Source organism: Electrophorus electricus, chromosome 3 (assembly GCF_041902795.1).
Source record: "Electrophorus electricus isolate QZ-2024a chromosome 3, ASM4190279v1, whole genome shotgun sequence".
NCBI classification, from domain to species: domain Eukaryota; kingdom Metazoa; phylum Chordata; class Actinopteri; order Gymnotiformes; family Gymnotidae; genus Electrophorus; species Electrophorus electricus.
The window spans coordinates 18,045,144-18,117,232 of NC_137499.1; positions in this window are offsets into that span (position 1 = coordinate 18,045,144).

The following is a 72,089-nucleotide window of genomic DNA, read 5'->3' on the forward strand; positions in this document are numbered from 1 at the left end:
CAGTTACAATCTACTTATTGCAAACTATAGTACAGACTGTTTTCTCTTAAACTAATCTTTGAAAGTTTCTTCTTAACTTGCATGAGATAGTAGTTGAGAAAACAATGTTTGGCTCTAAAACAGAGTTTAAGGTACTTACAATGCTATGAAATGCTGTTTTAATGTATGTAAAACATAAAGAACACAGTTTAAATCTACTTGAAAACACAATGTCTTGCCCTGAAACACTGTTTAATCACTTACAATGCCTTGAAACGCTGTTTCAATGTATGTAAAACATAAAGAACACAGTTACAATCTACTTATTGCAAACTATAGAACACTGTTTTCTCTTAAACTAATCTTTGAAAGTTTCTTCTTAACTTGCATGAGATATTAGTTGAGAACACAATGTTTGGCTCTAAAACAGAGTTTAAGGTACTTACCAAGTTTCGAAATGCTGTTTTAATGTATGTAAAACATAAAGAACACAGTTTAAATCTACTTGAAAACACAATGTCTTGCCCTGAAACACTGTTTAATCACTTACAATGCCTTGAAACGCTGTTTCAATGTATGTAAAACATAAAGAACACAATTACAATCTACTTATTGCAAACTATAGAACACTGTTTTCTCTTAAACTAATCTTTGAAAGTTTCTTCTTAACTTGCATGAGATAGTAGTTGAGAAAACAATGTTTGGCTCTAAAACAGAGTTTAATGTACTTACAATGCTTCGAAATGCTGTTTTAATGTATGTAAAACATAAAGAACACAGTTTAAATCTACTTGAAAACACAATGTCTTGCCCTGAAACACTGTTTAATCACTTACAATGCCTTGAAACGCTGTTTCAATGTATGTAAAACATAAAGAACACAGTTACAATCTACTTATTGCAAACTATAGAACACTGTTTTCTCTTAAACTAATCTTTGAAAGTTTCTTCTTAACTTGCATGAGATAGTAGTTGAGAAAACAATGTTTGGCTCTAAAACAGAGTTTAATGTACTTACAATGCTTCGAAATGCTGTTTTAATGTATGTAAAACATAAAGAACACAGTTTAAATCTACTTGAAAACACAATGTCTTGCCCTGAAACACTGTTTAATCACTTACAATGCCTTGAAACGCTTGTTTCAATGTATGTAAAACATAAAGAACACAGTTACAATCTACTTATTGCAAACTATAGAACAGACTGTTTTCTCTTAAACTAATCTTTGAAAGTTTCTTCTTAACTTGCATGAGATATTAGTTGAGAACACAATGTTTGGCTCTAAAACAGAGTTTAAGGTACTTCCAATGCCTTGAAACGATGTTTCAGTGTATGTAAAACATAAAGAACACAGTTACAATCTACTTATTGCAAACTATAGAACAGATTGTTTTCTCTTAATCTAATCTTTGAAAGGAAAGTTTCTTCTTAACTTGCATGAGATAGTAGTTGAGAACACAATGTTTGGCTCTAAAACAGAGTTTAAGGTACTTACAATGCCTTGAAACGATGTTTCAGTGTATGTAAAACATAAAGAACACAGTTACAATCTACTTATTGCAAACTATAGAACACTGTTTTCTCTTAAACTAATCTTTGAAAGTTTCTTCTTAACTTGCATGAGATATTAGTTGAGAACACAATGTTTGGCTCTAAAACAGAGTTTAAGGTACTTACAAAGTTTTGAAATGCTGTTTTAATGTATGTAAAACATAAAGAACACAGTTTAAATCTACTTGAAAACACAATGTCTTGCCCTGAAACACTGTTTAATCACTTACAATGCCTTGAAACGCTGTTTCAATGTATGTAAAACATAAAGAACACAGTTACAATCTACTTATTGCAAACTATAGAACACTGTTTTCTCTTAAACTAATTTTGAAAGTTTCTTCTTAACTTGCATGAGATATTAGTTGAGAACACAATGTTTGGCTCTAAAACAGAGTTTAAGGTACTTACAAAGGTTCGAAATAATGTTTTAATGTATGTAAAACATAAAGAACGCAGTTTAAATCTACTTGAAAACACATTGTCTTGCCCAGAAACACTGTTTAATCACTTACAATGCCTTGAAACGCTGTTTCAATATATGTAAAACATAAAGAACACAGTTACAATCTACTTATTGCAAACTATAGTACAGACTGTTTTCTCTTAAACTAATCTTTGAAAGTTTCTTCTTAACTTGCATGAGATAGTAGTTGAGAAAACAATGTTTGGCTCTAAAACAGAGTTTAAGGTACTTACAATGCTATGAAATGCTGTTTTAATGTATGTAAAACATAAAGAACACAGTTTAAATCTACTTGAAAACACAATGTCTTGCCCTGAAACACTGTTTAATCACTTACAATGCCTTGAAACGCTGTTTCAATGTATGTAACACATAAAGAACACAGTTACAATCTACTTATTGCAAACTATAGAACAGACTGTTTTCTCTTAAACTAATCTTTGAAAGTTTCTTCTTAACTTGCATGAGATATTAGTTGAGAACACAATGTTTGGCTCTAAAACAGAGTTTAAGGTACTTACAAAGTTTCGAAATTCTGTTTTAATGTATGTAAAACATAAAGAACACAGTTTAAATCTACTTGAAAACACAATGTCTTGCCCTGAAACACTGTTTAATCACTTACAATGCCTTGAAACGCTGTTTCAATGTATGTAAAACATAAAGAACACAGTTACAATCTACTTATTGCAAACTATAGAACACTGTTTTCTCTTAAACTAATCTTTGAAAGTTTCTTCTTAACTTGCATGAGATAGTAGTTGAGAAAACAATGTTTGGCTCTAAAACAGAGTTTAATGTACTTACAATGCTTCGAAATGCTGTTTTAATGTATGTAAAACATAAAGAACACAGTTTAAATCTACTTGAAAACACAATGTCTTGCCCTGAAACACTGTTTAATCACTTACAATGCCTTGAAACGCTGTTTCAATGTATGTAAAACATAAAGAACACAGTTACAATCTACTTATTGCAAACTATAGAACACTGTTTTCTCTTAAACTAATCTTTGAAAGTTTCTTCTTAACTTGCATGAGATAGTAGTTGAGAAAACAATGTTTGGCTCTAAAACAGAGTTTAATGTACTTACAATGCTTCGAAATGCTGTTTTAATGTATGTAAAACATAAAGAACACAGTTTAAATCTACTTGAAAACACAATGTCTTGCCCTGAAACACTGTTTAATCACTTACACTGCCTTGAAACGCTTGTTTCAATGTATGTAAAACATAAAGAACACAGTTACAATCTACTTATTGCAAACTATAGAACAGACTGTTTTCTCTTAAACTAATCTTTGAAAGTTTCTTCTTAACTTGCATGAGATATTAGTTGAGAACACAATGTTTGGCTCTAAAACAGAGTTTAAGGTACTTACAAAGGTTCGAAATAATGTTTTAATGTATGTAAAACATAAAGAACGCAGTTTAAATCTACTTGAAAACACATTGTCTTGCCCAGAAACACTGTTTAATCACTTACAATGCCTTGAAACGCTGTTTCAATATATGTAAAACATAAAGAACACAGTTACAATCTACTTATTGCAAACTATAGTACAGACTGTTTTCTCTTAAACTAATCTTTGAAAGTTTCTTCTTAACTTGCATGAGATAGTAGTTGAGAAAACAATGTTTGGCTCTAAAACAGAGTTTAAGGTACTTACAATGCTATGAAATGCTGTTTTAATGTATGTAAAACATAAAGAACACAGTTTAAATCTACTTGAAAACACAATGTCTTGCCCTGAAACACTGTTTAATCACTTACAATGCCTTGAAACGCTGTTTCAATGTATGTAAAACATAAAGAACACAGTTACAATCTACTTATTGCAAACTATAGAACACTGTTTTCTCTTAAACTAATCTTTGAAAGTTTCTTCTTAACTTGCATGAGATATTAGTTGAGAACACAATGTTTGGCTCTAAAACAGAGTTTAAGGTACTTACCAAGTTTCGAAATGCTGTTTTAATGTATGTAAAACATAAAGAACACAGTTTAAATCTACTTGAAAACACAATGTCTTGCCCTGAAACACTGTTTAATCACTTACAATGCCTTGAAACGCTGTTTCAATGTATGTAAAACATAAAGAACACAGTTACAATCTACTTATTGCAAACTATAGAACACTGTTTTCTCTTAAACTAATCTTTGAAAGTTTCTTCTTAACTTGCATGAGATAGTAGTTGAGAAAACAATGTTTGGCTCTAAAACAGAGTTTAATGTACTTACAATGCTTCGAAATGCTGTTTTAATGTATGTAAAACATAAAGAACACAGTTTAAATCTACTTGAAAACACAATGTCTTGCCCTGAAACACTGTTTAATCACTTACAATGCCTTGAAACGCTGTTTCAATGTATGTAAAACATAAAGAACACAGTTACAATCTACTTATTGCAAACTATAGAACACTGTTTTCTCTTAAACTAATCTTTGAAAGTTTCTTCTTAACTTGCATGAGATAGTAGTTGAGAAAACAATGTTTGGCTCTAAAACAGAGTTTAATGTACTTACAATGCTTCGAAATGCTGTTTTAATGTATGTAAAACATAAAGAACACAGTTTAAATCTACTTGAAAACACAATGTCTTGCCCTGAAACACTGTTTAATCACTTACAATGCCTTGAAACGCTTGTTTCAATGTATGTAAAACATAAAGAACACAGTTACAATCTACTTATTGCAAACTATAGAACAGACTGTTTTCTCTTAAACTAATCTTTGAAAGTTTCTTCTTAACTTGCATGAGATATTAGTTGAGAACACAATGTTTGGCTCTAAAACAGAGTTTAAGGTACTTCCAATGCCTTGAAACGATGTTTCAGTGTATGTAAAACATAAAGAACACAGTTACAATCTACTTATTGCAAACTATAGAACAGACTGTTTTCTCTTAAACTAATCTTTGAAAGTTTCTTCTTAACTTGCATGAGATATTAGTTGAGAACACAATGTTTGGCTCTAAAACAGAGTTTAAGGTACTTACAAAGTTTCGAAATTCTGTTTTAATGTATGTAAAACATAAAGAACACAGTTTAAATCTACTTGAAAACACAATGCCTTGCCCTGAAACACTGTTTAATCACTTACAATGCCTTGAAACGCTGTTTCAATGTATGTAAAACATAAAGAACACAGTTACAATCTACTTATTGCAAACTATAGAACAGATTGTTTTCTCTTAATCTAATCTTTGAAAGGAAAGTTTCTTCTTAACTTGCATGAGATAGTAGTTGAGAACACAATGTTTGGCTCTAAAACAGAGTTTAAGGTACTTACAATGCCTTGAAACGATGTTTCAGTGTATGTAAAACATAAAGAACACAGTTACAATCTACTTATTGCAAACTATAGAACACTGTTTTCTCTTAAACTAATCTTTGAAAGTTTCTTCTTAACTTGCATGAGATATTAGTTGAGAACACAATGTTTGGCTCTAAAACAGAGTTTAAGGTACTTACAAAGTTTTGAAATGCTGTTTTAATGTATGTAAAACATAAAGAACACAGTTTAAATCTACTTGAAAACACAATGTCTTGCCCTGAAACACTGTTTAATCACTTACAATGCCTTGAAACGCTGTTTCAATGTATGTAAAACATAAAGAACACAGTTACAATCTACTTATTGCAAACTATAGAACACTGTTTTCTCTTAAACTAATTTTGAAAGTTTCTTCTTAACTTGCATGAGATAGTAGTTGAGAAAACAATGTTTGGCTCTAAAACAGAGTTTAATGTACTTACAATGCTTCGAAATGCTGTTTTAATGTATGTAAAACATAAAGAACACAGTTTAAATCTACTTGAAAACACAATGTCTTGCCCTGAAACACTGTTTAATCACTTACAATGCCTTGAAACGCTTGTTTCAATGTATGTAAAACATAAAGAACACAGTTACAATCTACTTATTGCAAACTATAGAACAGACTGTTTTCTCTTAAACTAATCTTTGAAAGTTTCTTCTTAACTTGCAAGAGATATTAGTTGAGAACACAATGTTTGGCTCTAAAACAGAGTTTAAGGTACTTACAAAGGTTCGAAATAATGTTTTAATGTATGTAAAACATAAAGAACGCAGTTTAAATCTACTTGAAAACACATTGTCTTGCCCAGAAACACTGTTTAATCACTTACAATGCCTTGAAACGCTGTTTCAATATATGTAAAACATAAAGAACACAGTTACAATCTACTTATTGCAAACTATAGTACAGACTGTTTTCTCTTAAACTAATCTTTGAAAGTTTCTTCTTAACTTGCATGAGATAGTAGTTGAGAAAACAATGTTTGGCTCTAAAACAGAGTTTAAGGTACTTACAATGCTATGAAATGCTTTTTTAATGTATGTAAAACATAAAGAACACAGTTTAAATCTACTTGAAAACACAATGTCTTGCCCTGAAACACTGTTTAATCACTTACAATGCCTTGAAACGCTGTTTCAATGTATGTAAAACATAAAGAACACAGTTACAATCTACTTATTGCAAACTATAGAACACTGTTTTCTCTTAAACTAATCTTTGAAAGTTTCTTCTTAACTTGCATGAGATAGTAGTTGAGAAAACAATGTTTGGCTCTAAAACAGAGTTTAATGTACTTACAATGCTTCGAAATGCTGTTTTAATGTATGTAAAACATAAAGAACACAGTTTAAATCTACTTGAAAACACAATGTCTTGCCCTGAAACACTGTTTAATCACTTACAATGCCTTGAAACGCTTGTTTCAATGTATGTAAAACATAAAGAACACAGTTACAATCTACTTATTGCAAACTATAGAACACTGTTTTCTCTTAAACTAATCTTTGAAAGTTTCTTCTTAACTTGCATGAGATAGTAGTTGAGAAAACAATGTTTGGCTCTAAAACAGAGTTTAATGTACTTACAATGCTTCGAAATGCTGTTTTAATGTATGTAAAACATAAAGAACACAGTTTAAATCTACTTGAAAACACAATGTCTTGCCCTGAAACACTGTTTAATCACTTACAATGCCTTGAAACGCTGTTTCAATGTATGTAAAACATAAAGAACACAGTTACAATCTACTTATTGCAAACTATAGAACACTGTTTTCTCTTAAACTAATCTTTGAAAGTTTCTTCTTAACTTGCATGAGATAGTAGTTGAGAAAACAATGTTTGGCTCTAAAACAGAGTTTAATGTACTTACAATGCTTCGAAATGCTGTTTTAATGTATGTAAAACATAAAGAACACAGTTTAAATCTACTTGAAAACACAATGTCTTGCCCTGAAACACTGTTTAATCACTTACAATGCCTTGAAACGCTTGTTTCAATGTATGTAAAACATAAAGAACAGTTACAATCTACTTATTGCAAACTATAGAACAGACTGTTTTCTCTTAAACTAATCTTTGAAAGTTTCTTCTTAACTTGCATGAGATATTAGTTGAGAACACAATGTTTGGCTCTAAAACAGAGTTTAAGGTACTTCCAATGCCTTGAAACGATGTTTCAGTGTATGTAAAACATAAAGAACACAGTTACAATCTACTTATTGCAAACTATAGAACAGATTGTTTTCTCTTAATCTAATCTTTGAAAGGAAAGTTTCTTCTTAACTTGCATGAGATAGTAGTTGAGAACACAATGTTTGGCTCTAAAACAGAGTTTAAGGTACTTACAATGCCTTGAAACGATGTTTCAGTGTATGTAAAACATAAAGAACACAGTTACAATCTACTTATTGCAAACTATAGAACACTGTTTTCTCTTAAACTAATCTTTGAAAGTTTCTTCTTAACTTGCATGAGATATTAGTTGAGAACACAATGTTTGGCTCTAAAACAGAGTTTAAGGTACTTACAAAGTTTTGAAATGCTGTTTTAATGTATGTAAAACATAAAGAACACAGTTTAAATCTACTTGAAAACACAATGTCTTGCCCTGAAACACTGTTTAATCACTTACAATGCCTTGAAACGCTGTTTCAATGTATGTAAAACATAAAGAACACAGTTACAATCTACTTATTGCAAACTATAGAACACTGTTTTCTCTTAAACTAATTTTGAAAGTTTCTTCTTAACTTGCATGAGATAGTAGTTGAGAAAACAATGTTTGGCTCTAAAACAGAGTTTAATGTACTTACAATGCTTCGAAATGCTGTTTTAATGTATGTAAAACATAAAGAACACAGTTTAAATCTACTTGAAAACACAATGTCTTGCCCTGAAACACTGTTTAATCACTTACAATGCCTTGAAACGCTTGTTTCAATGTATGTAAAACATAAAGAACACAGTTACAATCTACTTATTGCAAACTATAGAACAGACTGTTTTCTCTTAAACTAATCTTTGAAAGTTTCTTCTTAACTTGCATGAGATATTAGTTGAGAACACAATGTTTGGCTCTAAAACAGAGTTTAAGGTACTTACAAAGTTTCGAAATTCTGTTTTAATGTATGTAAAACATAAAGAACACAGTTTAAATCTACTTGAAAACACAATGTCTTGCCCTGAAACACTGTTTAATCACTTACAATGCCTTGAAACGCTGTTTCAATGTATGTAAAACATAAAGAACACAGTTACAATCTACTTATTGCAAACTATAGAACAGATTGTTTTCTCTTAATCTAATCTTTGAAAGGAAAGTTTCTTCTTAACTTGCATGAGATAGTAGTTGAGAACACAATGTTTGGCTCTAAAACAGAGTTTAAGGTACTTACAATGCCTTGAAACGATGTTTCAGTGTATGTAAAACATAAAGAACACAGTTACAATCTACTTATTGCAAACTATAGAACACTGTTTTCTCTTAAACTAATCTTTGAAAGTTTCTTCTTAACTTGCATGAGATATTAGTTGAGAACACAATGTTTGGCTCTAAAACAGAGTTTAAGGTACTTACAAAGTTTTGAAATGCTGTTTTAATGTATGTAAAACATAAAGAACACAGTTTAAATCTACTTGAAAACACAATGTCTTGCCCTGAAACACTGTTTAATCACTTACAATGCCTTGAAACGCTGTTTCAATGTATGTAAAACATAAAGAACACAGTTACAATCTACTTATTGCAAACTATAGAACACTGTTTTCTCTTAAACTAATTTTGAAAGTTTCTTCTTAACTTGCATGAGATAGTAGTTGAGAAAACAATGTTTGGCTCTAAAACAGAGTTTAATGTACTTACAATGCTTCGAAATGCTGTTTTAATGTATGTAAAACATAAAGAACACAGTTTAAATCTACTTGAAAACACAATGTCTTGCCCTGAAACACTGTTTAATCACTTACAATGCCTTGAAACGCTTGTTTCAATGTATGTAAAACATAAAGAACACAGTTACAATCTACTTATTGCAAACTATAGAACAGACTGTTTTCTCTTAAACTAATCTTTGAAAGTTTCTTCTTAACTTGCAAGAGATATTAGTTGAGAACACAATGTTTGGCTCTAAAACAGAGTTTAAGGTACTTACAAAGGTTCGAAATAATGTTTTAATGTATGTAAAACATAAAGAACGCAGTTTAAATCTACTTGAAAACACATTGTCTTGCCCAGAAACACTGTTTAATCACTTACAATGCCTTGAAACGCTGTTTCAATGTATGTAAAACATAAAGAACACAGTTACAATCTACTTATTGCAAACTATAGAACACTGTTTTCTCTTAAACTAATCTTTGAAAGTTTCTTCTTAACTTGCATGAGATAGTAGTTGAGAAAACAATGTTTGGCTCTAAAACAGAGTTTAATGTACTTACAATGCTTCGAAATGCTGTTTTAATGTATGTAAAACATAAAGAACACAGTTTAAATCTACTTGAAAACACAATGTCTTGCCCTGAAACACTGTTTAATCACTTACAATGCCTTGAAACGCTGTTTCAATGTATGTAAAACATAAAGAACACAGTTACAATCTACTTATTGCAAACTATAGAACACTGTTTTCTCTTAAACTAATCTTTGAAAGTTTCTTCTTAACTTGCATGAGATAGTAGTTGAGAAAACAATGTTTGGCTCTAAAACAGAGTTTAATGTACTTACAATGCTTCGAAATGCTGTTTTAATGTATGTAAAACATAAAGAACACAGTTTAAATCTACTTGAAAACACAATGTCTTGCCCTGAAACACTGTTTAATCACTTACAATGCCTTGAAACGCTTGTTTCAATGTATGTAAAACATAAAGAACACAGTTACAATCTACTTATTGCAAACTATAGAACAGACTGTTTTCTCTTAAACTAATCTTTGAAAGTTTCTTCTTAACTTGCATGAGATATTAGTTGAGAACACAATGTTTGGCTCTAAAACAGAGTTTAAGGTACTTCCAATGCCTTGAAACGATGTTTCAGTGTATGTAAAACATAAAGAACACAGTTACAATCTACTTATTGCAAACTATAGAACAGATTGTTTTCTCTTAATCTAATCTTTGAAAGGAAAGTTTCTTCTTAACTTGCATGAGATAGTAGTTGAGAACACAATGTTTGGCTCTAAAACAGAGTTTAAGGTACTTACAATGCCTTGAAACGATGTTTCAGTGTATGTAAAACATAAAGAACACAGTTACAATCTACTTATTGCAAACTATAGAACAGATTGTTTTCTCTTAAACTAATCTTTGAAAGTTTCTTCTTAACTTGCATGAGATATTAGTTGAGAACACAATGTTTGGCTCTAAAACAGAGTTTAAGGTACTTACAAAGTTTCGAAATGCTGTTTTAATGTATGTAAAACATAAAGAACACAGTTTAAATCTACTTGAAAACACAATGTCTTGCCCTGAAACACTGTTTAATCACTTACAATGCCTTGAAACGCTGTTTCAATGTATGTAAAACATAAAGAACACAGTTACAATCTACTTATTGCAAACTATAGAACACTGTTTTCTCTTAAACTAATTTTGAAAGTTTCTTCTTAACTTGCATGAGATAGTAGTTGAGAAAACAATGTTTGGCTCTAAAACAGAGTTTAATGTACTTACAATGCTTCGAAATGCTGTTTTAATGTATGTAAAACATAAAGAACACAGTTTAAATCTACTTGAAAACACAATGTCTTGCCCTGAAACACTGTTTAATCACTTACAATGCCTTGAAAAGCTTGTTTCAATGTATGTAAAACATAAAGAACACAGTTACAATCTACTTATTGCAAACTATAGAACAGACTGTTTTCTCTTAAACTAATCTTTGAAAGTTTCTTCTTAACTTGCATGAGATATTAGTTGAGAACACAATGTTTGGCTCTAAAACAGAGTTTAAGGTACTTACAAAGGTTCGAAATAATGTTTTAATGTATGTAAAACATAAAGAACGCAGTTTAAATCTACTTGAAAACACATTGTCTTGCCCAGAAACACTGTTTAATCACTTACAATGCCTTGAAACGCTGTTTCAATATATGTAAAACATAAAGAACACAGTTACAATCTACTTATTGCAAACTATAGTACAGACTGTTTTCTCTTAAACTAATCTTTGAAAGTTTCTTCTTAACTTGCATGAGATAGTAGTTGAGAAAACAATGTTTGGCTCTAAAACAGAGTTTAAGGTACTTACAATGCTATGAAATGCTGTTTTAATGTATGTAAAACATAAAGAACACAGTTTAAATCTACTTGAAAACACAATGTCTTGCCCTGAAACACTGTTTAATCACTTACAATGCCTTGAAACGCTGTTTCAATGTATGTAAAACATAAAGAACACAGTTACAATCTACTTATTGCAAACTATAGAACAGATTGTTTTCTCTTAATCTAATCTTTGAAAGGAAAGTTTCTTCTTAACTTGCATGAGATAGTAGTTGAGAACACAATGTTTGGCTCTAAAACAGAGTTTAAGGTACTTACAATGCCTTGAAACGATGTTTCAGTGTATGTAAAACATAAAGAACACAGTTACAATCTACTTATTGCAAACTATAGAACACTGTTTTCTCTTAAACTAATCTTTGAAAGTTTCTTCTTAACTTGCATGAGATATTAGTTGAGAACACAATGTTTGGCTCTAAAACAGAGTTTAAGGTACTTACAAAGTTTTGAAATGCTGTTTTAATGTATGTAAAACATAAAGAACACAGTTTAAATCTACTTGAAAACACAATGTCTTGCCCTGAAACACTGTTTAATCACTTACAATGCCTTGAAACGCTGTTTCAATGTATGTAAAACATAAAGAACACAGTTACAATCTACTTATTGCAAACTATAGAACACTGTTTTCTCTTAAACTAATTTTGAAAGTTTCTTCTTAACTTGCATGAGATAGTAGTTGAGAAAACAATGTTTGGCTCTAAAACAGAGTTTAATGTACTTACAATGCTTCGAAATGCTGTTTTAATGTATGTAAAACATAAAGAACACAGTTTAAATCTACTTGAAAACACAATGTCTTGCCCTGAAACACTGTTTAATCACTTACAATGCCTTGAAACGCTTGTTTCAATGTATGTAAAACATAAAGAACAGTTACAATCTACTTATTGCAAACTATAGAACAGACTGTTTTCTCTTAAACTAATCTTTGAAAGTTTCTTCTTAACTTGCATGAGATATTAGTTGAGAACACAATGTTTGGCTCTAAAACAGAGTTTAAGGTACTTCCAATGCCTTGAAACGATGTTTCAGTGTATGTAAAACATAAAGAACACAGTTACAATCTACTTATTGCAAACTATAGAACAGATTGTTTTCTCTTAATCTAATCTTTGAAAGGAAAGTTTCTTCTTAACTTGCATGAGATAGTAGTTGAGAACACAATGTTTGGCTCTAAAACAGAGTTTAAGGTACTTACAATGCCTTGAAACGATGTTTCAGTGTATGTAAAACATAAAGAACACAGTTACAATCTACTTATTGCAAACTATAGAACACTGTTTTCTCTTAAACTAATCTTTGAAAGTTTCTTCTTAACTTGCATGAGATATTAGTTGAGAACACAATGTTTGGCTCTAAAACAGAGTTTAAGGTACTTACAAAGTTTTGAAATGCTGTTTTAATGTATGTAAAACATAAAGAACACAGTTTAAATCTACTTGAAAACACAATGTCTTGCCCTGAAACACTGTTTAATCACTTACAATGCCTTGAAACGCTGTTTCAATGTATGTAAAACATAAAGAACACAGTTACAATCTACTTATTGCAAACTATAGAACACTGTTTTCTCTTAAACTAATTTTGAAAGTTTCTTCTTAACTTGCATGAGATAGTAGTTGAGAAAACAATGTTTGGCTCTAAAACAGAGTTTAATGTACTTACAATGCTTCGAAATGCTGTTTTAATGTATGTAAAACATAAAGAACACAGTTTAAATCTACTTGAAAACACAATGTCTTGCCCTGAAACACTGTTTAATCACTTACAATGCCTTGAAACGCTTGTTTCAATGTATGTAAAACATAAAGAACACAGTTACAATCTACTTATTGCAAACTATAGAACAGACTGTTTTCTCTTAAACTAATCTTTGAAAGTTTCTTCTTAACTTGCAAGAGATATTAGTTGAGAACACAATGTTTGGCTCTAAAACAGAGTTTAAGGTACTTACAAAGGTTCGAAATAATGTTTTAATGTATGTAAAACATAAAGAACGCAGTTTAAATCTACTTGAAAACACATTGTCTTGCCCAGAAACACTGTTTAATCACTTACAATGCCTTGAAACGCTGTTTCAATATATGTAAAACATAAAGAACACAGTTACAATCTACTTATTGCAAACTATAGTACAGACTGTTTTCTCTTAAACTAATCTTTGAAAGTTTCTTCTTAACTTGCATGAGATAGTAGTTGAGAAAACAATGTTTGGCTCTAAAACAGAGTTTAAGGTACTTACAATGCTATGAAATGCTGTTTTAATGTATGTAAAACATAAAGAACACAGTTTAAATCTACTTGAAAACACAATGTCTTGCCCTGAAACACTGTTTAATCACTTACAATGCCTTGAAACGCTGTTTCAATGTATGTAAAACATAAAGAACACAGTTACAATCTACTTATTGCAAACTATAGAACAGATTGTTTTCTCTTAATCTAATCTTTGAAAGGAAAGTTTCTTCTTAACTTGCATGAGATAGTAGTTGAGAACACAATGTTTGGCTCTAAAACAGAGTTTAAGGTACTTACAATGCCTTGAAACGATGTTTCAGTGTATGTAAAACATAAAGAACACAGTTACAATCTACTTATTGCAAACTATAGAACACTGTTTTCTCTTAAACTAATCTTTGAAAGTTTCTTCTTAACTTGCATGAGATATTAGTTGAGAACACAATGTTTGGCTCTAAAACAGAGTTTAAGGTACTTACAAAGTTTTGAAATGCTGTTTTAATGTATGTAAAACATAAAGAACACAGTTTAAATCTACTTGAAAACACAATGTCTTGCCCTGAAACACTGTTTAATCACTTACAATGCCTTGAAACGCTGTTTCAATGTATGTAAAACATAAAGAACACAGTTACAATCTACTTATTGCAAACTATAGAACACTGTTTTCTCTTAAACTAATTTTGAAAGTTTCTTCTTAACTTGCATGAGATAGTAGTTGAGAAAACAATGTTTGGCTCTAAAACAGAGTTTAATGTACTTACAATGCTTCGAAATGCTGTTTTAATGTATGTAAAACATAAAGAACACAGTTTAAATCTACTTGAAAACACAATGTCTTGCCCTGAAACACTGTTTAATCACTTACAATGCCTTGAAACGCTTGTTTCAATGTATGTAAAACATAAAGAACAGTTACAATCTACTTATTGCAAACTATAGAACAGACTGTTTTCTCTTAAACTAATCTTTGAAAGTTTCTTCTTAACTTGCATGAGATATTAGTTGAGAACACAATGTTTGGCTCTAAAACAGAGTTTAAGGTACTTCCAATGCCTTGAAACGATGTTTCAGTGTATGTAAAACATAAAGAACACAGTTACAATCTACTTATTGCAAACTATAGAACAGATTGTTTTCTCTTAATCTAATCTTTGAAAGGAAAGTTTCTTCTTAACTTGCATGAGATAGTAGTTGAGAACACAATGTTTGGCTCTAAAACAGAGTTTAAGGTACTTACAATGCCTTGAAACGATGTTTCAGTGTATGTAAAACATAAAGAACACAGTTACAATCTACTTATTGCAAACTATAGAACACTGTTTTCTCTTAAACTAATCTTTGAAAGTTTCTTCTTAACTTGCATGAGATATTAGTTGAGAACACAATGTTTGGCTCTAAAACAGAGTTTAAGGTACTTACAAAGTTTTGAAATGCTGTTTTAATGTATGTAAAACATAAAGAACACAGTTTAAATCTACTTGAAAACACAATGTCTTGCCCTGAAACACTGTTTAATCACTTACAATGCCTTGAAACGCTGTTTCAATGTATGTAAAACATAAAGAACACAGTTACAATCTACTTATTGCAAACTATAGAACAGATTGTTTTCTCTTAATCTAATCTTTGAAAGGAAAGTTTCTTCTTAACTTGCATGAGATAGTAGTTGAGAACACAATGTTTGGCTCTAAAACAGAGTTTAAGGTACTTACAATGCCTTGAAACGATGTTTCAGTGTATGTAAAACATAAAGAACACAGTTACAATCTACTTATTGCAAACTATAGAACACTGTTTTCTCTTAAACTAATCTTTGAAAGTTTCTTCTTAACTTGCATGAGATATTAGTTGAGAACACAATGTTTGGCTCTAAAACAGAGTTTAAGGTACTTACAAAGTTTCGAAATTCTGTTTTAATGTATGTAAAACATAAAGAACACAGTTTAAATCTACTTGAAAACACAATGTCTTGCCCTGAAACACTGTTTAATCACTTACAATGCCTTGAAACGCTGTTTCAATGTATGTAAAACATAAAGAACACAGTTACAATCTACTTATTGCAAACTATAGAACAGATTGTTTTCTCTTAATCTAATCTTTGAAAGGAAAGTTTCTTCTTAACTTGCATGAGATAGTAGTTGAGAACACAATGTTTGGCTCTAAAACATAGTTTAAGGTACTTACAATGCCTTGAAACGATGTTTCAGTGTATGTAAAACATAAAGAACACAGTTACAATCTACTTATTGCAAACTATAGAACACTGTTTTCTCTTAAACTAATCTTTGAAAGTTTCTTCTTAACTTGCATGAGATATTAGTTGAGAACACAATGTTTGGCTCTAAAACAGAGTTTAAGGTACTTACAAAGTTTTGAAATGCTGTTTTAATGTATGTAAAACATAAAGAACACAGTTTAAATCTACTTGAAAACACAATGTCTTGCCCTGAAACACTGTTTAATCACTTACAATGCCTTGAAACGCTGTTTCAATGTATGTAAAACATAAAGAACACAGTTACAATCTACTTATTGCAAACTATAGAACAGATTGTTTTCTCTTAATCTAATCTTTGAAAGGAAAGTTTCTTCTTAACTTGCATGAGATAGTAGTTGAGAACACAATGTTTGGCTCTAAAACATAGTTTAAGGTACTTACAATGCCTTGAAACGATGTTTCAGTGTATGTAAAACATAAAGAACACAGTTACAATCTACTTATTGCAAACTATAGAACACTGTTTTCTCTTAAACTAATCTTTGAAAGTTTCTTCTTAACTTGCATGAGATATTAGTTGAGAACACAATGTTTGGCTCTAAAACAGAGTTTAAGGTACTTACAAAGTTTTGAAATGCTGTTTTAATGTATGTAAAACATAAAGAACACAGTTTAAATCTACTTGAAAACACAATGTCTTGCCCTGAAACACTGTTTAATCACTTACAATGCCTTGAAACGCTGTTTCAATGTATGTAAAACATAAAGAACACAGTTACAATCTACTTATTGCAAACTATAGAACACTGTTTTCTCTTAAACTAATTTTGAAAGTTTCTTCTTAACTTGCATGAGATAGTAGTTGAGAAAACAATGTTTGGCTCTAAAACAGAGTTTAATGTACTTACAATGCTTCGAAATGCTGTTTTAATGTATGTAAAACATAAAGAACACAGTTTAAATCTACTTGAAAACACAATGTCTTGCCCTGAAACACTGTTTAATCACTTACAATGCCTTGAAACGCTGTTTCAATGTATGTAAAACATAAAGAACACAGTTACAATCTACTTATTGCAAACTATAGAACAGATTGTTTTCTCTTAATCTAATCTTTGAAAGGAAAGTTTCTTCTTAACTTGCATGAGATAGTAGTTGAGAACACAATGTTTGGCTCTAAAACAGAGTTTAAGGTACTTACAATGCCTTGAAACGATGTTTCAGTGTATGTAAAACATAAAGAACACAGTTACAATCTACTTATTGCAAACTATAGAACACTGTTTTCTCTTAAACTAATTTTGAAAGTTTCTTCTTAACTTGCATGAGATAGTAGTTGAGAAAACAATGTTTGGCTCTAAAACAGAGTTTAATGTACTTACAATGCTTCGAAATGCTGTTTTAATGTATGTAAAACATAAAGAACACAGTTTAAATCTACTTGAAAACACAATGTCTTGCCCTGAAACACTGTTTAATCACTTACAATGCCTTGAAACGCTTGTTTCAATGTATGTAAAACATAAAGAACACAGTTACAATCTACTTATTGCAAACTATAGAACAGACTGTTTTCTCTTAAACTAATCTTTGAAAGTTTCTTCTTAACTTGCAAGAGATATTAGTTGAGAACACAATGTTTGGCTCTAAAACAGAGTTTAAGGTACTTACAAAGGTTCGAAATAATGTTTTAATGTATGTAAAACATAAAGAACGCAGTTTAAATCTACTTGAAAACACATTGTCTTGCCCAGAAACACTGTTTAATCACTTACAATGCCTTGAAACGCTGTTTCAATATATGTAAAACATAAAGAACACAGTTACAATCTACTTATTGCAAACTATAGTACAGACTGTTTTCTCTTAAACTAATCTTTGAAAGTTTCTTCTTAACTTGCATGAGATAGTAGTTGAGAAAACAATGTTTGGCTCTAAAACAGAGTTTAAGGTACTTACAATGCTATGAAATGCTGTTTTAATGTATGTAAAACATAAAGAACACAGTTTAAATCTACTTGAAAACACAATGTCTTGCCCTGAAACACTGTTTAATCACTTACAATGCCTTGAAACGCTGTTTCAATGTATGTAACACATAAAGAACACAGTTACAATCTACTTATTGCAAACTATAGAACAGACTGTTTTCTCTTAAACTAATCTTTGAAAGTTTCTTCTTAACTTGCATGAGATATTAGTTGAGAACACAATGTTTGGCTCTAAAACAGAGTTTAAGGTACTTACAAAGTTTCGAAATTCTGTTTTAATGTATGTAAAACATAAAGAACACAGTTTAAATCTACTTGAAAACACAATGTCTTGCCCTGAAACACTGTTTAATCACTTACAATGCCTTGAAACGCTGTTTCAATGTATGTAAAACATAAAGAACACAGTTACAATCTACTTATTGCAAACTATACAACACTGTTTTCTCTTAAACTAATCTTTGAAAGTTTCTTCTTAACTTGCATGAGATAGTAGTTGAGAAAACAATGTTTGGCTCTAAAACAGAGTTTAATGTACTTACAATGCTTCGAAATGCTGTTTTAATGTATGTAAAACATAAAGAACACAGTTTAAATCTACTTGAAAACACAATGTCTTGCCCTGAAACACTGTTTAATCACTTACAATGCCTTGAAACGCTGTTTCAATGTATGTAAAACATAAAGAACACAGTTACAATCTACTTATTGCAAACTATAGAACACTGTTTTCTCTTAAACTAATCTTTGAAAGTTTCTTCTTAACTTGCATGAGATAGTAGTTGAGAAAACAATGTTTGGCTCTAAAACAGAGTTTAATGTACTTACAATGCTTCGAAATGCTGTTTTAATGTATGTAAAACATAAAGAACACAGTTTAAATCTACTTGAAAACACAATGTCTTGCCCTGAAACACTGTTTAATCACTTACAATGCCTTGAAACGCTGTTTCAATGTATGTAAAACATAAAGAACACAGTTACAATCTACTTATTGCAAACTATAGAACAGATTGTTTTCTCTTAATCTAATCTTTGAAAGGAAAGTTTCTTCTTAACTTGCATGAGATAGTAGTTGAGAACACAATGTTTGGCTCTAAAACAGAGTTTAAGGTACTTACAATGCCTTGAAACGATGTTTCAGTGTATGTAAAACATAAAGAACACAGTTACAATCTACTTATTGCAAACTATAGAACAGATTGTTTTCTCTTAAACTAATCTTTGAAAGTTTCTTCTTAACTTGCATGAGATATTAGTTGAGAACACAATGTTTGGCTCTAAAACAGAGTTTAAGGTACTTACAAAGTTTCGAAATGCTGTTTTAATGTATGTAAAACATAAAGAACACAGTTTAAATCTACTTGAAAACACAATGTCTTGCCCTGAAACACTGTTTAATCACTTACAATGCCTTGAAACGCTGTTTCAATGTATGTAAAACATAAAGAACACAGTTACAATCTACTTATTGCAAACTATAGAACACTGTTTTCTCTTAAACTAATTTTGAAAGTTTCTTCTTAACTTGCATGAGATAGTAGTTGAGAAAACAATGTTTGGCTCTAAAACAGAGTTTAATGTACTTACAATGCTTCGAAATGCTGTTTTAATGTATGTAAAACATAAAGAACACAGTTTAAATCTACTTGAAAACACAATGTCTTGCCCTGAAACACTGTTTAATCACTTACAATGCCTTGAAAAGCTTGTTTCAATGTATGTAAAACATAAAGAACACAGTTACAATCTACTTATTGCAAACTATAGAACAGACTGTTTTCTCTTAAACTAATCTTTGAAAGTTTCTTCTTAACTTGCATGAGATATTAGTTGAGAACACAATGTTTGGCTCTAAAACAGAGTTTAAGGTACTTACAAAGGTTCGAAATAATGTTTTAATGTATGTAAAACATAAAGAACGCAGTTTAAATCTACTTGAAAACACATTGTCTTGCCCAGAAACACTGTTTAATCACTTACAATGCCTTGAAACGCTGTTTCAATATATGTAAAACATAAAGAACACAGTTACAATCTACTTATTGCAAACTATAGTACAGACTGTTTTCTCTTAAACTAATCTTTGAAAGTTTCTTCTTAACTTGCATGAGATAGTAGTTGAGAAAACAATGTTTGGCTCTAAAACAGAGTTTAAGGTACTTACAATGCTATGAAATGCTGTTTTAATGTATGTAAAACATAAAGAACACAGTTTAAATCTACTTGAAAACACAATGTCTTGCCCTGAAACACTGTTTAATCACTTACAATGCCTTGAAACGCTCTTTCAATGTATGTAACACATAAAGAACACAGTTACAATCTACTTATTGCAAACTATAGAACAGACTGTTTTCTCTTAAACTAATCTTTGAAAGTTTCTTCTTAACTTGCATGAGATATTAGTTGAGAACACAATGTTTGGCTCTAAAACAGAGTTTAAGGTACTTACAAAGTTTCGAAATTCTGTTTTAATGTATGTAAAACATAAAGAACACAGTTTAAATCTACTTGAAAACACAATGTCTTGCCCTGAAACACTGTTTAATCACTTACAATGCCTTGAAACGCTGTTTCAATGCATGTAAAACATAAAGAACACGGTTACAATCTACTTATTGCAAACTATACAACAGACTGTTTTCTCTTAAACTAATCTTTGAAAGTTTCTTCTTAACTTGTATGAGATATTAGTTGAGAACACAATGTTTGGCTCTAAAACAGAGTTTAAGGTACTTACAAAGCTTTGAAATGCTGTTTTAATGTATGTAAAACATAAAGAACGCAGTTTAAATCTACTAGAAAACACAATGTCCTTCCCTGAAACATTGTTTAATCACTTACAATGCCTTCAAACGCTGTTTCAATGTATGTACAACATAAAGAACACAGTTACAATCTACTTATTGCAAACTATAGAACAGACTGTTTTCTCTTAAACTAATCTTTGAAAGTTTCTTCTTAACTTGCATTAGATAGTAGTTGAGAACACAAAGTTTGTCTCTAAATTAGAGTTTAAGGTATTTACAATGCTTTGAAATGCAGTTTTAATGTATGTAAAACATAAAGAACGCTGGTTAAATCTACTAGAAAACACAATGTCTTGCCCAGAAACACTGTTTAATCACTTACAATGCCTTGAAACGCTGTTTCAATGTATGTAAAACCTAAAGAACACAGTTACAATCTACTTATTGCAAACTATAGAACAGACTGTTTTCTCTTAAACTAATCTTTGAAAGTTTCTTCTTAACTTGCATGAGATAGTAGTTGAGAACACAATGTTTGGCTCTAAAACAGAGCTTAAGGTACTCACAAAGTTTCGAAATGCTGTTTTATTGTATGTAAAACATAAAGAACACAGTTATAATCTACTTGAAAACACAATGTCTTGCCCAGAAACACTGTTTAATCACTTACAATGCCTTGAAACGCTGTTTCAATGTATGTAAAACCTAAATAACACAGTTACAATCTACTTATTGCAAACTATAGAACAGACTGTTTTCTCTTAAACTAATCTTTGAAAGTTTCTTCTTAACTTGCATGACATAGTAGTTGAGAAAACAATGTTTGGCTCTAAAACAGAGCTTAAGGTACTCACAAAGTTTTGAAATGCTGTTTTATTGTATGTAAAACATAAAGAACACAGTTATAATCTACTTGAAAACACAATGTCTTGCCCTGAAACACTGTTTAATCACTTACAATGCCTTGAAACGCTGTTTCAATGTATGTAAAACATAAAGAACACAGTGACAACCTACTTATTGCAAACTATAGAACAGACTGTTTTCTCTTAAACTAATCTTTGAAAGTTTCTTCTTAACTTGCATTAGATAGTAGTTGAGAAAACAATGTTTGTCTCTAAAACAGAGTTTAAGGTATTTACAATGCTTTGAAATGCAGTTTTAATGTATGTAAAACATAAAGAAAGCTGTTTAAATCTACTAGAAAAAAACAATGTCTTGCCCAGAAACACTGTTTAATCAGTTACAATGCCTTGAAACGCTGTTTCAATGTATGTAAAACCTAAATAACACAGTTACAATCTACTTATTGCAAACTATAGAACAGACTGTTTTCTCTTAAACTAATCTTTGAAAGTTTCTTCTTAACTTGTATGAGATATTAGTTGAGAACACAATGTTTGGCTCTAAAACAGAGTTTAAGGTACTTAGAATGCTATGAAATGCTGTTTTAATGTATGTAAAACATAAAGAACACAGTTTAAATCTACTTGAAAACACAATGTCTTGCCCTGAAACACTGTTTAATCACTTACAATGCCTTGAAACGCTGTTTCAATGTATGTAAAACATAAAGAACACAGTTACAATCTACTTATTGCAAACTATAGAACACTGTTTTCTCTTAAACTAATCTTTGAAAGTTTCTTCTTAACTTGCATGAGATAGTAGTTGAGAAAACAATGTTTGGCTCTAAAACAGAGTTTAAGGTACTTACAAAGGTTCGAAATAATGTTTTAATGTATGTAAAACATAAAGAACGCAGTTAAAATCTACTTGAAAACACAATGTCTTGCCCAGAAACACTGTTTAATCACTTACAATGCCTTGAAACGCTGTTTCAATGTATGTAAAACATAAAGAACACAGTTACAATCTACTTATTGCAAACTATAGAACAGACTGTTTTCTCTTAAACTAATCTTTGAAAGTTTCTTCTTAACTTGCATGAGATAGTAGTTGAGAACACAATGTTTGGCTCTAAAACAGAGCTTAAGGTACTCACAAAGTTTCGAAATGCTGTTTTATTGTATGTAAAACATAAAGAACACAGTTATAATCTACTTGAAAACACAATGTCTTGCCCAGAAACACTGTTTAATCACTTACAATGCCTTGAAACGCTGTTTCAATGTATGTAAAACCTAAATAACACAGTTACAATCTACTTATTGCAAACTATAGAACAGACTGTTTTCTCTTAAACTAATCTTTGAAAGTTTCTTCTTAACTTGCATGACATAGTAGTTGAGAAAACAATGTTTGGCTCTAAAACAGAGCTTAAGGTACTCACAAAGTTTCGAAATGCTGTTTTATTGTATGTAAAACATAAAGAACACAGTTATAATCTACTTGAAAACACAATGTCTTGCCCTGAAACACTGTTTAATCACTTACAATGCCTTGAAACGCTGTTTCAATGTATGTAAAACATAAAGAACACAGTGACAATCTACTTATTGCAAACTATAGAACAGACTGTTTTCTCTTAAACTAATCTTTGAAAGTTTCTTCTTAACTTGTATGAGATATTAGTTGAGAACACAATGTTTGGCTCTAAAACAGAGTTTAAGGTACTTAGAATGCTATGAAATGCTGTTTTAATGTATGTAAAACATAAAGAACACAGTTTAAATCTACTTGAAAACACAATGTCTTGCCCTGAAACACTGTTTAATCACTTACAATGCCTTGAAACGCTGTTTCAATGCATGTAAAACATAAAGAACACGGTTACAATCTACTTATTGCAAACTATACAACAGACTGTTTTCTCTTAAACTAATCTTTGAAAGTTTCTTCTTAACTTGTATGAGATATTAGTTGAGAACACAATGTTTGGCTCTAAAACAGAGTTTAAGGTACTTACAAAGCTTTGAAATGCTGTTTTAATGTATGTAAAACATAAAGAACGCAGTTTAAATCTACTAGAAAACACAATGTCCTTCCCTGAAACATTGTTTAATCACTTACAATGCCTTCAAACGCTGTTTCAATGTATGTACAACATAAAGAACACAGTTACAATCTACTTATTGCAAACTATAGAACAGACTGTTTTCTCTTAAACTAATCTTTGAAAGTTTCTTCTTAACTTGCATTAGATAGTAGTTGAGAACACAAAGTTTGTCTCTAAATTAGAGTTTAAGGTATTTACAATGCTTTGAAATGCAGTTTTAATGTATGTAAAACATAAAGAACGCTGGTTAAATCTACTAGAAAACACAATGTCTTGCCCAGAAACACTGTTTAATCACTTACAATGCCTTGAAACGCTGTTTCAATGTATGTAAAACCTAAAGAACACAGTTACAATCTACTTATTGCAAACTATAGAACAGACTGTTTTCTCTTAAACTAATCTTTGAAAGTTTCTTCTTAACTTGCATGAGATAGTAGTTGAGAACACAATGTTTGGCTCTAAAACAGAGCTTAAGGTACTCACAAAGTTTCGAAATGCTGTTTTATTGTATGTAAAACATAAAGAACACAGTTATAATCTACTTGAAAACACAATGTCTTGCCCAGAAACACTGTTTAATCACTTACAATGCCTTGAAACGCTGTTTCAATGTATGTAAAACCTAAATAACACAGTTACAATCTACTTATTGCAAACTATAGAACAGACTGTTTTCTCTTAAACTAATCTTTGAAAGTTTCTTCTTAACTTGCATGACATAGTAGTTGAGAAAACAATGTTTGGCTCTAAAACAGAGCTTAAGGTACTCACAAAGTTTTGAAATGCTGTTTTATTGTATGTAAAACATAAAGAACACAGTTATAATCTACTTGAAAACACAATGTCTTGCCCTGAAACACTGTTTAATCACTTACAATGCCTTGAAACGCTGTTTCAATGTATGTAAAACATAAAGAACACAGTGACAACCTACTTATTGCAAACTATAGAACAGACTGTTTTCTCTTAAACTAATCTTTGAAAGTTTCTTCTTAACTTGCATTAGATAGTAGTTGAGAAAACAATGTTTGTCTCTAAAACAGAGTTTAAGGTATTTACAATGCTTTGAAATGCAGTTTTAATGTATGTAAAACATAAAGAAAGCTGTTTAAATCTACTAGAAAAAAACAATGTCTTGCCCAGAAACACTGTTTAATCAGTTACAATGCCTTGAAACGCTGTTTCAATGTATGTAAAACCTAAATAACACAGTTACAATCTACTTATTGCAAACTATAGAACAGACTGTTTTCTCTTAAACTAATCTTTGAAAGTTTCTTCTTAACTTGTATGAGATATTAGTTGAGAACACAATGTTTGGCTCTAAAACAGAGTTTAAGGTACTTAGAATGCTATGAAATGCTGTTTTAATGTATGTAAAACATAAAGAACACAGTTTAAATCTACTTGAAAACACAATGTCTTGCCCTGAAACACTGTTTAATCACTTACAATGCCTTGAAACGCTGTTTCAATGTATGTAAAACATAAAGAACACAGTTACAATCTACTTATTGCAAACTATAGAACACTGTTTTCTCTTAAACTAATCTTTGAAAGTTTCTTCTTAACTTGCATGAGATAGTAGTTGAGAAAACAATGTTTGGCTCTAAAACAGAGTTTAAGGTACTTACAAAGGTTCGAAATAATGTTTTAATGTATGTAAAACATAAAGAACGCAGTTAAAATCTACTTGAAAACACAATGTCTTGCCCAGAAACACTGTTTAATCACTTACAATGCCTTGAAACGCTGTTTCAATGTATGTAAAACATAAAGAACACAGTTACAATCTACTTATTGCAAACTATAGAACAGACTGTTTTCTCTTAAACTAATCTTTGAAAGTTTCTTCTTAACTTGCATGAGATAGTAGTTGAGAACACAATGTTTGGCTCTAAAACAGAGCTTAAGGTACTCACAAAGTTTCGAAATGCTGTTTTATTGTATGTAAAACATAAAGAACACAGTTATAATCTACTTGAAAACACAATGTCTTGCCCAGAAACACTGTTTAATCACTTACAATGCCTTGAAACGCTGTTTCAATGTATGTAAAACCTAAATAACACAGTTACAATCTACTTATTGCAAACTATAGAACAGACTGTTTTCTCTTAAACTAATCTTTGAAAGTTTCTTCTTAACTTGCATGACATAGTAGTTGAGAAAACAATGTTTGGCTCTAAAACAGAGCTTAAGGTACTCACAAAGTTTCGAAATGCTGTTTTATTGTATGTAAAACATAAAGAACACAGTTATAATCTACTTGAAAACACAATGTCTTGCCCTGAAACACTGTTTAATCACTTACAATGCCTTGAAACGCTGTTTCAATGTATGTAAAACATAAAGAACACAGTGACAATCTACTTATTGCAAACTATAGAACAGACTGTTTTCTCTTAAACTAATCTTTGAAAGTTTCTTCTTAACTTGTATGAGATATTAGTTGAGAACACAATGTTTGGCTCTAAAACAGAGTTTAAGGTACTTAGAATGCTATGAAATGCTGTTTTAATGTATGTAAAACATAAAGAACACAGTTTAAATCTACTTGAAAACACAATGTCTTGCCCTGAAACACTGTTTAATCACTTACAATGCCTTGAAACGCTGTTTCAATGTATGTAAAACATAAAGAACACAGTTACAATCTACTTATTGCAAACTATAGAACACTGTTTTCTCTTAAACTAATCTTTGAAAGTTTCTTCTTAACTTGCATGAGATAGTAGTTGAGAAAACAATGTTTGGCTCTAAAACAGAGTTTAAGGTACTTACAAAGGTTCGAAATAATGTTTTAATGTATGTAAAACATAAAGAACGCAGTTAAAATCTACTTGAAAACACAATGTCTTGCCCAGAAACACTGTTTAATCACTTACAATGCCTTGAAACGCTGTTTCAATGTATGTAAAACATAAAGAACACAGTTACAATCTACTTATTGCAAACTATAGAACAGACTGTTTTCTCTTAAACTAATCTTTGAAAGTTTCTTCTTAACTTGCATGAGATAGTAGTTGAGAACACAATGTTTGGCTCTAAAACAGAGCTTAAGGTACTCACAAAGTTTCGAAATGCTGTTTTATTGTATGTAAAACATAAAGAACACAGTTATAATCTACTTGAAAACACAATGTCTTGCCCAGAAACACTGTTTAATCACTTACAATGCCTTGAAACGCTGTTTCAATGTATGTAAAACCTAAATAACACAGTTACAATCTACTTATTGCAAACTATAGAACAGACTGTTTTCTCTTAAACTAATCTTTGAAAGTTTCTTCTTAACTTGCATGACATAGTAGTTGAGAAAACAATGTTTGGCTCTAAAACAGAGCTTAAGGTACTCACAAAGTTTCGAAATGCTGTTTTATTGTATGTAAAACATAAAGAACACAGTTATAATCTACTTGAAAACACAATGTCTTGCCCTGAAACACTGTTTAATCACTTACAATGCCTTGAAACGCTGTTTCAATGTATGTAAAACATAAAGAACACAGTGACAATCTACTTATTGCAAACTATAGAACAGACTGTTTTCTCTTAAACTAATCTTTGAAAGTTTCTTCTTAACTTGCATTAGATAGTAGTTGAGAAAACAATGTTTGTCTCTAAAACAGAGTTTAAGGTATTTACAATGCTTTGAAATGCAGTTTTAATGTATGTAAAACATAAAGAAAGCTGTTTAAATCTACTAGAAAAAAACAATGTCTTGCCCAGAAACACTGTTTAATCAGTTACAATGCCTTGAAACGCTGTTTCAATGTATGTAAAACCTAAATAACACAGTTACAATCTACTTATTGCAAACTATAGAACAGACTGTTTTTTCTTAAACTAATCTTTGAAAGTATTCTTCTTAACTTGCATGAGATAGTAGTTGAGAAAACAATTTTTGGCTCTAAAACAGTGTTTAAGGTACTTACAATGGTTTGAAACGATGTTTTAATGTATGTAAAACATAAAGAACACAGTTTAAATCTACTTGAAAACACAATGTCTTGCCCAGAAATACTGTTTAATCACTCACAATGCCTTGAAACGCTATTTCAATGTATGTAAAACATAAAGAACACAGTTACAATCTACTTATTGCAAACTATAGAACAGACTGTTTTCTCTTAAACTAATCTTTGAAAGTTTCTTCTTAACTTGCATGAGATAGTAGTTGAGAACACAAAGTTTGTCTCTAAAACAGAGTTTAAGGTATTTACAATGCTTTGAAATGCAGTTTTAATGTATGTAAAACATAAAGAACGCTGGTTAAATCTACTAGAAAACACAATGTCTTGCCCAGAAACACTGTTTAATCACTTACAATGCCTTGAAACGCTGTTTCAATGTATGTAAAACCTAAAGAACACAGTTACAATCTACTTATTGCAAACTATAGAACAGACTGTTTTCTCTTAAACTAATCTTTGAAAGTTTCTTCTTAACTTGCATGAGATAGTAGTTGAGAACACAATGTTTGGCTCTAAAACAGAGCTTAAGGTACTCACAAAGTTTCGAAATGCTGTTTTATTGTATGTAAAACATAAAGAACACAGTTATAATCTACTTGAAAACACAATGTCTTGCCCAGAAACACTGTTTAATCACTTACAATGCCTTGAAACGCTGTTTCAATGTATGTAAAACCTAAATAACACAGTTACAATCTACTTATTGCAAACTATAGAACAGACTGTTTTCTCTTAAACTAATCTTTGAAAGTTTCTTCTTAACTTGCATGACATAGTAGTTGAGAAAACAATGTATGGCTCTAAAACAGAGCTTAAGGTACTCACAAAGTTTCGAAATGCTGTTTTATTGTATGTAAAACATAAAGAACACAGTTATAATCTACTTGAAAACACAATGTCTTGCCCTGAAACACTGTTTAATCACTTACAATGCCTTGAAACGCTGTTTCAATGTATGTAAAACATAAAGAACACAGTGACAATCTACTTATTGCAAACTATAGAACAGACTGTTTTCTCTTAAACTAATCTTTGAAAGTTTCTTCTTAACTTGCATTAGATAGTAGTTGAGAAAACAATGTTTGTCTCTAAAACAGAGTCTAAGGTATTTACAATGCTTTGAACTGCAGTTTTAATGTATGTAAAACATAAAGAAAGCTGTTTAAATCTACTAGAAAAAAACAATGTCTTGCCCAGAAACACTGTTTAATCAGTTACAATGCCTTGAAACGCTGTTTCAATGTATGTAAAACCTAAATAACACAGTTACAATCTACTTATTGCAAACTATAGAACAGACTGTTTTCTCTTAAACTAATCTTTGAAAGTTTCTTCTTAACTTGCATGAGATAGTAGTTGAGAAAACAATTTTTGGCTCTAAAACAGTGTTTAAGGTACTTACAATGGTTTGAAACGATGTTTTAATGTATGTAAAACATAAAGAACACAGTTTAAATCTACTTGAAAACACAATGTCTTGCCCAGAAATACTGTTTAATCACTTACAATGCCTTGAAACGCTATTTCAATGTATGTAAAACATAAAGAACACAGTTACAATCTACTTATTGCAAACTATAGAACAGACTGTTTTCTCTTAAACTAATCTTTGAAAGTTTCTTCTTAACTTGCATGAGATAGTAGTTGAGAACACAAAGTTTGTCTCTAAATTAGAGTTTAAGGTATTTACAATGCTTTGAAATGCAGTTTTAATGTATGTAAAACATAAAGAACGCTGGTTAAATCTACTAGAAAACACAATGTCTTGCCCAGAAACACTGTTTAATCACTTACAATGCCTTGAAACGCTGTTTCAATGTATGTAAAACCTAAAGAACACAGTTACAATCTACTTATTGCAAACTATAGAACAGACTGTTTTCTCTTAAACTAATCTTTGAAAGTTTCTTCTTAACTTGCATGAGATAGTAGTTGAGAACACAATGTTTGGCTCTAAAACAGAGCTTAAGGTACTCACAAAGTTTCGAAATGCTGTTTTATTGTATGTAAAACATAAAGAACACAGTTATAATCTACTTGAAAACACAATGTCTTGCCCAGAAACACTGTTTAATCACTTACAATGCCTTGAAACGCTGTTTCAATGTATGTAAAACCTAAATAACACAGTTACAATCTACTTATTGCAAACTATAGAACAGACTGTTTTCTCTTAAACTAATCTTTGAAAGTTTCTTCTTAACTTGCATGACATAGTAGTTGAGAAAACAATGTTTGGCTCTAAAACAGAGCTTAAGGTACTCACAAAGTTTTGAAATGCTGTTTTATTGTATGTAAAACATAAAGAACACAGTTATAATCTACTTGAAAACACAATGTCTTGCCCTGAAACACTGTTTAATCACTTACAATGCCTTGAAACGCTGTTTCAATGTATGTAAAACATAAAGAACACAGTGACAACCTACTTATTGCAAACTATAGAACAGACTGTTTTCTCTTAAACTAATCTTTGAAAGTTTCTTCTTAACTTGCATTAGATAGTAGTTGAGAAAACAATGTTTGTCTCTAAAACAGAGTTTAAGGTATTTACAATGCTTTGAAATGCAGTTTTAATGTATGTAAAACATAAAGAAAGCTGTTTAAATCTACTAGAAAAAAACAATGTCTTGCCCAGAAACACTGTTTAATCAGTTACAATGCCTTGAAACGCTGTTTCAATGTATGTAAAACCTAAATAACACAGTTACAATCTACTTATTGCAAACTATAGAACAGACTGTTTTCTCTTAAACTAATCTTTGAAAGTTTCTTCTTAACTTGTATGAGATATTAGTTGAGAACACAATGTTTGGCTCTAAAACAGAGTTTAAGGTACTTAGAATGCTATGAAATGCTGTTTTAATGTATGTAAAACATAAAGAACACAGTTTAAATCTACTTGAAAACACAATGTCTTGCCCTGAAACACTGTTTAATCACTTACAATGCCTTGAAACGCTGTTTCAATGTATGTAAAACATAAAGAACACAGTTACAATCTACTTATTGCAAACTATAGAACACTGTTTTCTCTTAAACTAATCTTTGAAAGTTTCTTCTTAACTTGCATGAGATAGTAGTTGAGAAAACAATGTTTGGCTCTAAAACAGAGTTTAAGGTACTTACAAAGGTTCGAAATAATGTTTTAATGTATGTAAAACATAAAGAACGCAGTTAAAATCTACTTGAAAACACAATGTCTTGCCCAGAAACACTGTTTAATCACTTACAATGCCTTGAAACGCTGTTTCAATGTATGTAAAACATAAAGAACACAGTTACAATCTACTTATTGCAAACTATAGAACAGACTGTTTTCTCTTAAACTAATCTTTGAAAGTTTCTTCTTAACTTGCATGAGATAGTAGTTGAGAACACAATGTTTGGCTCTAAAACAGAGCTTAAGGTACTCACAAAGTTTCGAAATGCTGTTTTATTGTATGTAAAACATAAAGAACACAGTTATAATCTACTTGAAAACACAATGTCTTGCCCAGAAACACTGTTTAATCACTTACAATGCCTTGAAACGCTGTTTCAATGTATGTAAAACCTAAATAACACAGTTACAATCTACTTATTGCAAACTATAGAACAGACTGTTTTCTCTTAAACTAATCTTTGAAAGTTTCTTCTTAACTTGCATGACATAGTAGTTGAGAAAACAATGTTTGGCTCTAAAACAGAGCTTAAGGTACTCACAAAGTTTCGAAATGCTGTTTTATTGTATGTAAAACATAAAGAACACAGTTATAATCTACTTGAAAACACAATGTCTTGCCCTGAAACACTGTTTAATCACTTACAATGCCTTGAAACGCTGTTTCAATGTATGTAAAACATAAAGAACACAGTGACAATCTACTTATTGCAAACTATAGAACAGACTGTTTTCTCTTAAACTAATCTTTGAAAGTTTCTTCTTAACTTGTATGAGATATTAGTTGAGAACACAATGTTTGGCTCTAAAACAGAGTTTAAGGTACTTAGAATGCTATGAAATGCTGTTTTAATGTATGTAAAACATAAAGAACACAGTTTAAATCTACTTGAAAACACAATGTCTTGCCCTGAAACACTGTTTAATCACTTACAATGCCTTGAAACGCTGTTTCAATGTATGTAAAACATAAAGAACACAGTTACAATCTACTTATTGCAAACTATAGAACACTGTTTTCTCTTAAACTAATCTTTGAAAGTTTCTTCTTAACTTGCATGAGATAGTAGTTGAGAAAACAATGTTTGGCTCTAAAACAGAGTTTAAGGTACTTACAAAGGTTCGAAATAATGTTTTAATGTATGTAAAACATAAAGAACGCAGTTAAAATCTACTTGAAAACACAATGTCTTGCCCAGAAACACTGTTTAATCACTTACAATGCCTTGAAACGCTGTTTCAATGTATGTAAAACATAAAGAACACAGTTACAATCTACTTATTGCAAACTATAGAACAGACTGTTTTCTCTTAAACTAATCTTTGAAAGTTTCTTCTTAACTTGCATGAGATAGTAGTTGAGAACACAATGTTTGGCTCTAAAACAGAGCTTAAGGTACTCACAAAGTTTCGAAATGCTGTTTTATTGTATGTAAAACATAAAGAACACAGTTATAATCTACTTGAAAACACAATGTCTTGCCCAGAAACACTGTTTAATCACTTACAATGCCTTGAAACGCTGTTTCAATGTATGTAAAACCTAAATAACACAGTTACAATCTACTTATTGCAAACTATAGAACAGACTGTTTTCTCTTAAACTAATCTTTGAAAGTTTCTTCTTAACTTGCATGACATAGTAGTTGAGAAAACAATGTTTGGCTCTAAAACAGAGCTTAAGGTACTCACAAAGTTTCGAAATGCTGTTTTATTGTATGTAAAACATAAAGAACACAGTTATAATCTACTTGAAAACACAATGTCTTGCCCTGAAACACTGTTTAATCACTTACAATGCCTTGAAACGCTGTTTCAATGTATGTAAAACATAAAGAACACAGTGACAATCTACTTATTGCAAACTATAGAACAGACTGTTTTCTCTTAAACTAATCTTTGAAAGTTTCTTCTTAACTTGCATTAGATAGTAGTTGAGAAAACAATGTTTGTCTCTAAAACAGAGTTTAAGGTATTTACAATGCTTTGAAATGCAGTTTTAATGTATGTAAAACATAAAGAAAGCTGTTTAAATCTACTAGAAAAAAACAATGTCTTGCCCAGAAACACTGTTTAATCAGTTACAATGCCTTGAAACGCTGTTTCAATGTATGTAAAACCTAAATAACACAGTTACAATCTACTTATTGCAAACTATAGAACAGACTGTTTTTTCTTAAACTAATCTTTGAAAGTATTCTTCTTAACTTGCATGAGATAGTAGTTGAGAAAACAATTTTTGGCTCTAAAACAGTGTTTAAGGTACTTACAATGGTTTGAAACGATGTTTTAATGTATGTAAAACATAAAGAACACAGTTTAAATCTACTTGAAAACACAATGTCTTGCCCAGAAATACTGTTTAATCACTCACAATGCCTTGAAACGCTATTTCAATGTATGTAAAACATAAAGAACACAGTTACAATCTACTTATTGCAAACTATAGAACAGACTGTTTTCTCTTAAACTAATCTTTGAAAGTTTCTTCTTAACTTGCATGAGATAGTAGTTGAGAACACAAAGTTTGTCTCTAAAACAGAGTTTAAGGTATTTACAATGCTTTGAAATGCAGTTTTAATGTATGTAAAACATAAAGAACGCTGGTTAAATCTACTAGAAAACACAATGTCTTGCCCAGAAACACTGTTTAATCACTTACAATGCCTTGAAACGCTGTTTCAATGTATGTAAAACCTAAAGAACACAGTTACAATCTACGTATTGCAAACTATAGAACAGACTGTTTTCTCTTAAACTAATCTTTGAAAGTTTCTTCTTAACTTGCATGAGATAGTAGTTGAGAACACAAAGTTTGTCTCTAAAACAGAGTTTAAGGTATTTACAATGCTTTGAAATGCAGTTTTAATGTATGTAAAACATAAAGAACGCTGGTTAAATCTACTAGAAAACACAATGTCTTGCCCAGAAACACTGTTTAATCACTTACAATGCCTTGAAACGCTGTTTCAATGTATGTAAAACCTAAAGAACACAGTTACAATCTACGTATTGCAAACTATAGAACAGACTGTTTTCTCTTAAACTAATCTTTGAAAGTATTCTTCTTAACTTGCATGAGATATTAGTTGAGAACACAATGTTTGGCTCTAAAACAGAGTTTAAGGTACTTACAAAGCTTTGAAATGCTGTTTTAATGTATGTAAAACATAAAGAACGCAGTTTAAATCTACTAGAAAACACAATGTCCTTCCCTCAAACATTGTTTAATCACTTACAATGCCTTCAAACGCTGTTTCAATGTATGTAAAACATAAAGAACACAGTTACATTCTACTTATTGCAAACTATAGAACAGACTGTTTTCTCTTAAACTAATCTTTGAAAGTTTCTTCTTAACTTGCATGAGATAGTAGTTGAGAACACAAAGTTTGTCTCTAAATTAGAGTTTAAGGTATTTACAATGCTTTGAAATGCAGTTTTAATGTATGTAAAACATAAAGAACGCTGGTTAAATCTACTAGAAAACACAATGTCTTGCCCAGAAACACTGTTTAATCACTTACAATGCCTTGAAACGCTGTTTCAATGTATGTAAAACCTAAAGAACACAGTTACAATCTACTTATTGCAAACTATAGAACAGACTGTTTTCTCTTAAACTAATCTTTGAAAGTTTCTTCTTAACTTGCATGAGATAGTAGTTGAGAACACAATGTTTGGCTCTAAAACAGAGCTTAAGGTACTCACAAAGTTTCGAAATGCTGTTTTATTGTATGTAAAACATAAAGAACACAGTTATAATCTACTTGAAAACACAATGTCTTGCCCAGAAACACTGTTTAATCACTTACAATGCCTTGAAACGCTGTTTCAATGTAGGTAAAACCTAATTAACACAGTTACAATCTACTTATTGCAAACTATAGAACAGACTGTTTTCTCTTAAACTAATCTTTGAAAGTTTCTTCTTAACTTGCAAGACATAGTAGTTGAGAAAACAATGTTTGTCTCTAAAACAGAGTTTGAGGTATTTACAATGCTTTGAAATGCAGTTTTAATGTATGTAAAACATAAAGAACGCTGTTTAAATCTACTAGAAAAAAACAAAGTCTTGCCCAGACGCACTGTTTAATCAGTTACAATGCCTTGAAACGCTGTTTCAATGTATGTAAAACCTAAATAACACAGTTACAATCTACTTATTGCAAACTATAGAACAGACTGTTCTCTCTTAAACTAATCTTTGAAAGTATTCTTCCTAACTTGCATGAGATAGTAGTTGAGAACACAAAGTTTGTCTCTAAAACAGAGTTTAAGGTATTTACAATGCTTTGAAATGCAGTTTTAATGTATGTAAAACATAAAGAACGCTGGTTAAATCTACTAGAAAACACAATGTCTTGCCCAGAAACACTGTTTAATCACTTGCAATGCCTTGAAACGCTGTTTCAATGTATGTAAAACATAAAGAACACAGTGAGAATCTACTTATTGCAAACTATAGAACAGAATGTTTTCTCTTAAACTAATCTTTGAAAGTTTCTTCTTAACTTGCATTAGATAGTAGTTGAGAAAACAATGTTTGTCTCTAAAACAGAGTTTGAGGTATTTACAATGCTTTGAAATGCAGTTTTAATGTATGTAAAACATAAAGAACGCTGTTTAAATCTACTAGAAAAAAACAATGTCTTGCCCAGAAACACTGTTTAATCAGTTACAATGCCTTGAAACGCTGTTTCAATGTATGTAAAACCTAAATAACACAGTTACAATCTACTTATTGCAAACTATAGAACAGACTGTTCTCTCTTAAACTAATCTTTGAAAGTATTCTTCCTAACTTGCATGAGATAGTAGTTGAGAAAACAATTTTTGGCTCTAAAATAGTGTTTAAGGTACTTACAATGGTTTGAAATGATGTTTTAATGTATGTAAAACATAAAGAACACAGTTTAAATCTACTTGAAAACACAATGTCTTGCCCAGAAATACTGTTTAATCACTTACAATGCCTTGAAACGCTATTTCAATGTATGTAAAACATAAAGAACACAGTTACAATCTACTTATTGCAAACTATAGAACAGACTGTTTTCTCTTAAACTAATCTTTGAAAGTATTCTTCTTAACTTGAATGAGATAGTAGTTGAGAACACAATGTTTGGCTCTAAAACAGAGTTTAAGGTACTTACAATGCTTTGAAATGCTGTTTTAATGTATGTAAAACATAAAGAACACAGTTAAAATCTACTTGAAAACACAATGTCTTGCCCAGAAACACTGTTTAATCACTTACAATGCCTTGAAACGCTATTTCAATGTATGTAAAACATAAAGAACACAGTTACAATCTACTTATTGCAAACTATAGAACAGACTGTTTTCTCTTAAACTAATCTTTGAAAGTTTCTTCTTAACTTGCATGAGATATTAGTTGAGAACACAATGTTTGGCTCTAAAACAGAGTTTAAGGTACTTACAAAGCTTTGAAATGCTGTTTTAATGTATGTGAAACATAAAGAACACAGTTTAAATCTACTTGAAAACACAATGTCTTGCCCAGAAATACTGTTTAATCACTTACAATGCCTTGAAACGCTATTTCAATGTATGTAAAACATAAAGAACACAGTTACAATCTACTTATTGCAAACTATAGAACAGACTGTTTTCTCTTAAACTAATCTTTGAAAGTTTCTTCTTAACTTGCATGAGATAGTAGTTGAGAACACAATGTTTGTCTCTAAAACAGAGTTTAAGGTATTTACAATGCTTTGAAATGCAGTTTTAATGTATGTAAAACATAAAGAATGCTGTTTAAATCTACTAGAAAACACAAGGTCGTGCTCAGAAACACTGTTTAATCACTTACAATGCCTTGAAACGCTGTTTCAATGTATGTAAAACATAAAGAACACATTTACAATCTAAGTATTGCAAACTATAGAAAATAATGTTTTCTCTTAAACTAATCTTTGAAAGTATTCTTCTTAACTTGCATGAGATAGCAGTTGAGAACACAATGTTTGGCTCTAAAACAGAGTTTAAGGTACTTACAATGCTTTGAAATGCTGTTTTAATGTATGTAAAACATAAAGAACACAGTTAAAATCTACTTGAAAACACAATGTCTTGCCCAGAAACACTGTTTAATCACTTACAATGCCTTGAAACGCTATTTCAATGTATGTAAAACATAAAGAACACAGTTACAATCTACTTATTGCAAACTATAGAACAGACTGTTTTCTCTTAAACTAATCTTTGAAAGTTTCTTCTTAACTTGCATGAGATAGTAGTTGAGAAAACAATGTTTGGCTCTAAAACAGAGTTTAAGGTACTTACAAAGCTTTGAAATGCTGTTTTAATGTATGTAAAACATAAAGAACACATTTTAAATCTACTAGAAAACACAATGTCCTTCCCTGAAACATTGTTTAATCACTTACAATGCCTTGAAACGGTGTTTCAATGTATGTAAAACATAAAGAACACAGTTACAATCTACTTATTGCAAACTATAGAACAGACTGTTTTCTCTTAAACTAATCTTTGAAAGTTTCTTCTTAACTTGCATGAGATATTAGTTGAGAACACAATGTTTGGCTCTAAAACAGAGTTTAAGGTACTTACAAAGCTTTGAAATGCTGTTTTAATGTATGTGAAACATAAAGAACACAGTTTAAATCTACTTGAAAACACAATGTCTTGCCCAGAAATACTGTTTAATCACTTACAATGCCTTGAAACGCTATTTCAATGTATGTAAAACATAAAGAACACAGTTACAATCTACTTATTGCAAACTATAGAACAGACTGTTTTCTCTTAAACTATTCTTTGAAAGTTTCTTCTTAACTTGCATGAGATAGTAGTTGAGAACACAATGTTTGTCTCTAAAACAGAGTTTAAGGTATTTACAATGCTTTGAAATGCAGTTTTAATGTATGTAAAACATAAAGAACGCTGTTTAAATCTACTAGAAAACACAAGGTCGTGCTCAGAAACACTGTTTAATCACTTACAATGCCTTGAAACGCTGTTTCAATGTATGTAAAACATAAAGAACACATTTACAATCTAAGTATTGCAAACTATAGAAAATAATGTTTTCTCTTAAACTAATCTTTGAAAGTATTCTTCTTAACTTGCATGAGATAGTAGTTGAGAACACAATGTTTGGCTCTAAAACAGAGTTTAAGGTACTTACAATGCTTTGAAATGCTGTTTTAATGTATGTAAAACATAAAGAACACAGTTAAAATCTACTTGAAAACACAATGTCTTGCCCAGAAACACTGTTTAATCACTTACAATGCCTTGAAACGCTATTTCAATGTATGTAAAACATAAAGAACACAGTTACAATCTACTTATTGCAAACTATACTATAGAACAGACTGTTTTCTCTTAAACTAATCTTTGAAAGTTTCTTCTTAACTTGCATGAGATATTAGTTGAGAACACAATGTTTGGCTCTAAAACAGAGTTTAAGGTACTTACAAAGCTTTGAAATGCTGTTTTAATGTATGTAAAACATAAAGAACACAGTTTAAATCTACTAGAAAACACAATGTAATTCCCTGAAACACTGTTTAATCACTTACAATGCCTTGAAACGCTGTTTCAATGTATGTAAAACATAAAGAACACAGTTACAATCTACTTATTATAAACTATAGAACAGACTGTTTTCTCTTAAACTAATCTTTGAAAGTTTCTTCTTAACTTGCATGAGATAGTAGTTGAGAACACAAAGTTTGTCTCTAAAACAGAGTTTAAGGTATTTACAATGCTTTGAAATGCAGTTTTAATGTATGTAAAACATAAAGAATGCTGGTTAAATCTACTAGAAAACACAATGTCTTGCCCAGAAACACTGTTTAATCACTTACAATGCCTTGAAACGCTGTTTCAATGTATGTAAAACATAAAGAACACAGTTACAATCTACTTATTGCAAACTATAGAACAGACTGTTTTCTCTTAAACTAATCTTTGAAAGTATTCTTCTTAACTTGCATGAGATAGTAGTTGAGAAAACAATGTTTGGCTCTAAAACAGAGTTTAAGGTACTTACAAAGCTTTGAAATGCTGTTTTAATGTATGTAAAACATAAAGAACACATTTTAAATCTACTAGAAAACACAATGTCCTTCCCTGAAACATTGTTTAATCACTTACAATGCCTTGAAACGGTGTTTCAATGTATGTAAAACATAAAGAACACAGTTACAATCTACTTATTGCAAACTATAGAACAGACTGTTTTCTCTTAAACTAATCTTTGAAAGTTTCTTCTTAACTTGCATGAGATATTAGTTGAGAACACAATGTTTGGCTCTAAAACAGAGCTTAAGGTACTCACAAAGTTTCGAAATGCTGTTTTATTGTATGTAAAACATAAAGAACACAGTTATAATCTACTTGAAAACACAATGTCTTGCCCAGAAACACTGTTTAATCACTTACAATGCCTTGAAACGCTGTTTCAATGTATGTAAAACCTAAATAATACAGTTACAATCTACTTATTGCAAACTATAGAACAGACTGTTTTCTCTTAAACTAATCTTTGAAAGTTTCTTCTTAACTTGCATGACATAGTAGTTGAGAAAACAATGTTTGGCTCTAAAACAGAGCTTAAGGTACTCACAAAGTTTCGAAATGCAGTTTTATTGTATGTAAAACATAAAGAACACAGTTATAATCTACTTGAAAACACAATGTCTTGCCCTGAAACACTGTTTAATCACTTACAATGCCTTGAAACGCTATTTCAATGTATGTAAAACATAAAGAACACAGTGACAATCTACTTATTGCAAACTATAGAACAGACTGTTTTCTCTTAAACTAATCTTTGAAAGTTTCTTCTTAACATGCATTAGGTAGTAGTTGAGAAAACAATGTTTGTCTCTAAAACAGAGTTTAAGGTATTTACAATGCTTTGAAATGCAGTTTTAATGTATGTAAAACATAAAGAACGCTGTTTAAATCTACTAGAAAAAAACAATGTCTTGCCCAGAAACACTGTTTAATCAGTTACAATGCCTTGAAACGCTGTTTCATTGTATGTAAAACCAAAATAACACAGTTACAATCTACTTATTGCAAACTATAGAACAGACTGTTTTCTCTTAAACTAATCTTTGAAAGTTTCTTCTTAACTTGCATGAGATAGTAGTTGAGAAAACAATTTTTGGCTCTAAAACAGTGTTTAAGGTACTTACAATGGTTTGAAATGATGTTTTAATGTATGTAAAACATAAAGAACACAGTTTAAATCTACTTGAAAACACAATGTCTTGCCCAGAAATACTGTTTAATCACTTACAATGCCTTGAAACGCTATTTCAATGTATGTAAAACATAAAGAACACAGTTACAATCTACTGATTGCAAACTATAGAACAGACTGTTTTCTCTTAAACTAATCTTTGAAAGTTTCTTCTTAACTTGCATGAGATATTAGTTGAGAACACAATGTTTGGCTCTAAAACAGAGTTTAAGGTACTTACAAAGCTTTGAAATGCTGTTTTAATGTATGTGAAACATAAAGAACACAGTTTAAATCTACTAGAAAACACAATGTAATTCCCTGAAACACTGTTTAATCACTTACAATGCCTTGAAACGCTGTTTCAATGTATGAAAACATAAAGAACACAGTTACAATCTACTTATTATAAACTATAGAACAGACTGTTTTCTCTTAAACTAATCTTTGAAAGTTTCTTCTTAACTTGCATGAGATAGTAGTTGAGAACACAAAGTTTGTCTCTAAAACAGAGTTTAAGGTATTTACAATGCTTTGAAATGCAGTTTTAATGTATTTAAAACATAAAGAATGCTGGTTAAATCTACTAGAAAACACAATGTCTTGCCCAGAAACACTGTTTAATCACTTATAATGCCTTGAAACGCTGTTTCAATGTATGTAAAACATAAAGAACACAGTTACAATCTACTTATTCCAAACTATAGAACAGACTGTTTTCTCTTAAACTAATCTTTGAAAGTATTCTTCTTAACTTGCATGAGATAGTAGTTGAGAAAACAATGTTTGGCTCTAAAACAGAGTTTAAGGTACTTACAAAGCTTTGAAATGCTGTTTTAATGTATGTAAAACATAAAGAACACATTTTAAATCTACTAGAAAACACAATGTCCTTCCCTGAAACATTGTTTAATCACTTACAATGCCTTGAAACGGTGTTTCATTGTATGTAAAACATAAAGAACACAGTTACAATCTACTTATTGCAAACTATAGAACAGACTGTTTTCTCTTAAACTAATCTTTGAAAGTTTCTTCTTAACTTGCATGAGATATTAGTTGAGAACACAATGTTTGGCTCTAAAACAGAGCTTAAGGTACTTACAATGGTTTGAAATGATGTTTTAATGTATGTAAAACATAAAGAACACAGTTTAAATCTACTTGAAAACACAATGTCTTGCCCAGAAATACTGTTTAATCACTTACAATGCCTTGAAACGCTATTTCAATGTATGTAAAACATAAAGAACACAGTTACAATCTACTTATTGCAAACTATAGAACAGACTGTTTTCTCTTAAACTAATCTTTGAAAGTTTCTTCTTAACTTGCATGAGATAGTAGTTGAGAACACAATGTTTGGCTCTAAAACAGAGTTTAAGGTACTTACAAAGCTTTGAAATGCTGTTTTAATGTATGTAAAACATAAAGAACACAGTTTAAATCTACTAGAAAACACAATGTCTTGCCCTGAAACACTGTTTAATCACTTACAATGCCTTGAAAAGCTGTTTCAATGTATGTAAAACATAAAGAACACAGTTACAATCTACTTATTGCAAACTATAGAACAGACTGTTTTCTCTTAAACTAATCTATGAAAGTTTCTTCTTAACTTGAATGAGATATTAGTTAAGAACACAATGTTTGGCTTTAAAACAAAGTTTAAGGTATATACAAAGCTTTGAAATGCTGTTTTAATGTATGTAAAACATAAAGAACACATTTACAATCTAAGTATTGCAAACTATAGAAAATAATGTTTTCTCTTAAACTAATCTTTGAAAGTATTCTTCTTAGCTTGCATGAGATAGTAGTTGAGAACACAATGTTTGGCTCTAAAACAGAGTTTAAGGTACTTACAATGCTTTGAAATGCTGTTTTAATGTATGTAAAACATAAAGAACACAGTTAAAATCTACTTGAAAACACAATGTCTTGCCCAGAAACACTGTTTAATCACTTACAATGCCTTGAAACGCTATTTCAATGTATGTAAAACATAAAGAACACAGTTACAATCTACTTATTGCAAACTATAGAACAGACTGTTTTCTCTTAAACTAATCTTTGAAAGTTTCTTCTTAACTTGCATGAGATATTAGTTCAGAACACAATGTTTGGCTCTAAAACAGAGTTTAAGGTACTTACAAAGCTTTGAAATGCTGTTTTAATGTATGTAAAACATAAAGAACACAGTTTAAATCTACTAGAAAACACAATGTAATTCCCTGAAACACTGTTTAATCACTTACAATGCCTTGAAACGCTGTTTCAATGTATGTAAAACATAAAGAATACAGTTACAATCTACTTATTATAAACTATAGAACAGACTGTTTTCTCTTAAACTAATCTTTGAAAGTTTCTTCTTAACTTGCATGAGATAGTAGTTGAGAACACAAAGTTTGTCTCTAAAACAGAGTTTAAGGTATTTACAATGCTTTGAAATGCAGTTTTAATGTATGTAAAACATAAAGAATGCTGGTTAAATCTACTAGAAAACACAATGTCTTGCCCAGAAACACTGTTTAATCACTTACAATGCCTTGAAACGCTGTTTCAATGTATGTAAAACATAAAGAACACAGTTACAATCTACTTATTGCAAACTATAGAACAGACTGTTTTCTCTTAAACTAATCTTTGAAAGTATTCTTCTTAACTTGCATGAGATAGTAGTTGAGAAAACAATGTTTGGCTCTAAAACAGAGTTTAAGGTACTTACAAAGCTTTGAAATGCTGTTTTAATGTATGTAAAACATAAAGAACACATTTTAAATCTACTAGAAAACACAATGTCCTTCCCTGAAACATTGTTTAATCACTTACAATGCCTTGAAACGGTGTTTCAATGTATGTAAAACATAAAGAACACAGTTACAATCTACTTATTGCAAACTATAGAACAGACTGTTTTCTCTTAAACTAATCTTTGAAAGTTTCTTCTTAACTTGCATGAGATATTAGTTGAGAACACAATGTTTGGCTCTAAAACAGAGCTTAAGGTACTCACAAAGTTTCGAAATGCTGTTTTATTGTATGTAAAACATAAAGAACACAGTTATAATCTACTTGAAAACACAATGTCTTGCCCAGAAACACTGTTTAATCACTTACAATGCCTTGAAACGCTGTTTCAATGTATGTAAAACCTAAATAATACAGTTACAATCTACTTATTGCAAACTATAGAACAGACTGTTTTCTCTTAAACTAATCTTTGAAAGTTTCTTCTTAACTTGCATGACATAGTAGTTGAGAAAACAATGTTTGGCTCTAAAACAGAGCTTAAGGTACTCACAAAGTTTCGAAATGCTGTTTTATTGTATGTAAAACATAAAGAACACAGTTATAATCTACTTGAAAACACAATGTCTTGCCCTGAAACACTGTTTAATCACTTACAATGCCTTGAAACGCTATTTCAATGTATGTAAAACATAAAGAACACAGTGACAATCTACTTATTGCAAACTATAGAACAGACTGTTTTCTCTTAAACTAATCTTTGAAAGTTTCTTCTTAACATGCATTAGGTAGTAGTTGAGAAAACAATGTTTGTCTCTAAAACAGAGTTTAAGGTATTTACAATGCTTTGAAATGCAGTTTTAATGTATGTAAAACATAAAGAACGCTGTTTAAATCTACTAGAAAAAAACAATGTCTTGCCCAGAAACACTGTTTAATCAGTTACAATGCCTTGAAACGCTGTTTCATTGTATGTAAAACCAAAATAACACAGTTACAATCTACTTATTGCAAACTATAGAACAGACTGTTTTCTCTTAAACTAATCTTTGAAAGTTTCTTCTTAACTTGCATGAGATAGTAGTTGAGAAAACAATTTTTGGCTCTAAAACAGTGTTTAAGGTACTTACAATGGTTTGAAATGATGTTTTAATGTATGTAAAACATAAAGAACACAGTTTAAATCTACTTGAAAACACAATGTCTTGCCCAGAAATACTGTTTAATCACTTACAATGCCTTGAAACGCTATTTCAATGTATGTAAAACATAAAGAACACAGTTACAATCTACTGATTGCAAACTATAGAACAGACTGTTTTCTCTTAAACTAATCTTTGAAAGTTTCTTCTTAACTTGCATGAGATATTAGTTGAGAACACAATGTTTGGCTCTAAAACAGAGTTTAAGGTACTTACAAAGCTTTGAAATGCTGTTTTAATGTATGTGAAACATAAAGAACACAGTTTAAATCTACTAGAAAACACAATGTAATTCCCTGAAACACTGTTTAATCACTTACAATGCCTTGAAACGCTGTTTCAATGTATGAAAACATAAAGAACACAGTTACAATCTACTTATTATAAACTATAGAACAGACTGTTTTCTCTTAAACTAATCTTTGAAAGTTTCTTCTTAACTTGCATGAGATAGTAGTTGAGAACACAAAGTTTGTCTCTAAAACAGAGTTTAAGGTATTTACAATGCTTTGAAATGCAGTTTTAATGTATTTAAAACATAAAGAATGCTGGTTAAATCTACTAGAAAACACAATGTCTTGCCCAGAAACACTGTTTAATCACTTATAATGCCTTGAAACGCTGTTTCAATGTATGTAAAACATAAAGAACACAGTTACAATCTACTTATTGCAAACTATAGAACAGACTGTTTTCTCTTAAACTAATCTTTGAAAGTATTCTTCTTAACTTGCATGAGATAGTAGTTGAGAAAACAATGTTTGGCTCTAAAACAGAGTTTAAGGTACTTACAAAGCTTTGAAATGCTGTTTTAATGTATGTAAAACATAAAGAACACATTTTAAATCTACTAGAAAACACAATGTCCTTCCCTGAAACATTGTTTAATCACTTACAATGCCTTGAAACGGTGTTTCAATGTATGTAAAACATAAAGAACACAGTTACAATCTACTTATTGCAAACTATAGAACAGACTGTTTTCTCTTAAACTAATCTTTGAAAGTTTCTTCTTAACTTGCATGAGATATTAGTTGAGAACACAATGTTTGGCTCTAAAACAGAGCTTAAGGTACTCACAAAGTTTCGAAATGCTGTTTTATTGTATGTAAAACATAAAGAACACAGTTATAATCTACTTGAAAACACAATGTCTTGCCCAGAAACACTGTTTAATCACTTACAATGCCTTGAAACGCTGTTTCAATGTATGTAAAACCTAAATAATACAGTTACAATCTACTTATTGCAAACTATAGAACAGACTGTTTTCTCTTAAACTAATCTTTGAAAGTTTCTTCTTAACTTGCATGACATAGTAGTTGAGAAAACAATGTTTGGCTCTAAAACAGAGCTTAAGGTACTCACAAAGTTTCGAAATGCTGTTTTATTGTATGTAAAACATAAAGAACACAGTTATAATCTACTTGAAAACACAATGTCTTGCCCTGAAACACTGTTTAATCACTTACAATGCCTTGAAACGCTATTTCAATGTATGTAAAACATAAAGAACACAGTGACAATCTACTTATTGCAAACTATAGAACAGACTGTTTTCTCTTAAACTAATCTTTGAAAGTTTCTTCTTAACATGCATTAGGTAGTAGTTGAGAAAACAATGTTTGTCTCTAAAACAGAGTTTAAGGTATTTACAATGCTTTGAAATGCAGTTTTAATGTATGTAAAACATAAAGAACGCTGTTTAAATCTACTAGAAAAAAACAATGTCTTGCCCAGAAACACTGTTTAATCAGTTACAATGCCTTGAAACGCTGTTTCATTGTATGTAAAACCAAAATAACACAGTTACAATCTACTTATTGCAAACTATAGAACAGACTGTTTTCTCTTAAACTAATCTTTGAAAGTTTCTTCTTAACTTGCATGAGATAGTAGTTGAGAAAACAATTTTTGGCTCTAAAACAGTGTTTAAGGTACTTACAATGGTTTGAAATGATGTTTTAATGTATGTAAAACATAAAGAACACAGTTTAAATCTACTTGAAAACACAATGTCTTGCCCAGAAATACTGTTTAATCACTTACAATGCCTTGAAACGCTATTTCAATGTATGTAAAACATAAAGAACACAGTTACAATCTACTGATTGCAAACTATAGAACAGACTGTTTTCTCTTAAACTAATCTTTGAAAGTTTCTTCTTAACTTGCATGAGATATTAGTTGAGAACACAATGTTTGGCTCTAAAACAGAGTTTAAGGTACTTACAAAGCTTTGAAATGCTGTTTTAATGTATGTGAAACATAAAGAACACAGTTTAAATCTACTAGAAAACACAATGTAATTCCCTGAAACACTGTTTAATCACTTACAATGCCTTGAAACGCTATTTCAATGTATGAAAACATAAAGAACACAGTTACAATCTACTTATTATAAACTATAGAACAGACTGTTTTCTCTTAAACTAATCTTTGAAAGTTTCTTCTTAACTTGCATGAGATAGTAGTTGAGAACACAAAGTTTGTCTCTAAAACAGAGTTTAAGGTATTTACAATGCTTTGAAATGCAGTTTTAATGTATTTAAAACATAAAGAATGCTGGTTAAATCTACTAGAAAACACAATGTCTTGCCCAGAAACACTGTTTAATCACTTATAATGCCTTGAAACGCTGTTTCAATGTATGTAAAACATAAAGAACACAGTTACAATCTACTTATTGCAAACTATAGAACAGACTGTTTTCTCTTAAACTAATCTTTGAAAGTATTCTTCTTAACTTGCATGAGATAGTAGTTGAGAAAACAATGTTTGGCTCTAAAACAGAGTTTAAGGTACTTACAAAGCTTTGAAATGCTGTTTTAATGTATGTAAAACATAAAGAACACATTTTAAATCTACTAGAAAACACAATGTCCTTCCCTGAAACATTGTTTAATCACTTACAATGCCTTGAAACGGTGTTTCATTGTATGTAAAACATAAAGAACACAGTTACAATCTACTTATTGCAAACTATAGAACAGACTGTTTTCTCTTAAACTAATCTTTGAAAGTTTCTTCTTAACTTGCATGAGATATTAGTTGAGAACACAATGTTTGGCTCTAAAACAGAGCTTAAGGTACTTACAATGGTTTGAAATGATGTTTTAATGTATGTAAAACATAAAGAACACAGTTTAAATCTACTTGAAAACACAATGTCTTGCCCAGAAATACTGTTTAATCACTTACAATGCCTTGAAACGCTGTTTCAATGTATGTAAAACATAAAGAACACAGTTACAATCTACTTATTGCAAACTATAGAACACTGTTTTCTCTTAAACTAATCTTTGAAAGTTTCTTCTTAACTTGCATGAGATAGTAGTTGAGAAAACAATGTTTGGCTCTAAAACAGAGTTTAATGTACTTACAATGCTTCGAAATGCTGTTTTAATGTATGTAAAACATAAAGAACACAGTTTAAATCTACTTGAAAACACAATGTCTTGCCCTGAAACACTGTTTAATCACTTACAATGCCTTGAAACGCTTGTTTCAATGTATGTAAAACATAAAGAACACAGTTACAATCTACTTATTGCAAACTATAGAACAGACTGTTTTCTCTTAAACTAATCTTTGAAAGTTTCTTCTTAACTTGCATGAGATATTAGTTGAGAACACAATGTTTGGCTCTAAAACAGAGTTTAAGGTACTTACAAAGGTTCGAAATAATGTTTTAATGTATGTAAAACATAAAGAACGCAGTTCAAATCTACTTGAAAACACATTGTCTTGCCCAGAAACACTGTTTAATCACTTACAATGCCTTGAAACGCTGTTTCAATATATGTAAAACATAAAGAACACAGTTACAATCTACTTATTGCAAACTATAGTACAGACTGTTTTCTCTTAAACTAATCTTTGAAAGTTTCTTCTTAACTTGCATGAGATAGTAGTTGAGAAAACAATGTTTGGCTCTAAAACAGAGTTTAAGGTACTTACAATGCTATGAAATGCTGTTTTAATGTATGTAAAACATAAAGAACACAGTTTAAATCTACTTGAAAACACAATGTCTTGCCCTGAAACACTGTTTAATCACTTACAATGCCTTGAAACGCTGTTTCAATGTATGTAAAACATAAAGAACACAGTTACAATCTACTTATTGCAAACTATAGAACACTGTTTTCTCTTAAACTAATCTTTGAAAGTTTCTTCTTAACTTGCATGAGATATTAGTTGAGAACACAATGTTTGGCTCTAAAACAGAGTTTAAGGTACTTACCAAGTTTCGAAATGCTGTTTTAATGTATGTAAAACATAAAGAACACAGTTTAAATCTACTTGAAAACACAATGTCTTGCCCTGAAACACTGTTTAATCACTTACAATGCCTTGAAACGCTGTTTCAATGTATGTAAAACATAAAGAACACAGTTACAATCTACTTATTGCAAACTATAGAACACTGTTTTCTCTTAAACTAATCTTTGAAAGTTTCTTCTTAACTTGCATGAGATAGTAGTTGAGAAAACAATGTTTGGCTCTAAAACAGAGTTTAATGTACTTACAATGCTTCGAAATGCTGTTTTAATGTATGTAAAACATAAAGAACACAGTTTAAATCTACTTGAAAACACAATGTCTTGCCCTGAAACACTGTTTAATCACTTACAATGCCTTGAAACGCTGTTTCAATGTATGTAAAACATAAAGAACACAGTTACAATCTACTTATTGCAAACTATAGAACACTGTTTTCTCTTAAACTAATCTTTGAAAGTTTCTTCTTAACTTGCATGAGATATTAGTTGAGAACACAATGTTTGGCTCTAAAACAGAGTTTAAGGTACTTACCAAGTTTCGAAATGCTGTTTTAATGTATGTAAAACATAAAGAACACAGTTTAAATCTACTTGAAAACACAATGTCTTGCCCTGAAACACTGTTTAATCACTTACAATGCCTTGAAACGCTGTTTCAATGTATGTAAAACATAAAGAACACAGTTACAATCTACTTATTGCAAACTATAGAACACTGTTTTCTCTTAAACTAATCTTTGAAAGTTTCTTCTTAACTTGCATGAGATAGTAGTTGAGAAAACAATGTTTGGCTCTAAAACAGAGTTTAATGTACTTACAATGCTTCGAAATGCTGTTTTAATGTATGTAAAACATAAAGAACACAGTTTAAATCTACTTGAAAACACAATGTCTTGCCCTGAAACACTGTTTAATCACTTACAATGCCTTGAAACGCTGTTTCAATGTATGTAAAACATAAAGAACACAGTTACAATCTACTTATTGCAAACTATAGAACACTGTTTTCTCTTAAACTAATCTTTGAAAGTTTCTTCTTAACTTGCATGAGATAGTAGTTGAGAAAACAATGTTTGGCTCTAAAACAGAGTTTAATGTACTTACAATGCTTCGAAATGCTGTTTTAATGTATGTAAAACATAAAGAACACAGTTTAAATCTACTTGAAAACACAATGTCTTGCCCTGAAACACTGTTTAATCACTTACAATGCCTTGAAACGCTTGTTTCAATGTATGTAAAACATAAAGAACACAGTTACAATCTACTTATTGCAAACTATAGAACAGACTGTTTTCTCTTAAACTAATCTTTGAAAGTTTCTTCTTAACTTGCATGAGATATTAGTTGAGAACACAATGTTTGGCTCTAAAACAGAGTTTAAGGTACTTCCAATGCCTTGAAACGATGTTTCAGTGTATGTAAAACATAAAGAACACAGTTACAATCTACTTATTGCAAACTATAGAACAGATTGTTTTCTCTTAATCTAATCTTTGAAAGGAAAGTTTCTTCTTAACTTGCATGAGATAGTAGTTGAGAACACAATGTTTGGCTCTAAAACAGAGTTTAAGGTACTTACAATGCCTTGAAACGATGTTTCAGTGTATGTAAAACATAAAGAACACAGTTACAATCTACTTATTGCAAACTATAGAACACTGTTTTCTCTTAAACTAATCTTTGAAAGTTTCTTCTTAACTTGCATGAGATATTAGTTGAGAACACAATGTTTGGCTCTAAAACAGAGTTTAAGGTACTTACAAAGTTTTGAAATGCTGTTTTAATGTATGTAAAACATAAAGAACACAGTTTAAATCTACTTGAAAACACAATGTCTTGCCCTGAAACACTGTTTAATCACTTACAATGCCTTGAAACGCTGTTTCAATGTATGTAAAACATAAAGAACACAGTTACAATCTACTTATTGCAAACTATAGAACACTGTTTTCTCTTAAACTAATTTTGAAAGTTTCTTCTTAACTTGCATGAGATAGTAGTTGAGAAAACAATGTTTGGCTCTAAAACAGAGTTTAATGTACTTACAATGCTTCGAAATGCTGTTTTAATGTATGCAAAACATAAAGAACACAGTTTAAATCTACTTGAAAACACAATGTCTTGCCCTGAAACACTGTTTAATCACTTACAATGCCTTGAAACGCTTGTTTCAATGTATGTAAAACATAAAGAACACAGTTACAATCTACTTATTGCAAACTATAGAACAGACTGTTTTCTCTTAAACTAATCTTTGAAAGTTTCTTCTTAACTTGCATGAGATATTAGTTGAGAACACAATGTTTGGCTCTAAAACAGAGTTTAAGGTACTTACAAAGGTTCGAAATAATGTTTTAATGTATGTAAAACATAAAGAACGCAGTTTAAATCTACTTGAAAACACATTGTCTTGCCCAGAAACACTGTTTAATCACTTACAATGCCTTGAAACGCTGTTTCAATATATGTAAAACATAAAGAACACAGTTACAATCTACTTATTGCAAACTATAGTACAGACTGTTTTCTCTTAAACTAATCTTTGAAAGTTTCTTCTTAACTTGCATGAGATAGTAGTTGAGAAAACAATGTTTGGCTCTAAAACAGAGTTTAAGGTACTTACAATGCTATGAAATGCTGTTTTAATGTATGTAAAACATAAAGAACACAGTTTAAATCTACTTGAAAACACAATGTCTTGCCCTGAAACACTGTTTAATCACTTACAATGCCTTGAAACGCTGTTTCAATGTATGTAACACATAAAGAACACAGTTACAATCTACTTATTGCAAACTATAGAACAGACTGTTTTCTCTTAAACTAATCTTTGAAAGTTTCTTCTTAACTTGCATGAGATATTAGTTGAGAACACAATGTTTGGCTCTAAAACAGAGTTTAAGGTACTTACAAAGTTTCGAAATTCTGTTTTAATGTATGTAAAACATAAAGAACACAGTTTAAATCTACTTGAAAACACAATGTCTTGCCCTGAAACACTGTTTAATCACTTACAATGCCTTGAAACGCTGTTTCAATGTATGTAAAACATAAAGAACACAGTTACAATCTACTTATTGCAAACTATAGAACACTGTTTTCTCTTAAACTAATCTTTGAAAGTTTCTTCTTAACTTGCATGAGATAGTAGTTGAGAAAACAATGTTTGGCTCTAAAACAGAGTTTAATGTACTTACAATGCTTCGAAATGCTGTTTTAATGTATGTAAAACATAAAGAACACAGTTTAAATCTACTTGAAAACACAATGTCTTGCCCTGAAACACTGTTTAATCACTTACAATGCCTTGAAACGCTGTTTCAATGTATGTAAAACATAAAGAACACAGTTACAATCTACTTATTGCAAACTATAGAACACTGTTTTCTCTTAAACTAATCTTTGAAAGTTTCTTCTTAACTTGCATGAGATAGTAGTTGAGAAAACAATGTTTGGCTCTAAAACAGAGTTTAATGTACTTACAATGCTTCGAAATGCTGTTTTAATGTATGTAAAACATAAAGAACACAGTTTAAATCTACTTGAAAACACAATGTCTTGCCCTGAAACACTGTTTAATCACTTACAATGCCTTGAAACGCTTGTTTCAATGTATGTAAAACATAAAGAACACAGTTACAATCTACTTATTGCAAACTATAGAACAGACTGTTTTCTCTTAAACTAATCTTTGAAAGTTTCTTCTTAACTTGCATGAGATATTAGTTGAGAACACAATGTTTGGCTCTAAAACAGAGTTTAAGGTACTTCCAATGCCTTGAAACGATGTTTCAGTGTATGTAAAACATAAAGAACACAGTTACAATCTACTTATTGCAAACTATAGAACAGATTGTTTTCTCTTAATCTAATCTTTGAAAGGAAAGTTTCTTCTTAACTTGCATGAGATAGTAGTTGAGAACACAATGTTTGGCTCTAAAACAGAGTTTAAGGTACTTACAATGCCTTGAAACGATGTTTCAGTGTATGTAAAACATAAAGAACACAGTTACAATCTACTTATTGCAAACTATAGAACAGATTGTTTTCTCTTAAACTAATCTTTGAAAGTTTCTTCTTAACTTGCATGAGATATTAGTTGAGAACACAATGTTTGGCTCTAAAACAGAGTTTAAGGTACTTACAAAGTTTCGAAATGCTGTTTTAATGTATGTAAAACATAAAGAACACAGTTTAAATCTACTTGAAAACACAATGTCTTGCCCTGAAACACTGTTTAATCACTTACAATGCCTTGAAACGCTGTTTCAATGTATGTAAAACATAAAGAACACAGTTACAATCTACTTATTGCAAACTATAGAACACTGTTTTCTCTTAAACTAATTTTGAAAGTTTCTTCTTAACTTGCATGAGATAGTAGTTGAGAAAACAATGTTTGGCTCTAAAACAGAGTTTAATGTACTTACAATGCTTCGAAATGCTGTTTTAATGTATGTAAAACATAAAGAACACAGTTTAAATCTACTTGAAAACACAATGTCTTGCCCTGAAACACTGTTTAATCACTTACAATGCCTTGAAAAGCTTGTTTCAATGTATGTAAAACATAAAGAACACAGTTACAATCTACTTATTGCAAACTATAGAACAGACTGTTTTCTCTTAAACTAATCTTTGAAAGTTTCTTCTTAACTTGCATGAGATATTAGTTGAGAACACAATGTTTGGCTCTAAAACAGAGTTTAAGGTACTTACAAAGGTTCGAAATAATGTTTTAATGTATGTAAAACATAAAGAACGCAGTTTAAATCTACTTGAAAACACATTGTCTTGCCCAGAAACACTGTTTAATCACTTACAATGCCTTGAAACGCTGTTTCAATATATGTAAAACATAAAGAACACAGTTACAATCTACTTATTGCAAACTATAGTACAGACTGTTTTCTCTTAAACTAATCTTTGAAAGTTTCTTCTTAACTTGCATGAGATAGTAGTTGAGAAAACAATGTTTGGCTCTAAAACAGAGTTTAAGGTACTTACAATGCTATGAAATGCTGTTTTAATGTATGTAAAACATAAAGAACACAGTTTAAATCTACTTGAAAACACAATGTCTTGCCCTGAAACACTGTTTAATCACTTACAATGCCTTGAAACGCTGTTTCAATGTATGTAAAACATAAAGAACACAGTTACAATCTACTTATTGCAAACTATAGAACACTGTTTTCTCTTAAACTAATCTTTGAAAGTTTCTTCTTAACTTGCATGAGATAGTAGATGAGAAAACAATGTTTGGCTCTAAAACAGAGTTTAATGTACTTACAATGCTTCGAAATGCTGTTTTAATGTATGTAAAACATAAAGAACACAGTTTAAATCTACTTGAAAACACAATGTCTTGCCCTGAAACACTGTTTAATCACTTACAATGCCTTGAAACGCTCTTTCAATGTATGTAAAACATAAAGAACACAGTTACAATCTACTTATTGCAAACTATAGAACACTGTTTTCTCTTAAACTAATCTTTGAAAGTTTCTTCTTAACTTGCATGAGATAGTAGATGAGAAAACAATGTTTGGCTCTAAAACAGAGTTTAATGTACTTACAATGCTTCGAAATGCTGTTTTAATGTATGTAAAACATAAAGAACACAGTTTAAATCTACTTGAAAACACAATGTCTTGCCCTGAAACACTGTTTAATCACTTACAATGCCTTGAAACGCTCTTTCAATGTATGTAAAACATAAAGAACACAGTTACAATCTACTTATTGCAAACTATAGAACACTGTTTTCTCTTAAACTAATCTTTGAAAGTTTCTTCTTAACTTGCATGAGATAGTAGTTGAGAAAACAATGTTTGGCTCTAAAACAGAGTTTAAGGTACTTACAAAGGTTCGAAATAATGTTTTAATGTATGTAAAACATAAAGAACGCAGTTAAAATCTACTTGAAAACACAATGTCTTGCCCAGAAACACTGTTTAATCACTTACAATGCCTTGAAACGCTGTTTCAATGTATGTAAAACATAAAGAACACTTACAATCTACTTATTGCAAACTATAGAACAGACTGTTTTCTCTTAAACTAATCTTTGAAAGTTTCTTCTTAACTTGCATGAGATATTAGTTGAGAACACAATGTTTGGCTCTAAAACAGAGTTTAAGGTACTTCCAATGCCTTGAAACGATTTTTCAGTGTATGTAAAACATAAAGAACACAGTTACAATCTACTTATTGCAAACTATAGAACAGATTGTTTTCTCTTAATCTAATCTTTGAAAGGAAAGTTTCTTCTTAACTTGCATGAGATAGTAGTTGAGAACACAATGTTTGGCTGTAAAACAGAGTTTAAGGTACTTACAATGCCTTGAAACGATGTTTCAGTGTATGTAAAACATAAAGAACACAGTTACAATCTACTTATTGCAAACTATAGAACAGATTGTTTTCTCTTAAACTAATCTTTGAAAGTTTCTTCTTAACTTGCATGAGATATTAGTTGAGAACACAATGTTTGGCTCTAAAACAGAGTTTAAGGTACTTACAAAGTTTCGAAATGCTGTTTTAATGTATGTAAAACATAAAGAACACAGTTTAAATCTACTTGAAAACACAATGTCTTGCCCTGAAACACTGTTTAATCACTTACAATGCCTTGAAACGCTGTTTCAATGTATGTAAAACATAAAGAACACAGTTACAATCTACTTATTGCAAACTATAGAACACTGTTTTCTCTTAAACTAATTTTGAAAGTTTCTTCTTAACTTGCATGAGATAGTAGTTGAGAAAACAATGTTTGGCTCTAAAACAGAGTTTAATGTACTTACAATGCTTCGAAATGCTGTTTTAATGTATGTAAAACATAAAGAACACAGTTTAAATCTACTTGAAAACACAATGTCTTGCCCTGAAACACTGTTTAATCACTTACAATGCCTTGAAAAGCTTGTTTCAATGTATGTAAAACATAAAGAACACAGTTACAATCTACTTATTGCAAACTATAGAACAGACTGTTTTCTCTTAAACTAATCTTTGAAAGTTTCTTCTTAACTTGCATGAGATATTAGTTGAGAACACAATGTTTGGCTCTAAAACAGAGTTTAAGGTACTTACAAAGGTTCGAAATAATGTTTTAATGTATGTAAAACATAAAGAACGCAGTTTAAATCTACTTGAAAACACATTGTCTTGCCCAGAAACACTGTTTAATCACTTACAATGCCTTGAAACGCTGTTTCAATATATGTAAAACATAAAGAACACAGTTACAATCTACTTATTGCAAACTATAGTACAGACTGTTTTCTCTTAAACTAATCTTTGAAAGTTTCTTCTTAACTTGCATGAGATAGTAGTTGAGAAAACAATGTTTGGCTCTAAAACAGAGTTTAAGGTACTTACAATGCTATGAAATGCTGTTTTAATGTATGTAAAACATAAAGAACACAGTTTAAATCTACTTGAAAACACAATGTCTTGCCCTGAAACACTGTTTAATCACTTACAATGCCTTGAAACACTGTTTCAATGTATGTAAAACATAAAGAACACAGTTACAATCTACTTATTGCAAACTATAGAACACTGTTTTCTCTTAAACTAATCTTTGAAAGTTTCTTCTTAACTTGCATGAGATAGTAGATGAGAAAACAATGTTTGGCTCTAAAACAGAGTTTAATGTACTTACAATGCTTCGAAATGCTGTTTTAATGTATGTAAAACATAAAGAACACAGTTTAAATCTACTTGAAAACACAATGTCTTGCCCTGAAACACTGTTTAATCACTTACAATGCCTTGAAACGCTCTTTCAATGTATGTAAAACATAAAGAACACAGTTACAATCTACTTATTGCAAACTATAGAACACTGTTTTCTCTTAAACTAATCTTTGAAAGTTTCTTCTTAACTTGCATGAGATAGTAGTTGAGAAAACAATGTTTGGCTCTAAAACAGAGTTTAAGGTACTTACAAAGGTTCGAAATAATGTTTTAATGTATGTAAAACATAAAGAACGCAGTTAAAATCTACTTGAAAACACAATGTCTTGCCCAGAAACACTGTTTAATCACTTACAATGCCTTGAAACGCTGTTTCAATGTATGTAAAACATAAAGAACACTTACAATCTACTTATTGCAAACTATAGAACAGACTGTTTTCTCTTAAACTAATCTTTGAAAGTTTCTTCTTAACTTGCATGAGATAGTAGTTGAGAACACAAAGTTTGGCTCTAAAACAGAGTTTAAGGTACTTACAAAGCTTTGAAATGCTGTTTTAATGTATGTAAAACATAAAGAACGCAGTTTAAATCTACTAGAAAACACAATGTCCTTCCCTGAAACATTGTTTAATCACTTACAATGCCTTCAAACGCTGTTTCAATGTATGTACAACATAAAGAACACAGTTACAATCTACTTATTGCAAACTATAGAACAGACTGTTTTCTCTTAAACTAATCTTTGAAAGTTTCTTCTTAACTTGCATTAGATAGTAGTTGAGAACACAAAGTTTGTCTCTAAATTAGAGTTTAAGGTATTTACAATGCTTTGAAATGCAGTTTTAATGTATGTAAAACATAAAGAACGCTGGTTAAATCTACTAGAAAACACAATGTCTTGCCCAGAAACACTGTTTAATCACTTACAATGCCTTGAAACGCTGTTTCAATGTATGTAAAACCTAAAGAACACAGTTACAATCTACTTATTGCAAACTATAGAACAGACTGTTTTCTCTTAAACTAATCTTTGAAAGTTTCTTCTTAACTTGCATGAGATAGTAGTTGAGAACACAATGTTTGGCTCTAAAACAGAGCTTAAGGTACTCACAAAGTTTCGAAATGCTGTTTTATTGTATGTAAAACATAAAGAACACAGTTATAATCTACTTGAAAACACAATGTCTTGCCCAGAAACACTGTTTAATCACTTACAATGCCTTGAAACGCTGTTTCAATGTATGTAAAACCTAAATAACACAGTTACAATCTACTTATTGCAAACTATAGAACAGACTGTTTTCTCTTAAACTAATCTTTGAAAGTTTCTTCTTAACTTGCATGACATAGTAGTTGAGAAAACAATGTTTGGCTCTAAAACAGAGCTTAAGGTACTCACAAAGTTTCGAAATGCTGTTTTATTGTATGTAAAACATAAAGAAAGCTGTTTAAATCTACTAGAAAAAAACAATGTCTTGCCCAGAAACACTGTTTAATCAGTTACAATGCCTTGAAACGCTGTTTCAATGTATGTAAAACCTAAATAACACAGTTACAATCTACTTATTGCAAACTATAGAACAGACTGTTTTCTCTTAAACTAATCTTTGAAAGTTTCTTCTTAACTTGTATGAGATATTAGTTGAGAACACAATGTTTGGCTCTAAAACAGAGTTTAAGGTACTTAGAATGCTATGAAATGCTGTTTTAATGTATGTAAAACATAAAGAACACAGTTTAAATCTACTTGAAAACACAATGTCTTGCCCTGAAACACTGTTTAATCACTTACAATGCCTTGAAACGCTGTTTCAATGTATGTAAAACATAAAGAACACAGTTACAATCTACTTATTGCAAACTATAGAACACTGTTTTCTCTTAAACTAATCTTTGAAAGTTTCTTCTTAACTTGCATGAGATAGTAGTTGAGAAAACAATGTTTGGCTCTAAAACAGAGTTTAAGGTACTTACAAAGGTTCGAAATAATGTTTTAATGTATGTAAAACATAAAGAACGCAGTTAAAATCTACTTGAAAACACAATGTCTTGCCCAGAAACACTGTTTAATCACTTACAATGCCTTGAAACGCTGTTTCAATGTATGTAAAACATAAAGAACACAGTTACAATCTACTTATTGCAAACTATAGAACAGACTGTTTTCTCTTAAACTAATCTTTGAAAGTTTCTTCTTAACTTGCATGAGATAGTAGTTGAGAACACAAAGTTTGTCTCTAAAACAGAGTTTAAGGTATTTACAATGCTTTGAAATGCAGTTTTAATGTATGTAAAACATAAAGAACGCTGGTTAAATCTACTAGAAAACACAATGTCTTGCCCAGAAACACTGTTTAATCACTTACAATGCCTTGAAAAGCTGTTTCAATGTATGTAAAACCTAAAGAACACAGTTACAATCTACGTACTGCAAACTATAGAACAGACTGTTTTCTCTTAAACTAATCTTTGAAAGTATTCTTCTTAACTTGCATGAGATATTAGTTGAGAACACAATGTTTGGCTCTAAAACAGAGTTTAAGGTACTTACAAAGCTTTGAAATGCTGTTTTAATGTATGTAAAACATAAAGAACGCAGTTTAAATCTACTAGAAAACACAATGTCCTTCCCTGAAACATTGTTTAATCACTTACAATGCCTGCAAACGCTGTTTCAATGTATGTAAAACATAAAGAACACAGTTACAATCTACTTATTGCAAACTATAGAACAGACTGTTTTCTCTTAAACTAATCTTTGAAAGTTTCTTCTTAACTTGCATGAGATAGTAGTTGAGAACACAAAGTTTGTCTCTAAATTAGAGTTTAAGGTATTTACAATGCTTTGAAATGCAGTTTTAATGTATGTAAAACATAAAGAACGCTGGTTAAATCTACTAGAAAACACAATGTCTTGCCCAGAAACACTGTTTAATCACTTACAATGCCTTGAAACGCTGTTTCAATGTATGTAAAACCTAAAGAACACAGTTACAATCTACTTATTGCAAACTATAGAACAGACTGTTTTCTCTTAAACTAATCTTTGAAAGTTTCTTCTTAACTTGCATGAGATAGTAGTTGAGAACACAATGTTTGGCTCTAAAACAGAGCTTAAGGTACTCACAAAGTTTCGAAATGCTGTTTTATTGTATGTAAAACATAAAGAACACAGTTATAATCTACTTGAAAACACAATGTCTTGCCCAGAAACACTGTTTAATCACTTACAATGCCTTGAAACGCTGTTTCAATGTATGTAAAACCTAAATAACACAGTTACAATCTACTTATTGCAAACTATAGAACAGACTGTTTTCTCTTAAACTAATCTTTGAAAGTTTCTTCTTAACTTGCATGACATAGTAGTTGAGAAAACAATGTTTGGCTCTAAAACAGAGCTTAAGGTACTCACAAAGTTTCGAAATGCTGTTTTATTGTATGTAAAACATAAAGAACACAGTTATAATCTACTTGAAAACACAATGTCTTGCCCTGAAACACTGTTTAATCACTTACAATGCCTTGAAACGCTGTTTCAATGTATGTAAAACATAAAGAACACAGTGACAATCTACTTATTGCAAACTATAGAACAGACTGTTTTCTCTTAAACTAATCTTTGAAAGTTTCTTCTTAACTTGCATTAGATAGTAGTTGAGAAAACAATGTTTGTCTCTAAAACAGAGTTTAAGGTATTTACAATGCTTTGAAATGCAGTTTTAATGTATGTAAAACATAAAGAAAGCTGTTTAAATCTACTAGAAAAAAACAATGTCTTGCCCAGAAACACTGTTTAATCAGTTACAATGCCTTGAAACGCTGTTTCAATGTATGTAAAACCTAAATAACACAGTTACAATCTACTTATTGCAAACTATAGAACAGACTGTTTTCTCTTAAACTAATCTTTGAAAGTATTCTTCTTAACTTGCATGAGATAGTAGTTGAGAAAACAATTTTTGGCTCTAAAACAGTGTTTAAGGTACTTACAATGGTTTGAAACGATGTTTTAATGTATGTAAAACATAAAGAACACAGTTTAAATCTACTTGAAAACACAATGTCTTGCCCAGAAATACTGTTTAATCACTCACAATGCCTTGAAACGCTATTTCAATGTATGTAAAACATAAAGAACACAGTTACAATCTACTTATTGCAAACTATAGAACAGACTGTTTTCTCTTAAACTAATCTTTGAAAGTTTCTTCTTAACTTGCATGAGATAGTAGTTGAGAACACAAAGTTTGTCTCTAAAACAGAGTTTAAGGTATTTACAATGCTTTGAAATGCAGTTTTAATGTATGTAAAACATAAAGAACGCTGGTTAAATCTACTAGAAAACACAATGTCTTGCCCAGAAACACTGTTTAATCACTTACAATGCCTTGAAACGCTGTTTCAATGTATGTAAAACCTAAAGAACACAGTTACAATCTACTTATTGCAAACTATAGAACAGACTGTTTTCTCTTAAACTAATCTTTGAAAGTATTCTTCTTAACTTGCATGAGATATTAGTTGAGAACACAATGTTTGGCTCTAAAACAGAGTTTAAGGTACTTACAAAGCTTTGAAATGCTGTTTTAATGTATGTAAAACATAAAGAACGCAGTTTAAATCTACTAGAAAACACAATGTCCTTCCCTGAAACATTGTTTAATCACTTACAATGCCTGCAAACGCTGTTTCAATGTATGTAAAACATAAAGAACACAGTTACAATCTACTTATTGCAAACTATAGAACAGACTGTTTTCTCTTAAACTAATCTTTGAAAGTTTCTTCTTAACTTGCATGAGATAGTAGTTGAGAACACAAAGTTTGTCTCTAAATTAGAGTTTAAGGTATTTACAATGCTTTGAAATGCAGTTTTAATGTATGTAAAACATAAAGAACGCTGGTTAAATCTACTAGAAAACACAATGTCTTGCCCAGAAACACTGTTTAATCACTTACAATGCCTTGAAACGCTGTTTCAATGTATGTAAAACCTAAAGAACACAGTTACAATCTACTTATTGCAAACTATAGAACAGACTGTTTTCTCTTAAACTAATCTTTGAAAGTTTCTTCTTAACTTGCATGAGATAGTAGTTGAGAACACAATGTTTGGCTCTAAAACAGAGCTTAAGGTACTCACAAAGTTTCGAAATGCTGTTTTATTGTATGTAAAACATAAAGAACACAGTTATAATCTACTTGAAAACACAATGTCTTGCCCAGAAACACTGTTTAATCACTTACAATGCCTTGAAACGCTGTTTCAATGTATGTAAAACCTAAATAACACAGTTACAATCTACTTATTGCAAACTATAGAACAGACTGTTTTCTCTTAAACTAATCTTTGAAAGTTTCTTCTTAACTTGCATGACATAGTAGTTGAGAAAACAATGTTTGGCTCTAAAACAGAGCTTAAGGTACTCACAAAGTTTCGAAATGCTGTTTTATTGTATGTAAAACATAAAGAACACAGTTATAATCTACTTGAAAACACAATGTCTTGCCCTGAAACACTGTTTAATCACTTACAATGCCTTGAAACGCTGTTTCAATGTATGTAAAACATAAAGAACACAGTGACAATCTACTTATTGCAAACTATAGAACAGACTGTTTTCTCTTAAACTAATCTTTGAAAGTTTCTTCTTAACTTGCATTAGATAGTAGTTGAGAAAACAATGTTTGTCTCTAAAACAGAGTTTAAGGTATTTACAATGCTTTGAAATGCAGTTTTAATGTATGTAAAACATAAAGAAAGCTGTTTAAATCTACTAGAAAAAAACAATGTCTTGCCCAGAAACACTGTTTAATCAGTTACAATGCCTTGAAACGCTGTTTCAATGTATGTAAAACCTAAATAACACAGTTACAATCTACTTATTGCAAACTATAGAACAGACTGTTTTCTCTTAAACTAATCTTTGAAAGTATTCTTCTTAACTTGCATGAGATAGTAGTTGAGAAAACAATTTTTGGCTCTAAAACAGTGTTTAAGGTACTTACAATGGTTTGAAACGATGTTTTAATGTATGTAAAACATAAAGAACACAGTTTAAATCTACTTGAAAACACAATGTCTTGCCCAGAAATACTGTTTAATCACTCACAATGCCTTGAAACGCTATTTCAATGTATGTAAAACATAAAGAACACAGTTACAATCTACTTATTGCAAACTATAGAACAGACTGTTTTCTCTTAAACTAATCTTTGAAAGTTTCTTCTTAACTTGCATGAGATAGTAGTTGAGAACACAAAGTTTGTCTCTAAAACAGAGTTTAAGGTATTTACAATGCTTTGAAATGCAGTTTTAATGTATGTAAAACATAAAGAACGCTGGTTAAATCTACTAGAAAACACAATGTCTTGCCCAGAAACACTGTTTAATCACTTACAATGCCTTGAAACGCTGTTTCAATGTATGTAAAACCTAAAGAACACAGTTACAATCTACTTATTGCAAACTATAGAACAGACTGTTTTCTCTTAAACTAATCTTTGAAAGTTTCTTCTTAACTTGCATGAGATAGTAGTTGAGAACACAATGTTTGGCTCTAAAACAGAGCTTAAGGTACTCACAAAGTTTCGAAATGCTGTTTTATTGTATGTAAAACATAAAGAACACAGTTATAATCTACTTGAAAACACAATGTCTTGCCCAGAAACACTGTTTAATCACTTACAATGCCTTGAAACGCTGTTTCAATGTATGTAAAACCTAAATAACACAGTTACAATCTACTTATTGCAAACTATAGAACAGACTGTTTTCTCTTAAACTAATCTTTGAAAGTTTCTTCTTAACTTGCATGACATAGTAGTTGAGAAAACAATGTATGGCTCTAAAACAGAGCTTAAGGTACTCACAAAGTTTCGAAATGCTGTTTTATTGTATGTAAAACATAAAGAACACAGTTATAATCTACTTGAAAACACAATGTCTTGCCCTGAAACACTGTTTAATCACTTACAATGCCTTGAAACGCTGTTTCAATGTATGTAAAACATAAAGAACACAGTGACAATCTACTTATTGCAAACTATAGAACAGACTGTTTTCTCTTAAACTAATCTTTGAAAGTTTCTTCTTAACTTGCATTAGATAGTAGTTGAGAAAACAATGTTTGTCTCTAAAACAGAGTCTAAGGTATTTACAATGCTTTGAAATGCAGTTTTAATGTATGTAAAACATAAAGAAAGCTGTTTAAATCTACTAGAAAAAAACAATGTCTTGCCCAGAAACACTGTTTAATCAGTTACAATGCCTTGAAACGCTGTTTCAATGTATGTAAAACCTAAATAACACAGTTACAATCTACTTATTGCAAACTATAGAACAGACTGTTTTCTCTTAAACTAATCTTTGAAAGTTTCTTCTTAACTTGCATGAGATAGTAGTTGAGAAAACAATTTTTGGCTCTAAAACAGTGTTTAAGGTACTTACAATGGTTTGAAACGATGTTTTAATGTATGTAAAACATAAAGAACACAGTTTAAATCTACTTGAAAACACAATGTCTTGCCCAGAAATACTGTTTAATCACTTACAATGCCTTGAAACGCTATTTCAATGTATGTAAAACATAAAGAACACAGTTACAATCTACTTATTGCAAACTATAGAACAGACTGTTTTCTCTTAAACTAATCTTTGAAAGTTTCTTCTTAACTTGCATGAGATAGTAGTTGAGAACACAAAGTTTGTCTCTAAAACAGAGTTTAAGGTATTTACAATGCTTTGAAATGCAGTTTTAATGTATGTAAAACATAAAGAACGCTGGTTAAATCTACTAGAAAACACAATGTCTTGCCCAGAAACACTGTTTAATCACTTACAATGCCTTGAAAAGCTGTTTCAATGTATGTAAAACCTAAAGAACACAGTTACAATCTACGTACTGCAAACTATAGAACAGACTGTTTTCTCTTAAACTAATCTTTGAAAGTTTCTTCTTAACTTGCATGAGATAGTAGTTGAGAACACAATGTTTGGCTCTAAAACAGAGCTTAAGGTACTCACAAAGTTTCGAAATGCTGTTTTATTGTATGTAAAACATAAAGAACACAGTTATAATCTACTTGAAAACACAATGTCTTGCCCAGAAACACTGTTTAATCACTTACAATGCCTTGAAACGCTGTTTCAATGTATGTAAAACCTAAATAACACAGTTACAATCTACTTATTGCAAACTATAGAACAGACTGTTTTCTCTTAAACTAATCTTTGAAAGTTTCTTCTTAACTTGCATGACATAGTAGTTGAGAAAACAATGTTTGGCTCTAAAACAGAGCTTAAGGTACTCACAAAGTTTCGAAATGCTGTTTTATTGTATGTAAAACATAAAGAACACAGTTATAATCTACTTGAAAACACAATGTCTTGCCCTGAAACACTGTTTAATCACTTACAATGCCTTGAAACGCTGTTTCAATGTATGTAAAACATAAAGAACACAGTGACAATCTACTTATTGCAAACTATAGAACAGACTGTTTTCTCTTAAACTAATCTTTGAAAGTTTCTTCTTAACTTGCATTAGATAGTAGTTGAGAAAACAATGTTTGTCTCTAAAACAGAGTTTAAGGTATTTACAATGCTTTGAAATGCAGTTTTAATGTATGTAAAACATAAAGAAAGCTGTTTAAATCTACTAGAAAAAAACAATGTCTTGCCCAGAAACACTGTTTAATCAGTTACAATGCCTTGAAACGCTGTTTCAATGTATGTAAAACCTAAATAACACAGTTACAATCTACTTATTGCAAACTATAGAACAGACTGTTTTCTCTTAAACTAATCTTTGAAAGTTTCTTCTTAACTTGCATGAGATAGTAGTTGAGAACACAATGTTTGGCTCTAAAACAGAGCTTAAGGTACTCACAAAGTTTCGAAATGCTGTTTTATTGTATGTAAAACATAAAGAACACAGTTATAATCTACTTGAAAACACAATGTCTTGCCCAGAAACACTGTTTAATCACTTACAATGCCTTGAAACGCTGTTTCAATGTATGTAAAACCTAAATAACACAGTTACAATCTACTTATTGCAAACTATAGAACAGACTGTTTTCTCTTAAACTAATCTTTGAAAGTTTCTTCTTAACTTGCATGACATAGTAGTTGAGAAAACAATGTATGGCTCTAAAACAGAGCTTAAGGTACTCACAAAGTTTCGAAATGCTGTTTTATTGTATGTAAAACATAAAGAACACAGTTATAATCTACTTGAAAACACAATGTCTTGCCCTGAAACACTGTTTAATCACTTACAATGCCTTGAAACGCTGTTTCAATGTATGTAAAACATAAAGAACACAGTGACAATCTACTTATTGCAAACTATAGAACAGACTGTTTTCTCTTAAACTAATCTTTGAAAGTTTCTTCTTAACTTGCATTAGATAGTAGTTGAGAAAACAATGTTTGTCTCTAAAACAGAGTCTAAGGTATTTACAATGCTTTGAAATGCAGTTTTAATGTATGTAAAACATAAAGAAAGCTGTTTAAATCTACTAGAAAAAAACAATGTCTTGCCCAGAAACACTGTTTAATCAGTTACAATGCCTTGAAACGCTGTTTCAATGTATGTAAAACCTAAATAACACAGTTACAATCTACTTATTGCAAACTATAGAACAGACTGTTTTCTCTTAAACTAATCTTTGAAAGTTTCTTCTTAACTTGCATGAGATAGTAGTTGAGAAAACAATTTTTGGCTCTAAAACAGTGTTTAAGGTACTTACAATGGTTTGAAACGATGTTTTAATGTATGTAAAACATAAAGAACACAGTTTAAATCTACTTGAAAACACAATGTCTTGCCCAGAAATACTGTTTAATCACTTACAATGCCTTGAAACGCTATTTCAATGTATGTAAAACATAAAGAACACAGTTACAATCTACTTATTGCAAACTATAGAACAGACTGTTTTCTCTTAAACTAATCTTTGAAAGTTTCTTCTTAACTTGCATGAGATAGTAGTTGAGAACACAAAGTTTGTCTCTAAAACAGAGTTTAAGGTATTTACAATGCTTTGAAATGCAGTTTTAATGTATGTAAAACATAAAGAACGCTGGTTAAATCTACTAGAAAACACAATGTCTTGCCCAGAAACACTGTTTAATCACTTACAATGCCTTGAAACGCTGTTTCAATGTATGTAAAACCTAAAGAACACAGTTACAATCTACGTATTGCAAACTATAGAACAGACTGTTTTCTCTTAAACTAATCTTTGAAAGTATTCTTCTTAACTTGCATGAGATATTAGTTGAGAACACAATGTTTGGCTCTAAAACAGAGTTTAAGGTACTTACAAAGCTTTGAAATGCTGTTTTAATGTATGTAAAACATAAAGAACGCAGTTTAAATCTACTAGAAAACACAATGTCCTTCCCTGAAACATTGTTTAATCACTTACAATGCCTTCAAACGCTGTTTCAATGTATGTAAAACATAAAGAACACAGTTACAATCTACTTATTGCAAACTATAGAACAGACTGTTTTCTCTTAAACTAATCTTTGAAAGTTTCTTCTTAACTTGCATGAGATAGTAGTTGAGAACACAAAGTTTGTCTCTAAATTAGAGTTTAAGGTATTTACAATGCTTTGAAATGCAGTTTTAATGTATGTAAAACATAAAGAACGCTGGTTAAATCTACTAGAAAACACAATGTCTTGCCCAGAAACACTGTTTAATCACTTACAATGCCTTGAAACGCTGTTTCAATGTATGTAAAACCTAAAGAACACAGTTACAATCTACTTATTGCAAACTATAGAACAGACTGTTTTCTCTTAAACTAATCTTTGAAAGTTTCTTCTTAACTTGCATGAGATAGTAGTTGAGAACACAATGTTTGGCTCTAAAACAGAGCTTAAGGTACTCACAAAGTTTCGAAATGCTGTTTTATTGTATGTAAAACATAAAGAACACAGTTATAATCTACTTGAAAACACAATGTCTTGCCCAGAAACACTGTTTAATCACTTACAATGCCTTGAAACGCTGTTTCAATGTAGGTAAAACCTAATTAACACAGTTACAATCTACTTATTGCAAACTATAGAACAGACTGTTTTCTCTTAAACTAATCTTTGAAAGTTTCTTCTTAACTTGCAAGACATAGTAGTTGAGAAAACAATGTTTGGCTCTAAAACAGAGCTTAAGGTACTCACAAAGTTTCGAAATGCTGTTTTATTGTATGTAAAACATAAAGAACACAGTTATAATCTACTTGAAAACACAATGTCTTGCCCTGAAACACTGTTTAATCACTTACAATGCCTTGAAACGCTGTTTCAATGTATGTAAAACATAAAGAACACAGTGACAATCTACTTATTGCAAACTATAGAACAGACTGTTTTCTCTTAAACTAATCTTTGAAAGTTTCTTCTTAACTTGCATTAGATAGTAGTTGAGAAAACAATGTTTGTCTCTAAAACAGAGTTTAAGGTATTTACAATGCTTTGAAATGCAGTTTTAATGTATGTAAAACATAAAGAAAGCTGTTTAAATCTACTAGAAAAAAACAATGTCTTGCCCAGAAACACTGTTTAATCAGTTACAATGCCTTGAAACGCTGTTTCAATGTATGTAAAACCTAAATAACACAGTTACAATCTACTTATTGCAAACTATAGAACAGACTGTTTTCTCTTAAACTAATCTTTGAAAGTTTCTTCTTAACTTGCATGAGATAGTAGTTGAGAACACAATGTTTGGCTCTAAAACAGAGCTTAAGGTACTCACAAAGTTTCGAAATGCTGTTTTATTGTATGTAAAACATAAAGAACACAGTTATAATCTACTTGAAAACACAATGTCTTGCCCAGAAACACTGTTTAATCACTTACAATGCCTTGAAACGCTGTTTCAATGTAGGTAAAACCTAATTAACACAGTTACAATCTACTTATTGCAAACTATAGAACAGACTGTTTTCTCTTAAACTAATCTTTGAAAGTTTCTTCTTAACTTGCAAGACATAGTAGTTGAGAAAACAATGTTTGGCTCTAAAACAGAGCTTAAGGTACTCACAAAGTTTCGAAATGCTGTTTTATTGTATGTAAAACATAAAGAACACAGTTATAATCTACTTGAAAACACAATGTCTTGCCCTGAAACACTGTTTAATCACTTACAATGCCTTGAAACGCTGTTTCAATGTATGTAAAACATAAAGAACACAGTGACAATCTACTTATTGCAAACTATAGAACAGACTGTTTTCTCTTAAACTAATCTTTGAAAGTTTCTTCTTAACTTGCATTAGATAGTAGTTGAGAAAACAATGTTTGTCTCTAAAACAGAGTTTAAGGTATTTACAATGCTTTGAAATGCAGTTTTAATGTATGTAAAACATAAAGAAAGCTGTTTAAATCTACTAGAAAAAAACAATGTCTTGCCCAGAAACACTGTTTAATCAGTTACAATGCCTTGAAACGCTGTTTCAATGTATGTAAAACCTAAATAACACAGTTACAATCTACTTATTGCAAACTATAGAACAGACTGTTTTCTCTTAAACTAATCTTTGAAAGTTTCTTCTTAACTTGCATGAGATAGTAGTTGAGAACACAATGTTTGGCTCTAAAACAGAGCTTAAGGTACTCACAAAGTTTCGAAATGCTGTTTTATTGTATGTAAAACATAAAGAACACAGTTATAATCTACTTGAAAACACAATGTCTTGCCCAGAAACACTGTTTAATCACTTACAATGCCTTGAAACGCTGTTTCAATGTATGTAAAACCTAAATAACACAGTTACAATCTACTTATTGCAAACTATAGAACAGACTGTTTTCTCTTAAACTAATCTTTGAAAGTTTCTTCTTAACTTGCATGACATAGTAGTTGAGAAAACAATGTATGGCTCTAAAACAGAGCTTAAGGTACTCACAAAGTTTCGAAATGCTGTTTTATTGTATGTAAAACATAAAGAACACAGTTATAATCTACTTGAAAACACAATGTCTTGCCCTGAAACACTGTTTAATCACTTACAATGCCTTGAAACGCTGTTTCAATGTATGTAAAACATAAAGAACACAGTGACAATCTACTTATTGCAAACTATAGAACAGACTGTTTTCTCTTAAACTAATCTTTGAAAGTTTCTTCTTAACTTGCATTAGATAGTAGTTGAGAAAACAATGTTTGTCTCTAAAACAGAGTCTAAGGTATTTACAATGCTTTGAAATGCAGTTTTAATGTATGTAAAACATAAAGAAAGCTGTTTAAATCTACTAGAAAAAAACAATGTCTTGCCCAGAAACACTGTTTAATCAGTTACAATGCCTTGAAACGCTGTTTCAATGTATGTAAAACCTAAATAACACAGTTACAATCTACTTATTGCAAACTATAGAACAGACTGTTTTCTCTTAAACTAATCTTTGAAAGTTTCTTCTTAACTTGCATGAGATAGTAGTTGAGAAAACAATTTTTGGCTCTAAAACAGTGTTTAAGGTACTTACAATGGTTTGAAACGATGTTTTAATGTATGTAAAACATAAAGAACACAGTTTAAATCTACTTGAAAACACAATGTCTTGCCCAGAAATACTGTTTAATCACTTACAATGCCTTGAAACGCTATTTCAATGTATGTAAAACATAAAGAACACAGTTACAATCTACTTATTGCAAACTATAGAACAGACTGTTTTCTCTTAAACTAATCTTTGAAAGTTTCTTCTTAACTTGCATGAGATAGTAGTTGAGAACACAAAGTTTGTCTCTAAAACAGAGTTTAAGGTATTTACAATGCTTTGAAATGCAGTTTTAATGTATGTAAAACATAAAGAATGCTGGTTAAATCTACTAGAAAACACAATGTCTTGCCCAGAAACACTGTTTAATCACTTACAATGCCTTGAAACGCTGTTTCAATGTATGTAAAACCTAAAGAACACAGTTACAATCTACGTATTGCAAACTATAGAACAGACTGTTTTCTCTTAAACTAATCTTTGAAAGTATTCTTCTTAACTTGCATGAGATATTAGTTGAGAACACAATGTTTGGCTCTAAAACAGAGTTTAAGGTACTTACAAAGCTTTGAAATGCTGTTTTAATGTATGTAAAACATAAAGAACGCAGTTTAAATCTACTAGAAAACACAATGTCCTTCCCTGAAACATTGTTTAATCACTTACAATGCCTTCAAACGCTGTTTCAATGTATGTAAAACATAAAGAACACAGTTACAATCTACTTATTGCAAACTATAGAACAGACTGTTTTCTCTTAAACTAATCTTTGAAAGTTTCTTCTTAACTTGCATGAGATAGTAGTTGAGAACACAAAGTTTGTCTCTAAATTAGAGTTTAAGGTATTTACAATGCTTTGAAATGCAGTTTTAATGTATGTAAAACATAAAGAACGCTGGTTAAATCTACTAGAAAACACAATGTCTTGCCCAGAAACACTGTTTAATCACTTACAATGCCTTGAAACGCTGTTTCAATGTATGTAAAACCTAAAGAACACAGTTACAATCTACTTATTGCAAACTATAGAACAGACTGTTTTCTCTTAAACTAATCTTTGAAAGTTTCTTCTTAACTTGCATGAGATAGTAGTTGAGAACACAATGTTTGGCTCTAAAACAGAGCTTAAGGTACTCACAAAGTTTCGAAATGCTGTTTTATTGTATGTAAAACATAAAGAACACAGTTATAATCTACTTGAAAACACAATGTCTTGCCCAGAAACACTGTTTAATCACTTACAATGCCTTGAAACGCTGTTTCAATGTAGGTAAAACCTAATTAACACAGTTACAATCTACTTATTGCAAACTATAGAACAGACTGTTTTCTCTTAAACTAATCTTTGAAAGTTTCTTCTTAACTTGCAAGACATAGTAGTTGAGAAAACAATGTTTGTCTCTAAAACAGAGTTTGAGGTATTTACAATGCTTTGAAATGCTGTTTTAATGTATGTAAAACATAAAGAACGCTGTTTAAATCTACTAGAAAAAAACAAAGTCTTGCCCAGACGCACTGTTTAATTAGTTACAATGCCTTGAAACGCTGTTTCAATGTATGTAAAACCTAAATAACACAGTTACAATCTACTTATTGCAAACTATAGAACAGACTGTTCTCTCTTAAACTAATCTTTGAAAGTATTCTTCCTAACTTGCATGAGATAGTAGTTGAGAACACAAAGTTTGTCTCTAAAACAGAGTTTAAGGTATTTACAATGCTTTGAAATGCAGTTTTAATGTATGTAAAACATAAAGAACGCTGGTTAAATCTACTAGAAAACACAATGTCTTGCCCAGAAACACTGTTTAATCACTTGCAATGCCTTGAAACGCTGTTTCAATGTATGTAAAACATAAAGAACACAGTGAGAATCTACTTATTGCAAACTATAGAACAGAATGTTTTCTCTTAAACTAATCTTTGAAAGTTTCTTCTTAACTTGCATTAGATAGTAGTTGAGAAAACAATGTTTGTCTCTAAAACAGAGTTTGAGGTATTTACAATGCTTTGAAATGCAGTTTTAATGTATGTAAAACATAAAGAACGCTGTTTAAATCTACTAGAAAAAAACAATGTCTTGCCCAGAAACACTGTTTAATCAGTTACAATGCCTTGAAACGCTGTTTCAATGTATGTAAAACCTAAATAACACAGTTACAATCTACTTATTGCAAACTATAGAACAGACTGTTCTCTCTTAAACTAATCTTTGAAAGTATTCTTCCTAACTTGCATGAGATAGTAGTTGAGAAAACAATTTTTGGCTCTAAAATAGTGTTTAAGGTACTTACAATGGTTTGAAATGATGTTTTAATGTATGTAAAACATAAAGAACACAGTTTAAATCTACTTGAAAACACAATGTCTTGCCCAGAAATACTGTTTAATCACTTACAATGCCTTGAAACGCTATTTCAATGTATGTAAAACATAAAGAACACAGTTACAA